General features: G+C 40.2%; 7 protein-coding genes and 1 pseudogene across 8 annotated transcripts; 5 read left to right on the forward strand and 3 right to left on the reverse strand.

Moving 5' to 3' along the window:
* Positions 1–4238: 4238 nt before the first annotated feature.
* LOC149395110 (uncharacterized) lies at positions 4239–4850 on the reverse strand. The gene has a single exon (XM_089614215.1). The coding sequence runs from the start codon at positions 4848–4850 to the stop codon at positions 4239–4241; it is 612 nt and encodes a 203-aa protein (XP_089470341.1).
* A 1913-nt stretch (positions 4851–6763) lies between these two features.
* Positions 6764–7699, reverse strand: LOC149395111 (uncharacterized). Its single transcript, XM_089614216.1, has one exon. The coding sequence runs from the start codon at positions 7697–7699 to the stop codon at positions 6764–6766; it is 936 nt and encodes a 311-aa protein (XP_089470342.1).
* A 3939-nt stretch (positions 7700–11638) lies between these two features.
* LOC149395112 (cathepsin B-like protease 3) lies at positions 11639–14967 on the forward strand (annotated as a pseudogene). The gene is made up of 10 exons (XR_016297060.1): positions 11639–11809; positions 12121–12174; positions 12269–12349; positions 12433–12606; positions 12814–12888; positions 13012–13137; positions 13555–13773; positions 13871–13984; positions 14096–14131; positions 14593–14967. The product of XR_016297060.1 is annotated as a cathepsin B-like protease 3 (transcript).
* Positions 14968–17008: 2041 nt separating this feature from the next.
* Positions 17009–17875, forward strand: LOC149395113 (uncharacterized). Its single transcript, XM_089614218.1, has 2 exons — positions 17009–17716; positions 17792–17875. Exons 1-2 carry the CDS (start codon positions 17009–17011, stop codon positions 17873–17875), a joined length of 792 nt encoding a protein of 263 aa, XP_089470344.1.
* Positions 17876–19162: 1287 nt separating this feature from the next.
* On the forward strand, positions 19163–20813 carry LOC149395114 (uncharacterized). Its single transcript, XM_089614219.1, has 2 exons — positions 19163–19760; positions 19864–20813. The coding sequence occupies exons 1-2, from the start codon at positions 19163–19165 to the stop codon at positions 20811–20813; spliced, it is 1548 nt and encodes a 515-aa protein (XP_089470345.1).
* A 1451-nt stretch (positions 20814–22264) lies between these two features.
* On the forward strand, positions 22265–25425 carry LOC149395115 (cathepsin B-like protease 2). Its single transcript, XM_089615601.1, has 11 exons — positions 22265–22452; positions 22823–22876; positions 22971–23051; positions 23349–23505; positions 23621–23625; positions 23720–23794; positions 23872–23997; positions 24085–24303; positions 24592–24705; positions 24811–24846; positions 25070–25425. Exons 1-11 carry the CDS (start codon positions 22390–22392, stop codon positions 25202–25204), a joined length of 1065 nt encoding a protein of 354 aa, XP_089471727.1. The 5' UTR covers positions 22265–22389; the 3' UTR covers positions 25205–25425.
* Positions 25426–32843: 7418 nt separating this feature from the next.
* LOC149395116 (uncharacterized) lies at positions 32844–34365 on the reverse strand. Its single transcript, XM_089615966.1, has 2 exons — positions 33658–34365; positions 32844–33272 (listed from the first exon to the last, which is right to left on the reverse strand). The coding sequence occupies exons 1-2, from the start codon at positions 34295–34297 to the stop codon at positions 33184–33186; spliced, it is 729 nt and encodes a 242-aa protein (XP_089472092.1). The 5' UTR covers positions 34298–34365; the 3' UTR covers positions 32844–33183.
* Positions 34366–63209: 28844 nt separating this feature from the next.
* On the forward strand, positions 63210–63692 carry LOC149395117 (uncharacterized). Its single transcript, XM_089614220.1, has one exon. The coding sequence runs from the start codon at positions 63210–63212 to the stop codon at positions 63690–63692; it is 483 nt and encodes a 160-aa protein (XP_089470346.1).
* Positions 63693–71456: the final 7764 nt, after the last annotated feature.

Here is a 71456-nt window from a genome sequence, read left to right on the forward strand (position 1 = left end):
CAGGCGTCAAGGACACGTGTCGTCACATCCAAGCCTCGATATTTTAAAAGATTTTTAGCGATTTCTTCGGGATTCTCAACCATCGATTTGACGCTTAAATAAAGCTGTGACCTTTCGATTTCTTTCATTAATATCGATTCACTCAAATCCCAGAGGTAAATATCGTAACTCTCTTCTTCTTTCTCTTCTTCATTTTCTTCTGCGTTTCTTGAAATTTTTTTTTTTTACATTCGCCATTTCTGGCTGTGAAGATTCTTGAGATTACTTTCCCTTCTGTCATTTTAGCGGGTACTAGGTTCAGTTGATTTTTACCCTAGGCTCCTTCAAAGTCAAATGTCGAACCCCGACAAGAAGAGCGATGATCCCAACAGTGAGTTATCGTCGCCGTCGTCGTTGACGAAGCGCGACCTCGCCGATATGAGGGAGCGATACAACTTTCCCGACGGGCTCAGGGTGAAGGTTGGGGGTCAGTCCGCCGATTGAATTATTCCTGAATACGTTTGTACGTACTAGGTATTTTTCGAAGAGTGCGGACTGCGCTTCCCTATCCCCCGATTGCTCATCGAGTTTTGCGACCGTCTGGGACTTCAGTTCGCCTAGATGTGTCCAAACTTTGTTCGCCAAGTGATGGCGCTGTTGCTACTGTCGAAAGAGGCTGGGGTCTCTCTAGACGTTAACGACCTTGGTCGTCTATTGGTCGCGAAGCGCAACTCAAAGCACCATCCGGTGTGCTTGTACTTGGCGAACCGACCTCGTCAAGGCATAGTTACCGACCTTCCTGGCAAGGACAAGAACTGGGGTTCGAAATACTTCTATTTCGAAGTCAGTGAAAGGACGGTCGAGGTGGAGAAGAACTACTTGTCCGTCCCGTGGAAGACGGACTGTGGTAAATGGGGGGGGGGGGGGGGGGGGGGGGTTCTGGAGATCTGCGAACTGGCTAGTGAGCGACCTAATATATCTTTCTTTTATTCTTGTTTTTTGCAGAGAAGATCATTGTGTTTCCGTCAAACACGTTCGATCTAAAAGTCCAGAAGCTGCGCGCTTGTGAAGTTTCCTGGAAGCTCGGTTCGTAGCAGCCGATCTTTGGCCCGCTGCTCCTTCAGGTCGGTCTTTATTTCCGAATTCATTTTGTTTCGCAATTTTATTATTATCATTTATTTTTATGTCTTTCCTTAGACGACGCTTCAGACGACCTCTCTTCCTCGCCCGAGATGAATAACGAGGATGTTGACTGGCGGACTAAGAAGAAGGCCCTCAGAGCGGCCAGCGAGACCAGAACCTCTTTCGGACTGACCGAGAAGGCCATCATGCCTGCTTCGGTGGCACCGGTCTCCACTCCTGGCTTCCAGCAGCTTTCTGTCTCGGTACCTCCGGCTACGCTGCTCGTCGAGCTCGACAGCGAGTCCGAGCTCGCCAAGACCGCCGAAGCCGCCAAGACTCCCCTTGCTGGAGCCATCAAGGCTTCGACCGCCGAAGTCGCGAAGGCTTCTTCCGCCGCGGCTAAACCCGCGGCGGCTCCTACCTCTCAGGCCAAGAGGAAAGAGGTGGAAGGCGCTCCCCAACAGCAGGGCGACCATAAGAAGGGTCGACCTGACGATCGAGGGAAGGCCGTGAAGGGATCCGGCCAGCCGCAGGGGTCTCCACCAGGCTCTTGCAAGCTGGCGTTCAACTACAATCTCGATAAGCCGATCTGCGATGATCTGGCGGCGGCGGCGTGTCTCAAGCGTCAATTCAACCTCCCCGAGTATCGGCTTCCGATGGTCTCGAGGATGCACGGGGCGAACTACTATCGCTCAGTCAGCGCGGCGGGTTCTCGGGTAAGCTTTTGATTTCCGTGTTGTCCATGTTATTTCGCAAGGCTAACTTTTAATTTTCGCAGTTCATGGCTGAGCTGAACAAGGGTTTCCTTGGTTACGAGGTGATGTACGACCGCCTAAACCAAGAGATGCGAGCTAAGCTGAAGGCCTCTGAGGACGAGCTCGCGAAGTGTCAGGGTTCCCTTGGTCAAATGGACCATCTCATCGCTGAGGTGGAGACGTACACTCATCGTGTGAAGGATCTTGAAGATCGCCTTCAAGATTCCGAGAGGACGCGGGTCGGCCTGAAGAAGGAGCTTGACCTGGCCGAGGCCTCCCATCGCAACCTTGGATCCGAATTGGATCGGGTGAAAGCCGAGCTGGCGAAGGAGAAGGCGGGGAATCGCTCCTTGTACCGAGCTTACGTTCGGCTAAGGACGACGGCATTCGTTCGGGCAGGAAGGCCGCTGGGGCGAAGTATAAGGGGGCGCTGGTGGCCTACCGCCAGTTCGTCACGGCCGGGAGGAAGCGGACGACCATCTTGCGGAATCTTGATCAGGCCAAGGCGGCGTCGTTGATCTTCCAGGAGGTCGTCAACAAGGAGATCGCCGATGCTCCTGCTGAGCTGCAAGAGGCCAAGGACGAGCTGGCGAAGCTTCAAGCTGAGCTCGACAGCGTGCCCTTGCCTTCTCTTGCTGGGGCCAAAGATCTCGAGTTCACTCCCTATGAGGATCGCTCGCCTCCCGACGTGCCGGCGCCCGGGGCCTCTGAGGTCGCGAACCAATTCGGTTCGATGCTCGATAGTTCGGCGGCCGTGCTCGCGTCGATCGATGAGGCCGGGGAGAACCCGAAGGAAGTTGAGCTCGCCAAGGACACGTCGGCCTAGACTCGCCTCGCCTCGCCCTTCCTATTTCCCAAGTTTAAAATTGAAATAAATTGATTGCTTTTGGGCCCCTGCGTGGGCGAATTTATTTTGGGCCCGATGTTTGGGCAAGTTTGTCGAACTTTTCTTTTTTCTTTTGCTATTATTTTCCTTTTTGTTTTATTCGAAACATATTCCATGATTTTATTGCTTTTATTAAATGTCATGAATGTTTATTTCACGTTTGCCCATTGCTTTTGTTCGCGTCTCGGTAGACAGTAAACAATTATTTTATTGTTAATGTCTAAAAATTTGTGTGCTTGAGCGAACGCGCTTATTTACTACAGCATTTATTTGTAAACTTATTCGCATGATGTGTGTCGGCCATCGTCAGTCGAACCCCTGATCGTATCGGGATTGTGTATATGGCATACCCCCAAATCATGCCTTATACACGGTATGTTTTTTTGAACCGAAGCTCTAAGCCTTAGCTCTTGAGTCGGGTTTATGGTGGTTTATCATACACAGCGCATGAACAAAGCCTTGGGCATGTTCAGTTGCGGGTGTAAGTCGAATCCACCGTGTTTGGCAAATTGATCGGATCGAACTTGCTCGTTCCAAGTTTTTCTTGTTTATGTGAGGTGTGGGCTGAACCTTGCTTTAAGGCTGCCTACGTACCCATGTTTGGGATCAAGCCGTTACGTAGTTCGATTGTTATGATATTACTTTTAACTGTAATATTTCTTTAGGTTCATGATATTCCAATACCTGAGCACTGGGATACCGTCGAGCGTTTCAAGCTTGTAGACACCTGTTCGTGGGATTCCTGAGACTCGGTATGGTCCTTCCAAGTTTGCTCCCAATTTTCCGGCTTTTTCTTCGGCCCCGTTCTGATACACTTTTCTCAACACGAGATCTCCAGTGTGAAATTCTCGGAAGTTGACTCCTTTATTGTAGTATCAGGCGATTGATCTTTGGTATAAATTCATGCGCGTCGGGGCTTGGTTTCTTCTTTCGTCTGTCAAGTCGAGGGAGTCGCATAACATTTTATCGTTAGTTTCTTCGTGATCGTTCGCGTACATGGTGCGAATTGTTTGAATCTCATGTTCGATGGGCAATATTGCTTCGACACTGTAGACCAGAGAATATGGGGTTTCCCCGGTAGGCCTTCGTGGACTCGAGCGGTAGGCCCACAGTACTCCAGGGAGTTCGTCAACCCATCGCCCTTTTTTGGCTAGAAGTTTCTTTTTCAGGTTACTAACAATAGTCTTGTTGGTAGCCTCAGCGTGTCCGTTCCCTTGTGGGTATCGGGGCGTCGAGAATCGTAAAGTGATTCCTTCTGCTGCACAAAATCGTCGGAATTCTTTCGATATGAATTGTGCACCGTTATCAGTGATTATCTCTTGTGGCACCCCATGTCGACATATTATATTTTTCCAAATGAAATTTTTTACGTCTATGTCCCTTATCGAGACGAATGCTTCAGCTTCAACCCATTTGGAAAAATAGTCTGTTGTGATAAGGAGGAATTTCAGCCCTCCAGGTGCTTTGGCAAGGGGGCTGACGATATCCATAGACCGTTATAGAAAGGGGTATGGAGCGGATATGGAGGATAGTTCCTCGGCTGGTTGTTTGATATTCGGGGCGTGTTTTTGGCATTGGACGCATTTACGTGAATGTTGCTCACAATCGGCGACCATGATTGGCCAAAAGTACCCTTGATTTTTTATTTTAACGGCTAGGGCTCTTCTGGCCGCGTGGTTCCCATATTCTCCTTCGTGTATTACGGAAAGGATACGTTTGGATTCTTCTTTTCCTATACATCGCAGGTATACTCCGGAGAAACTTCTTTTGAAAAGCACTTCGTCTATTATAGAGAATCTTGCGCTTTGGCTAATTAGCTTCCGGCACAATTGCTTATCCGTCGGGGTATGGCCTTCGGAGATATATATGATTATATCCCTTCTCCAGTCCCCCTCTTCTATTATTACCATTATGCTCGCGCTTTTGGTAGTGATAGAAGATTGTTTTATTGCCTCGACCGGTATGATTCGGCTTATCGTAGGGTCTGACGTTGAAGCTAAAGCGGCGATGGCGTCAACTGTGGTGTTTTCCCCTCTAGGGATGCGGGTTAATTCGAATTTTTCGAATTGATTTGTCATTTCTTTCACTAACTGTGCATATGCCTCCATTCGTTAGTCTCTTGTTTCGAACTCTCCGCTGATTTGATTTGCAACGAGCTGCGAGTCACAAAAGGCGGATATGGATTTTGCTCCCACAGCTTTTGCCAGGCGTAACCCTGCGATTAGTGCCTCGTACTCGGCTTCGTTGTTTGAGGCGGTGAAATCCAGGCGGAAGGATTGTTCGATCACTTCTCCGTGTGGTGACACCAAATGTATTCCAATCTCGGCCCCTTGCTTTGTGGAGGAACCATCGACTTTGAGGGTCCAACTTCCGGCGTTTGCGGTGGTTTTGCTTTCATTTGCGGGGAGCTCGATAAGAAAATCGGCTAGAACTTGTGATTCGTGCATGTTCTAATGCGATATTCGATATCATACTCACTTAACTCGATGGCCCACTTGGTTAATCTTCCTGATTGATTGGGGCTGTGGAGGAATGATCGTAAAGGTTGAGTGGTCATTACTACTATCGAATGGGATTGGAAATATGGTCGCAGCTTTCGGGTTGCTGTGACTACGGCCAGAGCTAACTTTTCCATTGCCGGATATCTTGTTTCTGCGTCAACGAGTGATCTACTTATATAAAATACTGGTTTTTGGTCTCCTCGTTCTTCTCTGACGAGGACTCCACTGACCGCGGTGTGCGATACGGCTACGTACAGGTAGAGCGGCTCTCCTACTTCGGGCTTGGCTAGGACCGGAGATTCGGCCAGGTATTGCTTTAGTTGCTCGAATGCTTCTTCGCACTTTTCTGTCCATTCAAACTTCTTATTCCCTCTCAGGAGCTTATAGAAAGGTAAGCACTTATCGGTTGACCGGGAGATGAATCGGCTAAGGGCTGCCACGCGTCCTGTTAGTCTCTGGATTTCTCTTTTGTTTCTGGGAGAGGGCAGATTTCGGAGCGCTTGTATTTGGTCTGGGTTGGCTTCAATTCCCCTCTGAGTTACCATATATCCGAGGAATTTTCCAGAAGATACCCCGAAGGTACATTTAGAAGGGTTTAGCTTCATCTGATAACTGTTCAGGACCTTGAAACATTCTTCTAGATGTGGGACATGGTCTGTTTCTCGTAGTGATTTTACTAACATGTCGTCGATGTAAACTTCCATCGTTGTTCCTATCTTGTCGGCAAACATTCTGTTCACTAGGCGTTGATACGTGGCTCCGGCGTTTTTGAGCCCGAAGGGCATCACCTTATAACAATAGATACCCTTGTCGGTTGTGAAGGCGGTTTTTTCCTGATCGTTGGGATGCATCAAGATTTGATTGTATCCTGAGAACGCATCCATGAATGACAGGATTTTATGACCGGCGGTGGCTTCCACCAAACGTTCTATGTGTGGCAGGGGAAAGCTGTCTTTAGGACAAGCTTTATTAAGATCGGTATAGTCGACGCATACGCGCCATTTACCGTTCTTTTTCTTGACGACGACGGTATTGGCGAGCCAATCGGGGTATTTTACTTCGCGTATTAAATCGGATTTCAAGAGGCGATCTACTTCTTCGTTGACTACTTTAGCCCTCTCTAGACCGAGTTTTCTACGCTTCTGCTTTGTGGGTTTGTAACTGGGGTCGACGTTGAGTTGGTGCGCGGTGATTTCGAGGTCTATGCCTGGCATGTCCTCCGTCGTCCATGCAAACGTCTTTTTGTTTTTTTCAGGAATGTTATCAGTTCTCGGCGTACGCTTTCTTTCAACTTGGCCCCGATGCCTACACATCTCTCGGGGTCAGTTCCATCTATCTGAATTTGTGTTATCGATTCCGCATCTGGCTCATCTTTTTCTTCTGGATTTTTCATCGGAGACGGATGGGTGATTTCGTTTCCGATGGCCATTAATTGCTATTGGCCTTTACTGGTTTCTTTGCTAGATGGATCCTCTGAAATGTTTTCTTTTGGCTGGTGTTTTTCGATGATTTTTTTATGATTATTCATATAACAAATTCGGGATGCCTCCTGGCTCCCTCTGATTTCTTGTATCCCGTTGGGAGTCGGAAATCGTACGCATAGGTGGTAGGTTGACGGTACCGCCCTCATTATGTATCCAAGGTCTCCCTAGGATAGCGTTGAACGGGGACGGGCAGTCGAGAACAGTAAACTCGACCATCTGGTTTACGTCTCCAGCGCGCACAGGGAGTTCAATAATTCCTAAAGAGGGCGTTACTTCCCCATTGAACCCAGATAGCTGGTTGGGTTTGTGCTCGATTTCAGTCTCCTCGATGTTCATTCTATCCAAAGTGGTTTTGAATATAACATCTACGGAGCTTCCTCCGTCAACTAAGATTCTGGCTACTACGCAGTTTCCCACTTCGAGTTCGATGATCAAAGCGTCGTCGTGGGGCCCGTACAGCCTTTTCGTATCGTCTTCATTGAATGAGATCGTGGTATCTTCCTCCTTCTGACACCCAGATGACCTCGGTGTACCTTTAAGTTGACGTTGGTGTGCTTTTATTGAGTTTATGCTATCCCTACAAAACTTCGAACTTCCCATGATGTAGTCGATCCAGGGTTTTGCTTGGGGGGTGTCGCTATCGTCCTCCTTTGCCCTTCCCCTTTTCGGGGAGGGATTTCCTCGGGTTCTGTTGTTAAATTCATTTTTCTGGGGCGGTGGTCCCAGGTCGACATTCTTCAGCTCTCCATTTTTATACTTCTCGATAAGTACCTTTCGGGCTACGACGCAATCCAGAGTGTCGTGTCCGTAATTTTTGTGGAAGTCGCAGTATTTTTTCTTGTCACGCGGCCATTTCGGGGTGCTTCCTTCGGGAACTCCCTCGTCGTTCACGTTAAAAGCGTGTTCCGGAACATTTAAAGGTTTCATCCACTCATTGTTTCGGTAAGATCTCATTCCAGGTGTCCTGGCCATGGCCGTAACAAGCGTCATGGAAAAGGCCTTCCTTGGATTATGTTTCTTTGACCGGAGGGTCCTTTCTTCTTCGGCTTTCGCGTAGTTTGAGGCGCGATGAATTGCGTGGGTGGTCTATTTACAGTCATCTCCTCTCGAAATCTGGAATCGTGCCACAGTCCATTTTTGAGAGCGTTCAGAGCTGATTCTCCCTCCACAGAGGGGATTTTTGACATGACCGTTTTAAACCTTGTCATGAAGCTTTTCAGAGTTTCGTCTCGGGTTTGTTGGGTGTTCCATAGGTCCGCCATGGTCGCTTCATCTTCTACTAGCATTGAGTAGTGTTTGATGAACGCGGCCGACAGCTGTTGAAAAGAGCTTATCGACCCTTCCTCGAGACGTGAAAACCAATCTAGGGCGCTTCCTGACAGATTTTCAGCGAATAACTGGCAAAACCCTGCCCGGAACTTCTCCTCCACCATCTGACGGAAGGCATTGAACGCCGGGTGTTCATCCCTTGGGATTTCTACGGTGAAGTGTTCTTCCCCAGTTCGGATCTCTCCTCTCTGAGGGTTTCTTTCTGGTCGAATTGTCGGCTCGAAATAGTTTGGCTCTTCAGGAACCCCTTCCTCGCGGGGGAGATTGATGACCTGAGGAACATATCCAGGAGGAGGGCCTCCCGGAGGCGGGGGCGGTAAGTCGCCCTGAGTCGGTCGAGCTCGCCAAGCGCTGGCCTCGACCTGTCCATCAAACTGACTGATTCTGGCCGTATTACTAGGGCCGGCCGTGTCGGGCGACATGTGGATTCCGGAGAAGCTTAGCCGCCTCCCTAGCGGGGCGAACCTTCGTCCGTTTGCAGTAGGCGGACTAGTCGAACTCGGCAGAATAGCTCGCTCGGCGTCGAGCTGCTCTTGAAGTGAAGACTGCGCAGCTGTCAAGCTATCGAGCTGGGATCGGGTTGATCTCTGGAATTCGGTAGTGGTTTCAACGAGTTTCAGCAGAAGAGCCTGTGTTTCTGGATCGGCTCCAGAAACCGGGATTTCGTGCTCGCTATTGGAAGACATTCTTTCAGATCCGATCTGTGTTCTTCGGCGTTAGGTCTCTGATAAGTTTCCCACAGACGGCGCCAAATTGTTGAGCCAATTTCTCGTCCCAACAATCTATACCATATTATTTCGAATTGTCTCGTATATTTATTTATATAAGTTGAGGGTCTCAGAATCCGATTGTGAAGTTTGAACCGGAATCCGAAAGAAATCAATAGATAATACGAATAAAAATATAGAAAGAGCGAAATGAGATTCCTTTTATTGATTATTGAATAAAAACCTTACAAGAGTAGAAAATTCGAATGGGAATGAGCAGGAAAATAGAATAATAAACTTCAAAAATGATATGGCAATCTTTTTTAGAAATTCTTGTCCCTTGAAAATGAAGATGGAACGAGCTTTTATAGTTAGCTTGCCGATTCTCCTGCGTCTTCAGATTGATACACGTGCACGTGCAGAGCTGGTCTTCGATCCTTCGATCCTTTATTCTTGCGTACATCCCCACTCTCTAGGCGATTTGACCGTTTCTTCGATGACTCGTCGTTCAAATTTCTTGGCAGGACCTTCTAGGAGCGCTTGTGAGCCCGGGTCGAGTTTAGGTTTCTTCGAAATAATGTCTTGGGCCGATCTCACCTGCACCTAGGTTTATTAGGCCGAACTGAGCTTTGGGCCGAACTGACGATTATCTTCTCTTTTGGGCCGAACTCATTGTGGGCCTGGTCGGCCCGATTCGCCTGAGGGAAGGGAGAGATATTCACTCCCACAGAAACCATCTCGCCATCTCCCTACCTCGCCCGCTCTTCCTCTGTCCGCATCGATCGTGAGCTTCATTGAATGCCGTGAGCCACTCACTGGTTGCGGTGTGAACGTTCGCCGACGGAGGGATCTCCGACCCATGAACGTGGTTGTTGCGAGAATTCCACAGTAAAAAGTAGATCGTGCTGAATACCGCGCCGTCCTCGCCCATTGGTGCATTCAAGATCGGCTCCACGTAGTCCCGAAAGATTGCCCCATCGCGCGTCGGAATACGATCTCGAAAGACCGATTCTTTCCAGCCCTTTCTCGTTTGTCTACACTCGATCAACACATGAGACACCGTCTCCACCTTCCCACACAAGAGATAGATACTCGGGCAATTACCACGCCGCTGCAGCGCCTCGGATGTCGGCAAGCATTCATTTAAGGCCCTCCACATAAACACCCTCACCTTTGGTGGAGTCCGAAGCTTCCAAATCTTGTTCCAAAGTCGCGTGTAGGTAGAGGAGGGCACCGTAGTCTCATCTTGCCTCGTCTCGAGTCGATAGCCGGACTTCACCGAGTACTCCCCAGACTCTTCGTAATGCCATATGGTTCGATCCGGGGTTGGGTTATAGCTAAGGGGAATACTTCTGATTGTCCCGTGCTCAACCGGCCAACACACCTCGTCCAGCGCCGAGTCATCCCAAACGAATCCCTCTCCACCGATGAGCGAATGTACTGTCAGGTCCTCATTTAAAGTCGTCGGTATCGTGATTGGTCTGAACTTCGGGGGCAGCGGAACCCACTTGTCCTTGAAGATCTTGATCGTATGACCATCCCCAACCATCCGCCGATGCCCCTCCTCGATGATTTCCCGCCCCACACTAGCGACCACCACAAGTGAGAGGCCGAATCCGGGACCTTTGCTTCAAGAAAAGGGACATTAGGAAAATACTTAGCTTTCAAAATCCGGGCTGCAAGCGAAGAAGGACGAGATTGGACCCATCAAGCCTGTTTCGCCAACATCGCATTATTGAATTTCCGGAGATCTTTGAATCCGAGCCCGCCTTGTTCCTTCGGCCTGCACAGCTTTTCCCACGACCTCCAAGTGCAATTTGCGTTGTGAATGATCACCTCCAGTGCAATTCTATCCTTTTCGTTTTAAGTTTTGCATTTTGATTTCCATTTTAATTTTAGGATAAATTACATAAATGCCCCCTGAACTTTTGACCATTTAACAACGTGGTCCTTACTTTTATTTTTCTTACAGCGTCGCCCTTGAACTTTGACAATCTTACAAACTTAGTCCTTCCGTCAAATTTTGGGAGTATATTCCGTCTATTTTAACTTGTGTAATAACTTGAATATTTAAAATTACCTATATATCCTTTATTTAATTATTTTATGTTTAAAATTAATAAATTAAAATTAAAAAATTTCATTTTTCATTTTGTTTGTTGTCTTTTTTTAATACTTTTTTTTTATACATTTCCATTATATTTTTTTTCACGATAATAGAAAATTAATAATAAATAATAATTCAGTTTTACAATTCATTTTTATTAAAAATTCATATTTTACATAATTATTTTATTTTTTATTTATTTTTTTGTATAATAAATAATAATTTTTAATAATATTAAATCATTATAAAATCAATATTTTTTGTTATTTTACAATTTTGTCCCTGTTTAAATAGTCACATGCCAATCACATGGGAAAAAATGGATGGATTGTTGAGAAAAATAGACGGAAGGACTAAGTTTGTAAGATTGTCAAAGTTCAAGGGCGACGCTGTAAGAAAAATAAAAGTAGGGACCACGTTGTTAAATGGTTAAAAGTTCAGGGGGCATTTATGTAATTTATCCTTAATTTTAATTATTCTATATTTCTTACATATCACTAGTAGCACTAGAACAGCATAAACAAATATCTTCCGCGGGTTTCGTATAGATTCCAATAAGGCCTAATATATTAAAAAAAAACGTTGGAATTTTATTCACGTCACATCACTCACAGGCACACAAATCAAAGTTGGATGTAATCATGTAACAAACAAACAAACTAATTTATTATTTTCATTTACTTCTACATTTTATTAAAAAAAAAAAAAAAACATTTTCTACATTCTATTATTATTCACAACAACAAAAAATATCTATTCTATTTCTATATATAGCTTATTAAAGCCATTCCAAGACTTCAACTACCCAATCGACAAAAGATAAGCACAAGAAATTTCCATCAAAGGAAGAGAGAAAAAAAAATGGCAACGAATAATCATCGTTATCCAGCGATGTCTGCTGTGCTATTTGCTGTGTTCTTCTCCATTTGTCTGTCGCAGGTTTGTCAGCTTCAAATTCATTTCTTCTCTGCTCTTTTTCTTTTCGTCTTCTTTTGTTGCTTTAGTTTCCATGTTTTCGGCCAATAACTTTGGAAACCTGAAGTCAACAAAATATCTGATCAATATGACTTAGTTCTTCCGAGCTTGATTTTTGCTTTTTCAACCTTGATTGATTTGGAAATTAATTAAATTTCAACTTGATGATGCCTTTGGGATTGTGCTGACTGATTTGATCAGAAGTTAATTTAGTCCATTTCTGTTCTGATTTATGATTGAAATTTAATGGCTTGGATTCAATGTGTTATGGACAGGTTATTGCAGTGAAATCACTAAGTAGTGCTAAGCTTGAATCTCGTATCCTTCAGGTAGGGTTTTCAAAGTTTTAATAGTGCAGATATATAAAAATTTATTGAGACTTTATTTTTTCTGGTGTTTTTTGATATCCCGATGATTGTTTAGGAATCGATTGTTAAGCACGTTAACGAGAACCCTGAGGCGGGATGGGAAGCTGCTATGAACCCGCGATTTTCGAACCTCACAGTGAGTCTGTGGATTTAGGAGTGAAGAAGGAATTTTGTATGTTTGTTCAAATAATTGAATCAGAGTTTTGTGTGAATTTTCAGGTGGGGCAATTTAGGCGTCTTCTTGGAGTCAAACCCAGGCCTAGGCGTGATTTCGAGAGCGTTCCTATGGTGACTCACCCGAAATCCTTGAAGTTACCGAAGCAATTCGACGCGAGAAGTGCTTGGCCTCAGTGTAGCACGATCGGAAGAATTCTAGGTTGATTCATTTGTGCTGTTTTATGATTTAGCTTTGCGAGACGAACCGATAAACTAACTGACTGTTTGGTGTTTCTGTGTGTCGACATGGACGGTGGATTTTTTGCGATTCTAGATCAGGTAGATATTGTTTCCATTCCTGTCATCACAACGGTTATTTTCTTGACTCTTGAGCAATCGAATCCCGGAAATTGAAATTAAGCGTTTGATGTGTAATCAATATAGGGTCACTGCGGTTCTTGTTGGGCTTTTGCTGCGGTTGAATCGCTGTCAGATCGTTTTTGCATCAAATTCGACATGGTAATTTTTAATCTCTATAATTGAGGACTCACAAGTGTTTTTATTTTGTTTTATTGTGTTTTATTTTATTATTCTACCCTGCGAGCTGAGTTTAGATTAACGGCCAAATGTGTTTTGTATCAGAATATATCTCTGTCGGTGAACGATCTCCTGGCTTGCTGCGGATTTATGTGCGGAGATGGCTGTGATGGTGGTTATCCACTAGACGCGTGGCAGTATTTTGTTCGTAGCGGCGTTGTGACTGAAGAGGTAAATACTTTCTGTTCAACACTTGTTTCTTAATATTCATGTATTTTGATCTAGCCGAAGCTATTAAATCAGCATAATTATGGGTACGTTTGAAATGCGAAATTTCCAATGGAAAATGAAAATTTGAAGGAAAATATGGGGGAAAATCAAAATTCTATATTACGTTTGGAAGTGAACCTGAAATTTGAAAATTTATTTGGATCTTCATTTTCCACGCAATTGATACTATTTCCCTCAAATATTTCTTAATCCGTCCAAAGCAACTCACAGAAAATACTATGTATTCTAAAAAAATAAAAAAATTCCATTAAGATTTTCCTCGTGTTCGAAACATACCCTAAAGATTCTCGTAATCTCTCTTTGTTGTTTGATCGGTTCTCTCTAATCACGGGCTTCTCAAATATCACCGCCTTTCAGTGTGACCCGTACTTTGACACTACTGGTTGTTCTCACCCTGGTTGCGAACCAGCCTATCCGACCCCAGCGTGCAAGACCAAGTGTGAAAGCAGTAACTTGATGTGGAGCGACTCAAAGCACTACGGCGTCAACGCATATCAAATCAGATCCGATCCCCACAGCATCATGGCCGAACTCTACAAAAACGGACCCATTGAGGTTGATTTCACCGTTTATGAGGTAACCACGACGTTTCAACGACGAAAAGCTTTTGGATGAAAACGTGTCTGCTTTTTTATTTATTTATCTTACACTTTTTCACGGCCACATTTTGCAGGATTTTGCTCACTACAAATCCGGGGTTTACAAACACTTGACCGGAGACGACATTGGCGGTCACGCTGTTAAGCTGATTGGCTGGGGAACGTCTGACGCCGGGGAGGATTACTGGGTATTCGATAATATTCTCATATATATATATATATATATATATATTTTTTTTTTTTTGCGAAAAAGTCTTTGAGTCTGCATGTTTATATTGTGCTCTCTCCTTTTTTTGCAGCTTATGGCCAACCAATGGAACAGAAGCTGGGGCGATGTACGTCACTACTAAACCTTTCTTTTGGGTTTTTTAAGATTTACGTTCTCCGGAACACAGTTCGAAATTATTTTCACTTCGCTAAAGTAATGAAAAATTTAGAGATAAAAAGTAATAGTGCTAAACACGGTCTTAGTGATCATGGCCTGTGCTCACTCCTTAGAATTAAGGGGCCCAAGACATATTCAATATTTGGTGCCCCTAATTATATTAAGGACGCTATTGTTGTTAATTAATATAATATATATCTCAAATTCTAAACAAAAAATGTCAGGGCCCCCTAGGACTGTGCCCACTTGGTCCGACTAGGGTCAAGGCCGGGTGAGCCTGTTAGTATTGGTAATGTCAAAATGGACGCGTAAAGTCGAACAAGGTTATTTGTCGGAATTGTTAGAATGGAACAATCTCCGTTGAACAGGGTGTCATGTACGATTCTAATGCTTTGCTCTTTGTGGTGGCAGGATGGTTATTTCATGATCAGAAGAGGTACGAACGAGTGCAGTATCGAAGAGGATGCCGTTGCCGGTTTGCCATCGCCCAAAAATCTCATAAAAGAGATCGCAAGCGGCCGCTCTGTGACCCGCGCTTCGTACTGAAAAAGAAAATGAAAATAATAAAATAGAGAAAAGAGTGCATACAACATATCTCTATTCATGTATGTGATTATGCGTCATTCGAGACTTGAAGGAATTTGTCCCGGTTACGAAAGGGATCTCTTATCTGGATTTCTTGATACTTGGTTGTAGTTTTATTATTCCATCTAAATTATGATAAGGTGACAGTTACTTGAAGGAACTGATTTAATTATTATATTAGTCAATTTGACATTCCTTTTATCTGGTGATTCATATTTCTTCCACTAACGGTAAGAGCAATCTACGGTTCTCCATTAGTGAAAGCTCCGAGAAGCTTGTATAGCTAATTTGTTGTCCAAATCCTAATTGTATTTGTCCTTTTCTCCAGGCCCCTTTCATTCTTCCTATTCTTTTAGAAATCCCATGCTAGAAATGTCCATTTCTGTAATAGTATGTAGTCATATTTTTCCAAGTAATAGTGGGGGATAATAAAATGTCCTCTGCGTATTTAATCGAAACACTATGTTTATTTTCGGTCTCTAAAAATATTAAAAAGGTCCCTTAACATTTTTATTAATTTCAATGATATACCTTAAAACGTGTCTACATATCAAAACCCTCAACTTTTATAAAATTTTGTTGATTTTTTGTCCAAACTAAAAATTGAACTACCCATTTTACCCTTACAGAATTTCTCTGGAATATCATTTTTATAATAATGTTCAAGCTTCAACCCATAAAATAATTTCCTCTCAATGATGTTTTTTTCTCTAATAATATAATTTTATCAATAACCAACATTTCTGAAAATCGAACCATCAACTAATCACACTTTTTTTTAGTTGAAAATAAAGGAGGTTCATTACTTTCATCAATACTTCGACCTATATAACACGACATTGAAATGTCATTTAAAAATATTATTTCATAACTTGGAAGTTTTTTCAATCTCTTATAATGTGACTTGGTTGATTCCACGTACCACTAACAGAGATTAAAGATGGAACATAACAGGTAACTAAGAGCATTTACAATGCATACACCAAATTTCGTGTAACTTTGACACGAAATTAGCGTAACATTTACACCAAATAATTTTTTTTACTCCGATGGTGTTGCACTATATCTTACACAAAAGAGACTATTCTAATAATATGCTTTTTTTTAAGCTTTTTAATATAAGAAGCTTTTAGATTAAGTGTCTTAATTTTATTAGTTATTTGTAATATCTAATTACATATATAAAATGTAATTATATTTTATTTATTAATTATGTGTAAATATAGTATAAATCAATAATAAATTATTTAAAAATAAAAATATAATTAATAAAAGTGAAAATTAATAAACTTCATTACATAGATATTACAATATTTTTTAGGGAATAAATAATACACCATTAAAAAAACATAAATATGAAAATTACATATTACTAACAAATTTCTATTCATATACACGTTATACAAATTGATATCTATATTTGTTTTTTTAAATGATTGGTTTAATTTAAGTGGTATTGAACAAATTAATTTAGATTATAAATAAAGCTCCAAAGAGTTGAAAATATATTGATTAAACTTGGAGTAACTAAAATATGTTCTTTAATTAAGGATTATTTATTAATTAGATTAAAATAATACTTAAATATTTTTTGTAATCTTTACACAAAATGAACAGTGTTACACCAAATTTGGTGTAAACATTACATCAAATATAAATTTTTAGAGTTTTTATTATTAATTGGAGAGTTTCTACTCTATTTATAGAGTTTTTATGCAATAGGTTGGAGATACTATAATGAATGTGGCGAAATTATAATAGGATATATTCGCTATAATAAAATATCACGTCTGGGCATAGATGATTATATATTCAAAGATACGTGGTGAGTGGCGTATTAATTAGTCACATATTATCGGAAGAGTTCAAAGGCTTTTTTATATATTTTTTTTCTCCTTTAGAATTTATTGTTCATTCATAAATTCACACATATACTATAATTTGATGGCAAATACTAAAAATTAATAAATAAATATTTTAAACTTTAACTAATAAAGACATTTCTCTATTTTTATGGATAGAACCACAAACTCCCGAGAAAAAGCCTCATAGAAATGATGTAGTAATGAGAAGCTTGTTTTATCTCTAGAACTCCCGGTTTTCTCCTTGCTCTGCCTCGTCTGACTCTCTCCTTTGTCGCTTTCTTTTGAGAGTACTGGTTTGAGAAGGACGTGCTGCTTTGTAGTAAGGGGAGAGCGGGTGTATTCTGTTCTTGCTTGTTGAGGCTGAAATTCGAGATTTGATGGAAGAATTCCGTCAGAAATGGTCCTCCTTGGGCATCACAGATGAGGAGGAAGAGGTGATACAGATTGGTGAGGATGAGATGGAGCTGAATGCCATCTCTCTCAAGGACTCGTTGGTGGGGAAGTTGCTATGCAGTAAGCCCTACAACATGAAGGCACTAAAGACGATCATGGGAAGTTTGTGGAAGACTCGGGGTGCGCTGGAAATTTCAGAACTTGAGCATGACGTTTTACGCTTTAAATTAAAAAATACGGCGGACAAAAACAGAGTTCTAGAAACGGGCCCTTGGCTTTTTGACAGAATGTTGCTGGTTCTTTTTTATCCGGGGGATGGAGGTTTTACTGAGGACAGCTTTCGACTCACTGAAAGTTGGATTCAATTGCATGATGTTCCCTGCCTATTTCGGACGGCAAATATGGGTGAAGTGATTGGGAAACAAATTGGCCAGGTTGTTCGCATAGATAAAGATAGAGAAGGAAGATGCAAGGACAACTTTATTAGGGTTCAGCTCCAGTTTGACATGACCAAACCTTTGAGGAGGGGGGTCCACGTTAAATTCGGAACCAATGTTGAGCCTACTTGGATTAAACTGAAGTATGAGAAGCTTGCCGACATGTGCTTCTTCTGTGGAAGATTGGGGCATGGCTGGAGAGCAGTGGCGGATCCAGACTCCGGCGACGGGGGGGGCGGCGGGGGGGGCGGGGGGGCCAAAACTGAATTTTGGCTGGGAAAAAAAAAAAAAAAATTTAAGCTTGAATTTTTTTTTTTTGGGGGGGCCCAGGCCTCTTGGGCCTACAAGGTAGGTCCGCCACTGCTGGAGAGGATGTACCCTGGAGGGGGCTCGTGTGGGGGATACCCTCGCTGAACAAAGGTACGGACCTGAAATGTTGGCGGAGGCACCGAACCGGTTGGTTAACTCGATCTTGAGAGTCAGGGGATCAAAAAGGTCAGAGGAGCAGCATCGGAGTGATAAACAGGCTCAGAGGGGAGTGAAGAAATTCACGGGGGCAAGGGAAATGGGGGGTGAGGGCGAGAAACAACCCTCATCGGCTAAGACTGACGCGGCGGAGCAGAGTTCTAGAAAGCCGGGTGGAGGGGATCGTCACACGCCTGGAGTTGGGAATCCCTCTCCGGCGGCTCGCTCTGTCCCGAGATCCTTCTCCACTGGTCCTGATGCCTCGAAGGGAGGGGAGGCCCCGAGTCCCAATGTGGGTAAGCTAGGGGAATCATCGACTTCTAAGGCTCGTGCGGTTAATTTGGAGAAGAGGGCTGACGTGGCTGGTGAAGTTGTGGGCCATAATGTTAAGAGCAAGGTTAATTCTTTCTTTGCTTTGGCCCAATCCGTTTTAGGCCCGGAGGTTGGAAAAAATAAGTTGGGCTGTGGTATTGGGCTGAATTTGAACGTTGGGACTGGGGCTCAGAATTTTGCTGAATCGAAGATCACCCTTGACGCGAGAAATGCTCTCTCAGCCGGTGTGAACTCAACTGAAGTTGCGACCGAGAATTATTAGGCGCCCCTGGTAACGACGGTCTTCGCGGGCTCTGGTGGGGTAGGAGGAGATGGTGGTGGCGCTGATCGTGGAGTGGGTAGCGCTGCCAAGAGAGAAGTGGGGAAGCTGGCCCAGCCCCGGCCGGGTAAGAAATATGGTGGTGGAGGGTCGACGAGGTTATCTCTGGCGGCGAGTAACTTGAAGAACAAGGGGGATGTGTTCGCCTTTGTGGCTGGAAGCACGCCCATAGGAGAAAAGGTGGGTGTCCGGACGAAGGGCAAACAGGAGAGCATGGATGCCAAGTTCCAATCTAAGCGAGGCCAGACTTCGGAGAAGACGTCATGGAAAAAAAGAGCCCGTCTCCCGGGAAATTCTAAGACGAGTGGTGGGATGGAATTAGCCCAGATCTCTTATGGGATGACTAACGAGCTGGAGGAGAGGGGTGCGGTCAAGTCGGCGAGATTAAGCCCCAATCTGACAAGTGAAGATAGGGTGGCCATAGGTGCAGCAGCTCCTGTGTCAACATCGAGGCATCCACAGGGGCTCAGTGATTCAGCCTCATTGCGTTACAACGTTCCAGTGATTTCTAGTGAACTGGATTTGGCGGCAGACTCTCTTGATTCTGAAGCGGCGCCCCACGGTGATGAAGGCCGCCGGACGCAATGATTTCCTTATTTTGGAACGTCCAGGGGTTAGACAGCTCCAGGACGAAGAGGATTCTTCGGTCGCACTCGTTAAACCATAAGCCCGACTTGATTTTTCTTTCGGAAACTAAGCTTAGACATAGTGTGGCGAAGAGAGTCCGTGTGTTGTTGGGATTTGAAGGTTGTTTTACTGTTGACTGTGTGGAGCGAAGTGGAGGCTTAATGATCTTATGGAAGCATCCGGTTTGCTTCGCGCTTGGCTCGTACTCTCGATTCCACATTGAGGGTATGGTGACACACGAGAATGGGCTTGTTTGGAGGGTTTTGAGTCTTTATGGAGATCCGGTAGCGAGTAATAGAAAATTCTCGTGGGATCTTGTGCGGCGATTCGTCGGTGCATGCCGGAGTCCGTGGCTTATTGGTGGTGACTTTAATGAGGTCTTGGATAACAAGGAACTGAGTGACGGGAGGGTACGAGGACCACATCTTCTCAAATCCTTTCGCCACCTTTTGGAGGACTGTGATCTCATGGACCTCGGCTATGACGGGGCTGATTTTACGTGGAGGAAAAGCTCGTCACCTACTAGTATTCAAGAGCGGATTGATCGATACCTTGGTATCTCGGAGTGGGGATCTATGTTTCCAAGGGCCAAAGTTTCCCACTTGGAATTTTGGAACTCGGATCATAGACCTCTTATCCTCTCTACTCTTGGTGGTAGCTGCGAGCCTTTTAAGAGACCTAGACGGTTCTTTTTCGAGGAGGCATGGTGTGATGAAGAGAAGTGCGAGGAACGTATTCGGGAGGCGTGGTCTTGTGACAACCCGGGGGGCTGCTCTTCCCGAGTTCCTTGAGTGTCTTCGACACTGCAAAGTTAGCCTCGACAGTTGGGGCACTGGGAGGAGGCGTGAGTTGAAGGCTAGGATCGAGAGCCAAACGGTTCGGGTGTGGAAAGCTGGGGAGGAAAGAGGTGAGGCTACTCGCTTGGAGTTAGGGAGAGAACAACGACAACTTGACGCACTTCTTGAGAAAGATGAGAAGATTTGGAGGCAAAGAAATAGGATGACGTGGATGCAATGCGGGGATAAGAATACCTCTCTTTTCCACCGGAAAGTGTCTACAAGGAAGAAGAGGAATGAAATTCGGGGCCTTTTTGACATGTCGGGAACTTGGCGGGAGGGTGACATTGAGGTCGAAGAGGTAGTCGCGTCCTATTTCAAGGACATTTTCACCTCCTCGAATCCGATGAGGGTCACGGCCGAAGTTAATGACGATTTACTCCGATCTTTTCATCGGGATGATGTGAGGAAAACAGTCTTCTCTATGGGCGTCATCAAAGCTCCGGGAAGTGATGGGTTCCCGGCCCTCTTTTATAAAAAATATTGGAGTGTTGTCGGGGATCTCGTTTCTAAAACATGCTTGGGAATTCTCAACGATGGGCACTCGGTTACGGCTATTAATAATACGGTGGTCACTCTTATCCTGAAAATTGACAAGGCGACAAAGGTTAGTGAGTTTCGGCCTATTAGCCTTTGTAATGTGATTTATAAAATCGTTTCTCGATGTCTTGTGATGAGGCTTAAGGTTCATATGGAGGACCTCATCTCGGAGAATCAATGGGCTTTCGTGGGGGATTCATACGATGAAAAGAAGGCGGTTTGGGAACGGTGAATGTGCGGCTCTTCTGTGTTCTTCATGAATAAGAGATTGTTGTTTATTTTTTAGTTTTTAAATAAATTATATATATGGCGCGAAGGAATAAAGATAATTGGTGTTTACATATAAATATTATTGTCAACGTCAATAAAAAGATTCGTGACACTGTTGTCTATTTCAAATTATAATTTCCTCATTTTAATTAAACATAGGATATGAACTCGACATTTTTGAAAACCAAAAATTAAACTTGACATTTTACTAAAACACAAAGTATATATATATGTCATTTTTCCTTTTATCATTCGGTGAAATAAATTCAGACCCTAACATAAAAAAAAAAAAAAAGCTCCTCGAGCTATAAATTAGCTTGTACCAAATTTCAAAAGTGTATCATTGAAATAATTTGAGGAAATATCGGCATAAATACTCAATATTTTCGGAAACATACACTTAAATACCTATTTTTTCGCAGCAAAAATACCTAATGTTAGGTTTCAGTTCCACTGTTAAATAAATCCGTTAAATCTAACGGAAATCCACATGAAAGCCTCAAATTAAACATGGTTTAATATTTTTTTCATAAACATAACTAAAAATTAATACATCATTTTAATAATAATTTTTTTTAATTATAAACGACTTCTATATTATAATTAGACATTAATAGTATTATTAAAATGATTTTATATTTATTTATTTATATTAATCATGTATGAAAATATTCTTTTTATTGAAAAATGTTTAATTGATTTTTTAATATAAAAAACGTTTTTAGTAATATTATTTATTGCTTGATTATAATATCAAAGTTATTTTTAGTTAATTATTTTGTTATAAATTTGTCAATAAAAAAGATTAAAAAAAATGATTCTACATTTTGTATAATACACATTAATTCAAATTTTTGAATGGTTAGTACCATTTATTTACAAATTTGATTGATTACGAATAGTTATTTGTGTTGTTATAAAATTTTAATAAAAAAATATTTTCAAACATGATTAATATAAATAAATGAATATGAAATCATTTTAATAATATTATTAATGTCTAATTATAACATAAAATTCGTTTATAATTAAAAAAAAAATTATTATTAAAAATGATATTATTAATTTTAAGTTAATTGTATAAGAAAAACGTTAAATCATGTTTAATTTGAGGTTTTCATGTGAATTTCCGTTAGATTTAACGGTTTTATTTAACTGTGGAATTAAAACCTAACCTTAGATATTTTTTGCCACGAAAAAAAAAAAATATTTAATTGTATGTTTTCGAAAACATTGGATACTTATGCCGATATTTCCTCAAATAATTTTGCACCTAACACGGTGGTAAAGTTCATATCCTCGCCACCGCATTTGTCACATGTTGAAAAAGAAAGAGAAAAGAAAAAAAGAAAAAGAAAAAGAAAATGGTTTCGATACCTCCAAAATTACACAAAAGCCTTTTAATGTCTTGATCTCAAGCTATACATGTACACCACCAAAGTCTTTGCTTTACATTTATGTTCCCTATCCCTTAATATCCTCGCAACAATCATTGATATCATACAAAAACTATCCTAAAAAACCACCCTCGTCCAGAAATGGCGACCAATTTTCCGATCTTCGTTCTTCTTGTTCTCTTCATCTCCATTTGTCAGTCAAACGTTAGTCAACTTCCTTTTCTTCTTCTTTAAGTTGTGCTGTTGAGAAATTTCACTTACATGTTCTTCAACAGTTTTATATGCTATGAACCAAATCGAATCTGATACAAATGAGACAAATTCCTTGCTTTGTTACTGTTAACAAACAATGCATTCGATGCCCTTCATGATATTAATCACTAAATAATACGGTCTGATGTTATAGATACGGTGATTTTTATTTATTTAGTTATGTAATTTCTTATTTTGATGCAATAAAATTATTTGGGTTTTTTTTATTTCTATAATAAAACTGATATATTTACCACATGATATTTCAATTGACTTGCTTGTTATGTGAATTCTCATAAGTTGGGTGTTATTGGTTCCACAGGCTATACAAGAGGAACTTCTGAGCAGTGCAAAGCTGAATTCTCATATCCTACAAGTATTTTAAAGCCAATGCTTATATATAAATAATGTGTCCCATTGTTTGTTTTATGGGTTTCTTAAATAGTTATTGTGGCGATTATATCCTACAGGAATCTATCATCAAACAAGTAAACGAGAATCCCGAGGCTGGATGGAAAGCCGGCGTGAATCCTCGATTCTCAAACGTCACTGTGAGTATTCAAATCGACACTTTGACTCTCATGTGTTTATTACGATATGAAGAACATATCAAAGGATGATTTCAAAAGGAATGTAAAGATTTGTCTTTCTTGGCATAGAAATTGTAGAGAAAGAAAGGAAAATGAAATGTGTGAAAAGTGACTCTTTGCAGTGTGATCATATCTATTCACTAAACCGGAAAAGGAAACATAAAATGGTCTATTTGGTGATTTCATATTTACTGAAACCACTTTTATAGTTCCCTCTGTACTTTGTTTTATGTCGTACCAATTCTTTTGAATTTGCAGGTTGGTGAATTTAGGCGTCTTCTTGGAGTGAAACCAACACCTAAGAGTGATTTGGAGGGCATTCCTGTAATAACTCATCCGAAGACTTTGAAGTTGCCGAAGAACTTCGACGCAAGAACCGCTTGGCCTCAGTGCAGCACGATAAGCAGAATTTTAGGTCACTAGCTTTTCTCATCATCATCATCACATATTTCTTGATCTACATAAAAATTAGGCACTGACTGTTGCTTTGTTTCTTTATGTCGAAACCCAATTGATTTTCTCATCTGCAGATCAGGTAAGAACCTCATTCCAATAATTTTAAATATAAATTATTTATCACTGAACCGAGGTTGGAAAAGTAACCCTGAATGGTTTCTGTATACAAACAGGGACACTGTGGTTCTTGCTGGGCTTTCGCGGCTGCAGAATCGCTGTCCGATCGCTTTTGCATCCACTTCAATAGGGTAACTTGAATCCCCATTTTCGGTAGATTTCGTGATCATTTTTTAAATAACCTCTTTTTTGTTTATTGGTCCTCTAGAACGTCTCTCTATCGGTGAACGATGTTTTGGCATGCTGCGGATTTTTGTGCGGAAGCGGGTGTAATGGAGGGATTCCATTATATGCGTGGCGATACTTTGTCCATCATGGTATCGTGACCGAAGATGTAAGACCTTCATGATCAGTTTCCTTTTCTTCTCGACTTCTTTATTTTATTTTCGTGTATGCTCAATTTTTTTTAAATACGTTGCAGTGTGACCCGTATTTCGACAACACAGGGTGTTCACACCCCGGTTGTGAGCCCGCTTATCCGACCCCGAGATGTCACAGAAAGTGTGTCAGCAAGAACGAGTTATGGAGGGAGTCAAAGCATTACGGTGCCAACGCATACAAAGTCAACAAGGACCCACAGAGTATAATGGCCGAAGTTTACAAGAACGGACCGGTCGAGGTTGGCTTCACGGTTTATGAGGTAACGAGCCTTATTTATTTGGTTTGCCAAAACCACCAAAACATTTGTAGACTTGGCAAAATCCGGTACACTGATACGATAAGGACTAGAATGATACGATTTATAATTTCTAAGGATCATTTGGGACGATATTTTTTTATCAAGGGGTGAATTGACACGACCGCCATAATTCAGGAGGCAAATAAACAATTTATACTCGTTTGTTTGACACACAGAGTATCTTCCTTACCATCAAACCAATGTAATGTCTGTTGTTAAAACCATATTCTTCTTTGATTTGTTTTACAGGATTTCGCTCACTACAAATCGGGAGTTTACAAACACGTTACGGGCAATTCAATTGGCGGTCATGCCGTCAAGCTGATCGGATGGGGAACATCTGATGACGGCCTGGACTATTGGGTATCGAACTCTGTTCTCGATTTCTTTCTTTTTTAAACCACAAAACTCGATTCGATTCTTTTGTGACCTGTTTATATTGACTTAGTCGTCTCTGCTCCTTTTCAGCTTCTTGCGAATCAGTGGAACAAAGGCTGGGGTGATGTATGTTTTCCTTACTCCTTTCTCTTAGCCTCTCTTAGGATTTTACCAAAAAAAAAAAAAAATCATAATTTGGAGAAAAATATCAATTTCATAAATAAATAATAAAATCAAGTCGAAACCAAAATTCCTTGTTGTATAGAGGGAAAAATATTCAAGTGGAAACCATGATTTTTCAAGTTCCAAAACGGCGCATTGTTTTGAGACGATGTTTGTGCATTGTCAGGACGGTTATTTCAAGATTGTGAGAGGGCAAAACGAGTGTGGCATCGAAAGCGGCGTGGTCGCTGGCATGCCTTCAAGCAAAAACCTTATAATCGCGGCCAAAAGTTCGAGCAATGATTTGCATTCTTCATACTAATTTCGGGAGACTTGTTTGAGTACGCATCTGAACTCCTACATGTAATTATACATATTTTAACCCTCCACAAGCTGTGTAATGCTGATAAATAAGATGATTGTGTTTCGGATTATCAAAGGGTAACTAAATCACCAGTTCCAAATATGTGAATTTTAAAAATATCAGCCAACTCTCGAAAATACAAATTATCGATTTCGTATAGGAATCGGAAAACTTTTCCATTGATCGTTTCCCGTCGTAAAAACAAATAGCAAACTCGATGTAGCTCTGGAAGTATGCCGATACGGAAGATTTTAGGAATTTAGGAAATAAGACGGATTTCAGGTTTAGGTAAAACGCAAAGTTCTAACTTACAACAGAGTGAAGGAATAAATGTATAATAAAAAAGTAGATATTCTTGGATGTTAAAGTGATTATGGAGGTGTTATTGGGATTAAATTTGAAAAGTCAGTACTAGATGTAAGTTAATGAAAGTTAATTGAAGTCAACCGACATAATTTTCTTACGAAAATAATTTATTTTGAATAATTTTTGGTTGTATTTTTTTGCGGTCAAAGTAAATTTAATAAAACTATTAAAATCCTATAATCTTTTCTACACCATTCACTTATTATCATCTTTTATAATTTTAGATGAGAATCTATTATTATCGAAGAGAAACTTGAATAACCAGATACACCATAAGGAAAGCTCTAATTGTAGACACTAGAATGTTTGAACTTTGAACACTCTTTGAAACCCACATTGGCATATAAAAAGACAGATGGTACCTTTATCTATTTAAATACCCCTAAAAGAGGATGAACGTAAGTTTCGTTTTAGTTTCCTCATCGTCAGGTTCGCAAATTATATAATAATATATTTTTTATTTTTATTTTTTGAAAATAGTGATCTTAGAGCATCTCTCCAATGAGTTACAACAACTTACCAATTGACGTCAACGTAAAAAAGAGCCAATTGGGCACAGTCGCTCTATTTGGGCATCGGACGAAATCGGAACTACCGTACCGAGGTCGTGACCTTCCGACGATCTCCCGGAAGGAAGCTTTCCGTCGCGTTTCACACGGAAATTCCGTGGGTCCGGAAATGGTTTTTCCCTACCGAATGAATATTCGACGGAACTTGACGGAACGCCTTCCTTCCGAGCTGCTCCAACCTGCGTTAATGGCAGAAATGATCTGGGTCGTTGGATTTTATATCCAACGGCCCAGATGAACCCAAATAAATAAAAAAAAAACTCAAATGTCAGGTCAACTGTATGATCCCCCGAGCGCTCCTCTGACATTTCCGCCACGTCCGCGGAATGAAATTTCCGTCCTTCATCCAGCGGTAGACGGTTCTTCCACGAGGCCCAGTCGATGCTCGGAATTCCGTTCCGACGATTTTCTGCCGTCCGAATGCGCAGGAATTGCCAAGTGAAGAATTTATCATTATTTTATTATTTTTGATAAAAAAAAAAATATAATAAACAAAGCAGTCATCAATCACCAACTCCCATCGATCTCACTAATTCTCATCAAACTCTCACCCACCAAACCCCATCTGACTTCATTTGTTTTCCTTTTTTTCTTGTTGATAAAATTTGTTTTCCAATTGGTTTTCCGAGCCACTATTTTTTTTTATTATATGAATCTTTTTTTTTCGTAGTGCAATCTTTTATTTTAATTAATTATATTTATTTTTAAATTAAGCATATGAATCTAAATTATAAATAAAAAAATGTAGATAATAAAAGAAGGGTAAAAGTGTTATGGTTAAAGGAGCTTGCATTGGATTGATTTTGTTAAAAATTACAAATTTAATGATTGGAAGAGAGATACAATTAAATATTCTCCTAGTATTGGAGATGCTCTTATATAATCAATTATTTGAGGGTTTTATTGTAAGAAAATAGTGAGGAACAAGGGGATGGAATTGCTATGTCACTGAAATCGTTTTCTTTGGAAACCTTTTGTTTTTATTCTAACATTACAAGATTGTTAAGTCGCTTACAATCCCCAATGCTCAGACCTCCAATTTAGCTTCTACTGCTAATACCATTAAGCACAATGTAACTATGTGGTTACGTTTGTTAATGATGTGACTATATTATGCTAAGAGAACAATATACGACATTATTATATTTTCATGTGATTTATATCTACTGATCGATACTGGGAGGAAAATTAACTCGCTAGATTCAAAATTAGGTGACTGGATTACATTTTTTAAGCTCAATTACCTCCTAATATTTGTCCTCGAATTTTTGTAACATATATCTATCATTTGAAATTACAATTAATACACTGATATGAATTCGTCGGAGAAATTCGTCGGAGTTCAAATTCGAGCGAACCGTATATCGGAAAGTTCGGATATAGACGAAGCTTTCGTGCGGGGAAACCTTCGAATTAAAAATGGATCGATTGATGTCACGAGGGGTTGCGGAATACCCATCGATAAATCGGACGAACGCCACAAGAATTTCGAGCACAAATTCTTGATAAGTTCTAGAGCTAAGAGAATACCTCTCAAATCACACAAACACACTCAATGTTATATATATTTCAAGATGCCAAAACAAAGACCAATACAACCACTATATATAGTGTCTTCTAAGAAAATAAAACTGACCTCAATTCAAGGGTTTAAGACCAGGAATCGATTACAAAAACATAACTCCTAATTATAACATAAAAAAAAAAACAACCAGACTCCACACGTAAAAGACACAAATAAAGACAAAAATAAATATGGGAGTTACAACTCTCTATACTCATCAACAAGACTCCAAACGTTAAAAAAAAACCCAATAAAGACAAAATAAAAACACCCCATAAAGATGGCTTCAATTCTTGTTTCGATTGGCACTCAATTCCGCATCGGTTACGGCAGTTATGGTGCAATATGATCTGTGGCCGTTACGGAGCCGTTAATGTCGTATATTTCTCGAAGCAACAAGGCCAGATCTTTGATGAAATATCTTGGAACTACTTCTCTAAGTTGATACTTAGTTTTCCCTCGTGTTGCTGGTCCGATAATGTGCCGTGTTAGGTCCTCCTGTTCCATTGGTGGTCCGATGCTAGAGATGTCCTCATCGTTCCTTCCCGGTTGAATATGATTTGCCCTCTAATCCAAATCTGCATAAAAAGGAGATAAGTCAGTAATATTGAAAGTAGGACTTATATGGTACTCACCAGGAAGATCTAACTTGTAGGCGTTGTCTCCTACTTTTGAGAGGACTTGAAAAGGCCCGTTTCCGCGAGGATGAAGCTTGGAACGTCTTTCATTCGGAAATCTTTCTTTGCGCATATGAACCCATACCAAGTCTCCGGGCTCAAATGTGATCTTTCTTCGTCCTTTATTGGCATGCTTGATGTAAGCTCGTGTCTTCTTTTCGATGTTGGTGCGAACTTCTGCATGCAAATCGCGGATGTATTTTGCACGTTGCTCCCCATCTAAATTTAAGTGCTCAGAAGTTGGCAGCGATGTCAAATCCAATGGGGTTAGAGGATTAAAACCATAAGCAACTTCAAATGGTGAAAATTTTGCAGATGAATGTATAGCACGATTATAGGCAAACTCAACGTGGGGTAAACAGTCTTCCCATTCTTTAATATGTTTCTTGATAATTGCTTGCAAAAGAGTGGAAAGTGTTCGATTGACTACTTCCGTTTGGCCGTCAGTTTGAGGGTGGCAAGTTGTAGAGAAAAGAAGTTTTGTACCTAACTTACCCCACAAAGTTTTCCAAAAATAACTAAGGAACTTTGTGTCGCGGTCGGAAACAATGGTCTTGGGTGTTCCATGCAATCTAACAATTTCCCTTCGAGAAAGGGCATCGGCTACCACATTCTCCTTACCTTTCTTGTACTTGATGACATAAGGAATAGCCTCAAGGAACTTGATCCATTGTGCGTGCCTTCGATTGAGCTTGTGTTGTCCCTTTATATACTTCAATGTCTCATGATCGGTGTGAATTACAAATTCTCGAGAAATGAGATAATGTTGCCAAGTCTCAAGTGCACGAATCAAAGCGTACATCTCCTTGTCGTACGTTGGATAATTTAATGAGGCTCCACTTAGCTTCTCACTAAAGTACGCCAACGGACGACCCTCTTGCATGAGAACGGCCCCAATGCCTACTCCGGAGGCATCACATTCAACCTCAAAAGTTTTGGTGAAGTTAGGCAAGGCTAAAAGGGGTGCTTTTGTGAGATGGTCTTTGAGTAGTTGAAACGCCTTTTCTTGAGATTCGTTCCATTGGAAGCCAACATTCTTCTTGATTACCTCAGTGAGCGGGACAGCGATGGTGCTAAAATCTTTGACGAATCGCCGGTAAAAACTAGCGTGCCCGTGGAAACTCCGAACATGGCCCGCGTTGGTTGGGGTTAGCCATTCTTGGATTGCTTTCACCTTCTCTTGGTCAACTGTGATTCCCTTGCTGTTGACAACATAACCAAGAAAGACAAGCTCATCGGTGCAAAAGGTTCACTTTTTGAGGTTAGCATATAATTTTTCCGAACGGAGAGTTTCCAAAATAGTCCTCAAATGTAACAAGTGATCATCCATGTTTTTACTATAAATGAGAATATCATCAAAGTAAACAACAACAAACTTTCCTATGAATGATCGTAAAATATGGTTCATTATCCTCATAAACGTACGAGGTGCATTTGACAATCCAAAAGGCATAACTAACCACTCATATAGGCCATGTTTAGTTTTAAAAGCCGTTTTCCATTCATCTCCCTCTTTCATACGAATTTGGTGATATCCACTTTTTAAATCAATTTTGGAAAAAATGCAAGAGCCATGCAATTCATCTAACATGTCATCTAAGCGAGGAATTGGAAAAAGATATTTTACCGTGACTTGGTTGATGGCCCGACAATCAACACACATCCTCCACGTGCCATCTTTTTTTGGGACAAGCAAAACTGGTACGGCGCAAGGACTCATGCCATCGTTTGCTCTCAACACTGGGGTTGTATTAAAGCCTTGGATTTAGCCAATAAGCTGCTTCATGTAACGGATGATGTAGCTGCTTCTTCCACCGTTCAGTCACAATGTCTATCACTCATTGTTTGCCTTGAAGGTGGGACAAACGTGAAACCATCGACTTAAACACGTTGTACATCATTCCGATAGTGGGAACCACTTCAGTGTCCACGACAAGTAGAGCTGCGTACATCGGCTCATAAATGGAGCAAACCATGTCAAGGGAAGTCCAAAAAGAGGCATCCATTACTGTTTCCTCCACAACTCTACCGGTGGCAGAATTCTTGAGCTTCGACACTTCCCACGATTCTGATATGAACATGTTTCGCAGATGGACTCTGTTGCTGCGTATGCTCCTCATGCCAAGTAGTTCATCACGAATCGTGTCTTCGCAGGGCGAATAAGCTCAATCGGGGAGAATTCTCTCATCGTTGCTAACACGTTCAAGTGATTGTAAATGAACTTTGTAATGTTACGAGCTTTCACAGCTGGTCCCACAATAATAGGACGTTTCCCGATGTCCTCGAACATGAGGTCGATGCAATGTGCGACACACGGCGTCTAATACACCTGGTACTTCTTCATCAACTCTTTCTCAGCTTTAACATAAGCCTAGATGTTATCAGTAATAGCTTGCACGACGTTGTGCTCCCCAATTTCGTCTATGACATCCTTGAGCACGCCATCTATGTACGCGTATCTTTGATCTTGTTCGACGCGTCGATAGACTTCAAGAATACCATACATCCATCTGAGTATACCATTACGTTGAGAATACTCAACTTTGTGGTTCTTGTCCAACCGTCCAACATAATGGTACATCTATATTCTTCCCACGTGGGTCGTTGTGCATCCATGTACTTCTTGAAGTCTTCAACCTCCATCGACAAGTACACAGAGGATATCTCATAAGGTGAGGGAATATGCACACCGAGATCTGTACAACGATAACATAGAAAAATATTTTCAAGCTCGTCGGAACTTAACTAGTTCTATAAATAAGCATTTTCAAAAAATGTCTTACCCGCTTCGGCAACTCGAGCTATCACATTCTTGAAATTGATGAGAATTTTCTTACGCGGATTCACCATCTCCGGAATCCTTTGTTTCTTCGCACTCTCTGATCGATAACATAAAAAATTATTTTCAAGCTCGTCGGAACTTAACTAGTTCTATAAATAAGCATTTTCAAAAAATGTCTTACCCGCTTCGGCAACTCGAGCTATCACATTCTTGAAATTGATGAGAATTTTCTTACGCGGATTCACCATCTCCGGAATCCTTTATTTCTTCGCACTCTCTGATCAACATAGAGACGGAGCCAAGGGGCATTGCCCCCGAGCCTCTCCCGGGACCCTCAAACCCCCTGGAAAATCTTTTTTAGGCTTCTTCTTGACGATTCTTTTTGAATTGTCTAAACAATTCTCTTCCCGCTTCGGCGTCTTCATCTGAATCTTCAAGATTTTGTGTCAACCTTCGACCGACGTTAATATCATAAACTTCTTCTGCTTCTTTAGGGAGCTTTGTAGAAGCAGTACTCGCATCTCTTTTCGAACCTCGGGAGAAACTTTAGCGCATGGTCTCGCATTTTTATTTGGATCGTTACCACTCAAATGGTATTTCATTCGAGTAATCCCACCACCTGTCATTTTCCAATCACAAAAGTGGCATGTGAACCCGTTCGAACTCCCTTGGATGGACGTACAATACTTTCTTGCCCCTTCATCGGTCATTTCTGTAAATAAAAAAATTCACAACCACAATATCACAATTTATAATTAGCAACTTCTTAATCACAATCACAATCACAAGTTTTGATTCGCATTTTATAAAATCACAATTTATATATCCTAATTTCAATTTCACATATTACCGTCCACAATCATAAATTCCAATTCAAACGTACAATATTACAATTTATAATTCGCAATTTCTTAATCACAATCACAAGTTTTGATTCGCATTTTCTAAAATCACAATTTATATATCCTAATTTCGATTTCACATATTCCCGTCCACAATCATAAATCTCAATTCACACGTACAATATCACAATTTATAATTCGCAATTTCTTAATCACAATCACAATCACAAGTTTTGATTTGCATTTTTTAAAATCAAAATTTATATATCCTAATTTCGATTTCACATATTTCCGTTTACAATCATAAATTCCAATTCACACGTAGAAATATCCTAAATTCTACAATAACATAATTTTTACACTAACCTATACTTTAAATGAAGGTTATGCAAATTTTCAAATCGCCGGAAAATTCGCTGGAACTTTAAAAAACTCGCTGGAACTTTAAAAATAAGTTGGTGATCTGAAAGATATTAAATACTAATTTCAAATATGCAAAAAAAAAAAAATCAACAAAACTTGAGTTAAATCTATCTAAGAGTGAAAAACAAAATTTAAAACAAATTTTTTCAAAATATCCGAGATATATCCGACTCAATCGGCGATATGCTATAAAAATCCTTCTTCGTCGGACGATATTCCACAGAGATGAAGCTTTGTCGCCGATAGTCGCCAATATCGCATAAGAATTGCACAGAGGAGTAACGATACTGTTCAAAATCAAGCCGATATTCTCATGTTTTAGACTAAAATCGATGATATATCGCGATATTTTGTCTATATTTTGTAAAACGATAACGTTTATTAAAGATATTTTATCGAGGTATCAGAAAAACGGGATATCGAGGATATATCCCTATATATCGCCGATATTTTGATCTTTGTTCTAAACATCAGTGAGTGCGAAATCCGATAATTAAAGACTTAAATTGAGAAATCTAGAGCATTAAGGAGATATGTAGAGAGATACATATTATAGTAAAATGCACTTCCAAATTACATATCGAATTTGAATATATTGATTGCATATCTGAATGTAAATGGTGAATCATCACCTATAATAACATCACCAAAAAAAAAAAAAAAAAAAAACGACAACAAACTCTGCAAGCTACTTATAAGAATGACGCTTCACGATCAATCAACTTCAAACTCAGATGTGTTTACTTTGTCGTTACTCGTCATTTCGTCAACAAAAGTTCGGTAAGTATGCTCTGCAGACAACTCTAATAATGATCCTTTATTTAGTATTGGGCTTATATATTAAATAATACGATCAAATAAAATAAATAAAATAAGATCAAATGAATGTACTCTTGAAAATAGATCATACTTAAAATAAAGAAAATTTGAATAAAAATAAATAAAAAATAAAATAAAATTTCTTGGAAAAGTACATTTATTGCGCCATTAATATATCAAACTATGTATAATCTACTCGATCATATTGAAAATATACGTACCCACCCACGACCCATGAAATACCGTATGAGTTCAAGTTGAATTAATTATTTCATATGCAAATAAAGCATTAATTATAACACTCCTATTCAAAATTCATTCTTGCATAATATCACTAGAGTGAACTGAAAATAAAAAAAAAGTAAGTACCTTTATAGTGATTAAAAAAATCGTCGGTGCCGTGAACGAGAATGCGACCATCGTCGTAAATCCCCCAACTTGTGATTTTGGCGCCGGAGATGACGACCGAAGTGCCATTCTCGGAAACAGATTCAACTTTGGGCCCATCAAGGCCGTTGTGGGCCAACAATGTGGATCCCGGGCCCAGCGAGCCCGTCTGGAAGGCCCGTTTATCGATCCTTGAAGACACGATCTGGGCGTTGAGAGTAATCCCCTCCTCGATCCTCAACGACTCGTCGTTTGGGACGAACAGCGTCACCGCAGTGTCGTTGCTCTCCATGTCGTCGTAGAATACGAACCGGTTTTTGTGGTCAACGAAAAAGGCGAAGCTCTTGGTGCACATGGATCGGGTTTTGCTGACGTGGCTCCGGAGCATCACGGCCATGAATTTTCGACCCGATTCTATTACGGCTTTCTCGATTTTGTCGAACCCTATGACCGTGACACGTGTGCTCTTCAGGTATTGCTCCCAACAGTCGTCAAGGTATATTCGTGGTCTACCCAGCACTGTACCGTCGTCATCGTCGTCGTCTATCTCTGCCGTGGTTGACGTGAAAACAGCGAAGATGAATAATAGGCTTACGAAATACAGACCAGCTTTGGAAGCCATTGACGTTCGTACGTGCTTTAGTTGAGATTTGAGAAGTGGAGACTGGAGAGTTTATTAATTATTAGTTGAATGAGTATTATTATATAGGGAAATTTTGTAGACCTACCTACCAAACCTTTTTCCTGCTCTTTGGTCTACAATTCGACTTTTGGCCTTTTAGTGGGCCCATGTCCATAAGTAAAAAAGTTAATCAAATATTTTTAAAAGATCTTTGTAGTTTTGCCGCATTTTAGCTTAGTATTTGTAAATTAAGAAACGCATGATGATTTCTATCAAATTTCTTACTTTTTACTATACAATTTTATTTGCCTCATAATTTATTTTTATATTTTTTTTTTTTGTAAAAATATACTAGTGTAAGCGATTTGAAATAATTTATTAACTATCCTCTGATATAATTTGAACCAACTTATCACAGGTAATAACAGTTTCATTCACAACGTATTTTTTTTTTATGAATTATCAATAATTAATTTTATTAACCTTTAAAAAAAAATCTTACCATAAGTAGGTAATGAATGTTGACTTCAATTGAAGCTTCAAGAAATTGAGTCAAAATATTAACTATATAAATTATATTATAAACATGAAAAATTATATAAAATAGTCATTTGAAACTAATTGATTCATTAAATAATCGTATTTTTAAATTTTGCACTCAATAGTGATTTGAAATCTATTAACTGCGACAAAAAAAGGAAATTTCACTAAAAAAGTTATTCACGAGAAATGAGATCATTTATATGCTCACAAAGCTCGAAAGCTAGAGTTCAGACGCATTTTGAGTCAAGTCTGGTCACAGGATCAACTTTGGATCGAACCATTTGAGTTTGTTAATGTTATTTAAAAAACAGATGATTACATGACAAAACAGATTTTAAGTATACATGTTATTTTTGGTATACCAATGAGTTTTTGTTTGGGTAATCAATTTGATTTTAGTTTTTAGACTTTTAATATAATTGTGTAAAAGAGGTATTTCGAGAATAGTGAACTGTGGTGGTATAAGATTGAATATTATTTTTAAATAAAATGATAATTGAGCTACATGCTTCTTTCTTCTACTTCTTCTTCTTCTTTTTTTTTTTTTTTTTTTTTTGGGAGGTTATATGCTTCGCCCACTCATAGATGAATAAATTGCACACCTCAAGCAGGATTTGAACATAGGGCAAGAAGGTTATGAATAGTGTCGATCAACTAAGCCATCAACATCCTTTATACATACTTTTAGTAATCTACAATAATTCAATAGTAATTTTGATAAAATATTGAATTTTTTTTTTTGTAAAGTTAAAAAATTTATTTAAAGTTATAAAAATTCTTAAATTTTGCTGATTTCTATCAAAACAAATTTTTGGATCACAGCCACTCAGCGAGTAAAGATAACCATTAATAAAGTGATCTTATTGGAAAGAAATAACTTTTTACTATGTTTAAGAATAAGATATAGTAAAACATGTTAATAATGAGACACCAAATATTTTTGTCTTCTTTTTACAAAATGCATAGTCTAATATTATGAGTTGTAGTTTAATTATTATAATAATTAAAATTTGTAAGAAAGAGTATCGGCCTATTAAAATTGAAATTAGAAACTTTGATATATGTGGGCAAATCATATATATATATATATATATATATATATATATATATATATATATATATATATGTATGATGAGGACATATCTAGCATCGGACAACCAATGGAACAGGAGGACCTAACACGGCACATTATCGGACTAGCAACATGAGGGAAAACTAAGTATCAACTTAGAGAAGTAGTTCCAAGATATTTCATCAAAGATCTGGCCTTGTTGCTTCAAAAAATATACGACATTAACGGCTCCGTAACGGCCACAGAATATTGCACCATAACTGTCGTAACCGATGCGGAATTGAGTGCCAACCGAAACAAGAATTGAAGCCATCTTTATGGGGTGTTTTTATTTTGTCTTTATTGGGTTTTTTTTAACGTTTGGAGTCTTGTTGATGAGTATAGAGAGTTGTAACTCCCATATTTATTTTTTGTCTTTATTTGTGTCTTTTACGTGTGGAGTCTGGTTGTTTTTTTTGGATGTTATAATTAGGAGTTATGTTTTTGTAATCGATTCCTGGTCTTAAACCCTTGAATTGAGGTCAGTTTTATTTTCTTAGAAGACACTATATATAGTGGTTGTATTGGTCTTTGTTTTGGCATCTTGAAATATATATAACATTGAGTGTGTTTGTGTGATTTGAGAGGTATTCTCTTAGCTCTAGAACTTATCAAGAATTTGTGCTCGAAATTCTTGTGACGTTCGTCCGATTTATCGACGGGTATTCCGCAACCCCTCATGGCATCAATCGATCCATTTCTAATTCGAAGGTTTCCCCGCACGAAAGCTTCATCTATATCCGAACCTTCCGATAGACGTTCCGCTCAAATTTGAACTCCGACGAATTCACATCAAGTGGTATCAGAGCCAATTTTTATCAAAGGTGTCCATTTTTTTTTCTTCTTTCTCCTCCTAGTTTTGTATCTGCATTTGCAACTCAAAAAAAAAAAAAAAAATCTCCAGAATACTTCTCCAGAAAGTTTTCCTCCAGAAAGTTTTGTCCCTCCAGAAAACTTTTTATTTTTAATATTTTTTTTGTGTGTTTTAATTTATCTCTTTTCCTTTCCTCCAAAATACTTTCTTCCAGATTATATATCCTAGAATACTTCTTCTCCACAATCTTTTAGCATATACCAGTTCTTAGCAAAAAAAAAAAAAAAAAAAAAATTGTACGTCCTGGTGCCTTGTATTGAGGTTATTGTATGTTCACCACAGTTCTATATTTTGCTCGAACGTTGGGAGATTTTCATGAAGCAAATTTTCTTGCATTAGTTATAGAAATATCAAGACTAAGGGAATGAGAGGAAAAAGGCTAGAGTGAAAACACGAGAGACGAAAAAGCCATTACGAGTGACAAACACGAGCGGCATCTTTTTTTTTTTTTTTTTTTTTTTTTAACCTTTGTTTGTAGAAAGATGTCTCAAGAAAGAATCAATAACGAAGGGTTAACAAATTTTAACTTGCTCCAAGGATTGATGGAAGATATGAATAGGAGATTCACCATCCTCGAAGCCATCATACGGCCGCCTGCACCACTACAAGTTCCACCACCTCGCTAGTCCTACCACGACCTCCTAATCCACCGGCCGCCGAAAGACAACCACAGTACGGAGGTCACCAATATCCCGACGAGTACGAGAGCGATGATCAAGGCGAATATAGACTCCATCGGCAAGAGTATCCACGCCGAGCGGGTCGGCGAAGGCGGTCTCCGTATAGAAACGATGACCGAAACGAGGATCAGAGGTCTGAACGAAGCTTTGGCCCGTATCGAAATCAAAATCAAGACGAACTCGCCCACGTCCGTGTGGAAGTCCCTCCCTTCCATGGGAAGAATGATCCCGAAGCCTATCTCGATTGGGAGCGAAAGGTCGATATGATTTTTGACGGTCGTCGTTGTCCCGAGGTAAATAAAGTCAAACTCGCGTCCCTTGAGTTTTATGACTATGCATTAGTTTGGTGGGATCAAGTGGTGTTAAATAGAAGGAAGAATCGTGAACTGGCCATCGACAAGTGGGAGCAAATGAAGTCAATCATGAGGAAAAGGTTTGTGCCGAGCCATTACCACCGAATATATGGATTTGGTAGTGATTACGGGGGACGTGATTACAGTGGTGGATATGGTCGTGGTGGTGCTGACCCAATGGGCCAAGGAGATGGACATGACTTTGGTACTCCAAGTGATGTCTGTGGTTTTGGCCGAGGTGGTGAAGATATTGATCCAAATAACAGATCAGATCAACTATCCACATTTGATTATTTTTTTGGCGCTCCACCGACTTATCCAGCTCTCATGACTCGTGCGTTGACTACTGATATTGATCAAATTTCTTCTCAATTTGATTCGATGTCGCTCTTGGGATCTGAGGCTCAAGCTCAACTATCAATGACCAGCCTTCACACTCAGTACGAACAGTTTCCTATCATCAACGTATTCATCGGCCTGGATCAGTACAAATACAAAATGCACATCAAAGCCTACATGGAATACTATTCATCATACATGTCGTGGCTCCTATACTGTCAAGGTCGGTTGGTGCAATCCCACACATTTCAACCTCCTTGACACTCAAGCTACAACTGATTCGGACTTTCATAGGTTGTAGTCTTCTACTCTTCTTTCATTTTAAGCACTTGAGAACAGTTTCTTATGTTTTGTAATGTCTAATTTAAGTTTGTTTCTTATCATGAACTTTGTAGTATTTGATTTTATAATATGGATTCCAATATATATATATATATATATATATAGTCGTTTAAACATATTTATTTGTTATAGGATTTCTGTCGATATATCCGTCGATATCCGATGTGTCATCAATATATCACATATATAATCGGTAGCCGGTATTAGAATTATTATAAAATATCTTTTGATATATCTGTCGATACTCGATATATTTGTATGGGGGTGTAAAAATTAAATTATTTAAATAATTCGGATGGGCTTCAACCGACCAAAGCCCAACATCCGTTCGAAGATCGGCCCACGGAATCAATTATGGGCTTAGTTCCATCTCGATAGATCGGACCAAGCCCAACAGCACTTGCCAGCCCATAGGAGTCCAGCTCGACCACGTCTTCTTGGTCAGAAGAATCGGTCAGTCAAAGAAAGGACCGCGCCGTGAAGACCGGATCTGAGACGACTTCAGCCCTGATGAGGAGTACGGTTTGATGAGCACGTGTCTTCAGTAAGAGGGTTCCATCTCGCCTATAAATAAAAAGGAAACGACGATTTTCGCACACACAAGCTTCCAATCCCAGTTCTCAATCGACTATATCTTGTACTCATATATTCACAGTCTCGATCTCGTCATCCTGAGTTCGAAACCTCGTCCCATTTTTAATTTATTGCTCGATTAATAAAGAATATTAATATTTTCCTCTTATTATTATAGCTTTTTTTTTATTTCCGTATTGTTTCTTATACGACGTCTTTCGAAACCTATTAAAATAAATATCGTATTTTGAAATTTCTTTATTGGTGATTGTTGATCGATCTAAAAATCGACATCAACAATTTGGCGCCGTCTGTGGGAAACTCGTTTTCAGAAAGACCAACCTCGAAAGAAACAGTTCGCAAAAAGTTTTCGTCATGTCTTCCATTCCGACTCATTACGAATCTGGAGTGGAGATCCCTCCGGGGATCAGGGCAGTCCTGGATATGTTGACCAAAACAATAAATGAGCAGGAAGAGACCAACCGTGCTCTTAGCGACCGGTTGAATACTCTCTCGAATCCTCAAAATATCCTGGACCCTCAGGCGGGATCCGGGGATACGACCGATTCGGAATCTGCTCGTCAAGCAGCCTTAGCTGCACGAACGAGCCGGGCTCTGCCTACCGGAGTCCGTCTGGACTTCTCTGGGATCCAAGTCGCCCAAGGAACAGATCAGTCCCCTGGCACAAGCTTTCAGCTTGGAGTGACTACTGGCGAAGTCACGATCGACCCTTCTGGCCTCCCTCCGCCTCCCCCTGGGGGAGCGCCATCCGGGTCTTTCCCGACTAATGCCGGACCTCGTCCTTCGGCAACCTATCAAATATTCACCCCTCAACGTTTCGGCGGAATGAACCTGACCCGTCATAGTCTGGTCACGCCTACCCGCACTGGACCTCGCCTCCTTCGAGAAGGCGAACCCAGCATGACCGAGCTAGATCGATTCAAGGAGTCAGTAACGGCCGAACTGAGAGCTGTTCGCTCAAAATTTCATTCTGCAACCAGTTCGGCCCCTGAAATAGATCGCCTCGTTGAAGAAATGAGGAGAACTCCTTTTGCCAGGAACATTACCAAAGTACAACTAGGAGATACCGGAAAGGTCCGCCTGCCGCGGTACAGTGGCACTTTTGATACGTGCGTTTATTACGCGTAAAACTCCTATTTCCCGGACTAAAAACTAACGAGTCCTCAAGTGTTTTTGATAGTTTTTGTGTGTTTATGAGTGATTTTCAGGTTTAAGAGGTCAATTGGGTCTTGAGGAGGTTATTAACACATCATGTGATGATTCCGAACAATTTCAAGGAGATTCATACACATTTGGACAACTTGGAGCGAAACAAGGAACGACGTCCTCTTCTACAAAATTTTGGGATTTTTAAATGATGATTTTGGATGATTCACTTCCATAACTTGATAGATCTCTCTCTTAGCTTTCCAACGCATGTTTATTTGCAGAAATCGGACGTCGGAGCTAGGACTTACGACCGTTTAAAAAAAGGTGTGCAGCGAGCAGGAAGCGCACGGCGCGCGGACGAAAATTTCTCCGTTTTCGCCTCCAAAGTCGTACGCGCGGACCGCACGAAGCCGAAAAAATGGACTGCGCGCTGCGCAGACAAAAGGGCGCGCCGCGCGGTCCCAAAATCAGCATTTTCCAATGTTGCGTTTCTGAGCGAATTTTGGCCATTGGATCAAAATGAAAGGTTCTTATGGTTCCGAAAATAACCCCATTCAGTCTTAAAAACACAAATACAATGATATGAAGGCATGCAAGGCTGGGGAGATCTCATCTCATCTCATGTGAGAGAGAGCTTTTCTTTGCTCTTCATTTTTCCTTAGAGGTTCTCTTGGTTTTGCTTTGGAGAAGAAGAAGATCGGAGTGCCATCTCACCGGAATTCGTCCAGCCACCACCACCATAGTTTTATCCTCTTCCTCTATCTCTTTCTCTTGAACTCCATTTATTTATAAAGATTATGTTGGTTTCATTGTTCTTGGCTTATGTTTGCTTTGTTCTTCGTATCACCATGAACTAAGCCTCCATAGGGCTATGGTGTAGCGAGTTCTTGACGGTTATGGATTCCTAATACTAGATTGATTTTATTGTTATTGTTCTTGTCATGTTGCTTAGTTCAAATCCATGCTTAATGCCTTGTATGAAATTAGCTACCTTATGCATGTTTTATGTTCAATTCTAATGCTTGAGAAAGATTAGGTTGTTGTGCTTTTGTTTTGGCTTACTAAAATACATTCCTAGGCTAGAGATAGCTAGGCTGTTTTAGACTCGTGTGTGACTTGTTGTGAATGCTTGCCGTGCTTTTTAGGAGTTGAGATCGAAAGATAAAACTCCAGCATTGGGTTTAGGTTGCTAGATGCTCGAGAGAGATTTAATGATACGATTAGCGTGAGTACGAGTAGTAATATATGAACAACAATAATCGTGCGTAATTTCCGTGAATCCAAACCGTAGATTGAACTCGTGAAATCATAGTCTTCCATCTTCGTAATCGTAAAACCGTTCTTTAGTTTTGTTATTTGTTTTATTTACTTGTTAGATAATTTTGTGACAATCATTCTATCATTATTTTTTAGGTTCTCATTCAAACTTGTGAATCTTGAATCTTTGATTTAGCTAGTCCTCGTGGGATCGACTCGTTCTTACGATTTATTACTATTGCGATCACGTGCACTTGCTGTGCGAGAAAATTCGCAACAACTTCGAGTCCAAAAGTTTTTATCTTGTCCTTCAGAGTCGCAATGGGATGGGTGTTGCTCATCGAGAGAGAACTGGAGGCAGGTTACTGCCAACTGTTCGCAGAAAGCTTATCGGGACCCGCTTTAGAGTGGTTCTCCAAACTCGAGCTGAATTCTATCGATAGTTTTGACAAACTATCAGCGGCATTCCTGAAACATTATTCGATGTTCGTGGAGGACGATCTGACTATAGCAGGCTTATGGGGAATTCAACAGAAAGAGAACGAATCCTTGAAGGATTTCATGATCCGTTACAAGGAAGTACTCTAAAAAGTCTCTAACGTATGTCACGAATCTGCCATAACCTCTCTGAGGAACGGGTTAAGGCACGACTCGAAGATGAAACTAGAGATGACTGTTAACCGTCCCCTCACGTTGGAGGATGCAATTCACAAAGCCGCAAATCATGCGAAAGCCGAAGAGGAATTCGCTTCCTACCAGAGGCAGTGCACGGCTGAAAAGAAACCACCCTTTAACACTTGGATAAGGCCTGTAAATGCTGGGGGCAACCCTCACAGGGTCAATCCACACGACGCCACGCCTCATGCCAGAAAGCAACACGCCCCTCCTAGCAACACTTTCAATGTTGGAGACGATGTTAAGGAGGGAGGTCCCCAGGCAAAGAAATGGACACGGGACCCCAATTCGTATTGCAGTTTCCATAAAGCTAACGGTCACGACACAGTTAATTGTGAAACCATGCGTAAGGCTCTAGCAGAAAAATACGCGAAAGGAGAGCTAAAAGACGTTGATCTAGGACCCCCGCCAAAGAAAAAGATCTTCAACAACAACAACAGAGGAAGGGGCAACCCTTCCCCCAAGAGAGCAAGACCGATGAGGAAGGGGAACCAAATTCCCCACCGACCGTCACAAAACACAGAGTTGACTTCATAATGGGCGGCTCAAAGGTTTGCAACGGAACGGTCAACTCAATCAAAGCACATCAACGTCGGTTAAATAACCAGGCCACCAGGATCAGATCAGAACAAGACATTCAAATCTCGTTCTCCAAAAAAGAAGCCATAAGGACAACCGACTCGCATGACGACGCGCTCATAATCACAATTGACGTGTCTAACTGTGAAGCCGCAAGAGTCCTAATCGATGGAGGCAGCTCCATAGATCTTATCTTCAAAGATACCCTGGCCAGGATGGGAATCAGCGATGACGAGATTGAAAGGGAACAAACCCAATTGACAGGTTTCAATGGGTCCACTACTCCATCCTTGGGAATGATCAAGTTGCCCGTAAAAACACATGAAATCAACAAAATAGTGGAATTTCAAGTATTAGACTGTGTCTCCCCCTACAATATTATCTTGGGAAGACCGTGGATACACAGAATGAGGGCTGTGCATTCAACCTTTCATCAATGTATTTGCTTCCCTACGCCTGAGGGGATAAAAGAGATCCGAGGAAATCAGGCGACCTCCCGCAGTTGCTACCTCACTAGCCATAAGCATTACGCTAAAGAAATTAAAGAAGAACGATAGCAACTAATGAACGTGGAGTCGGCCAAATGCGTCTCTTTTCATGGGGCAAAAGTAACATTTATTCTTTTTTTTTTATTATATGAATCTTTTTTTTTCGTAGTGCAATATTTTAATTTAATTAATTATATTTATTTTTGAATTAAGCATATGAATCTAAATTATAAATTAAAAAAATGTAGATAATAAAAGAAGGGTAAAAGAGTTATGGTTAAAGGAACTTGCATTGGACTGATTTTGTTAAAAATTACAAATTTAATGATTGAAAGAGAGATACAATTAAATATTCTCCTAGTATTGGAGATGCTCTTATATAATCAATTATTTGAGGGTTTTATTCAAAGAAAATAGTGAGGAACAAGGGGATGGAATTGCTGTTGTCAATGGTGCCCACAAGAAGAGTTGTAATCTTTATATTGTACATTTGATGTAATAAAGTCTTATGAAGACTCTTGCTTGTAATTGCTTATTCATTAATAAAAAGTTGAAACGTTCATTCAATCTTGCTTGTCTGAAGCTTTATGATAAAACCTTAGTCTTTAGTCCATAAACAAACTAAACAACTTACGAAGAGACAAATGTAGATTTGCATGAACAAACTCTTCGTAGTTTGCTTAAAACGATATATTCGCAATCTAAGGGTCAAATGACTATTGACCCCAGTATGATTGTTAGAAGAATCTATGATGTCTGGTTATGAGGCATTGAGAGTTGGAGACTCTATAGTTCTTCTAGGTATCTTCCGAAGGTACTGAATTGACCAGTGCGCTTCTAGAGACAAGATAAGAACAAACCATTTAACCTCTTATGTCTCGAAGTCAGTATGTATGAATTGCATCGTGCTTACCTTAATCCTGAAATGAGACATGTCATTTTACACCTTAGTATTCTCATTTGAGAAAGTCAGAGCTCGGACTCACTATGTGATTCCGAACAAGGCCTATTGGTGAAGTACTAAGTTGTGAGTATGTCATGAGTAACTTTGTGAAGTTCTCATAGATATGGAATTCATGTACAAGATTGCTGAAATGCAATATATATCACCTCATGCTTTGTTCCTTGGAGTGTGAATAAATGAACTGGTCAGTGTCCAAATTGAGTCCTGACACTTTTGGATGAAACAATGTGAATTGTTAGCTCCTCGTCAATACATTGTTTCTAACTTATTCACAAGCGACAAAGGAGTTGAGGAAATAACAGCTAGAAGGGTAAAATGGTAATTTTGTAAATCTCGACTAGCTGATGATATTCATGAAGGGTAAACACTGATAATATTCTCTGGATCCACTCATTACAATTAGGTTGAATTCTTGAGTAGAAAATAAATTCATTTGAACCGAGAGATTTTCAGTGTTAACTCTTTAGTGGAGTCAGTTGACATTAAGCTAAACTTGGAAAAGGTTTGTGAACTTTTGAGTCCAAGTATTTTAGCTCAAGCTTTGTTCATTTGGATCCATGAGGTCACTGTCACGAATCACATCGATTAGGAATAGTTAAACTGGAAGCTAAGTCAAAACAAGAACGGAAATTGACAAAAGGGTATTTTTGTCTTTTGAGACATAGGATGAAATGAATGTGAATAAATTTTTTGACAAGTTCATTTGATGACTTAATGTCACTCGGCCAAAATAAGATTAATTGGGCCTTGTGGATTAATTTCATTTCATAAGAATTTTATTGAAAATTCTTAATGGGCCTTTCTCATGTTGTCATGAACAAATGAAGAAGCTTCTAGAAGCTCCTTCTAGATGAGATAGGCGCCCAAATACCCAAGAGAAATAGAGTTCCTTTTGTGCATTAATGTATGAAGATACTTGCCAAAAGAAAAAGAGGAAACAAAATTCCCCTACATGGAAAGGGAAATTTCGGCCAACCTAGAGAAGGAACAAATTAGGAAACAAATCCCTTAAGGGAATGAGATATTGGGCGCATATGGAGAAAAGGGCAATAAGAGATTGCTCATGAATGCTTGGAAAAAAGAGGAAACTCCCATTTCTAAGGCTAACCCTTTTCCTATAAATAGGGCCTTCATTCTCATTGTTTTCTCATTCCACATAAGTTAGAGATTGAGAGCCTATCTCTCTAGAACTTGTGGCCGCCCCTCTCCTCTCTCTCTCTAGTCAATTTCGTTTTATTGTTTTGGCACCTAGGTCCTCATTTGACCTAGAGTTCAGCTCTGCGAGTTCAAGACTCGTTCTTAAGTCATAGTGTTTAAAAGTGCCCATTCACTGATTTCTTTTATTTAGAGTGATTTAGTGATAGAAACCATCTGATAGCTCTCATCGCCTCAGCTACCGCTAGTTTACGGTGGATTCGAAAGAGGAGAGACATCGTTGTTGGGACCGAAAGACTCAGTTTCCGCTGGTTCCGATTCCACCATAGTGTCTCGAGGATGATGGCAACTCTCAGGGCCTAGCGGAAGGTTGCGCCTGTTGTCAATGGTGCCCACAAGAAGAGTTGTAGACTTTATTTTGTACATTTGATGTAATAAAGTCTTATGAAGACTCTTGCTTGTAATTGCTTATTCAGTAATAAAGTTGAAACGTTCATTCATTCTTTCTTGTTTGTTTAAAGCTTTATGATAAAACATTAGTCTTTAGTCCATAAACAAACTTAACAACTTACGAAGAGACAAATGTAGATTTGCATGAACAAACTCTTCGTAGTTTGTTTAAAACGATATATTCGCAATCTAAGGGTCAAAGGACTATTGACCTCAGTATGATTGTTAGGAGAATCTATGATGTCTGGTTATGAGACATTGAGAGTTGGAGACTCTATAGTTCTTCTAGGTATCTTCCGAAGGTGCTGAATTGACCAGTGCACTTCTAGAGACAAGATAAGAACAAACCATTTAACCTCTTATTTCATGAAGTCACTACGTATGAATTGCATCGTGCTTACCTTAATCCTGAAATGAGACATGCCATTTCACACCTTACATATTCTCATTTGAGAAAGTCAGAGTTCGGACTCACTATGTGATTCCGAACAAGGCCTATTGTTGAAATACTAAGTTGTGAGAATGTCATGAGTAACTTTGTGAAGTTCTCATAGATATGGAATTCATGTACAAGATTGCTGAAATGCAATGTATATCACCTCATGCTTTGTTCCTTGGAGTGTGAATAAATGAACTGGCCAGTGTCCAAATTGAGTCCTGACTCTTTTGGATGAAACAATGTGACTTGTTAGCTCCTCGTCAATACATTGTTTCTAACTTATTCACAAGCGACAAAGGAGTTGAGGAAATAACAGCTAGAAGGGTAAAATGGTAATTTCGTAAATCCCGACTAGCTGATGATATTCATGAAGGGTAAACAAAGATAATATTCAGTGGATCCGCTCATTGCAATTAGGTTGAATTCTTGAGTAGAAAATAAATTCATTTGAACCGAGAGATTTTCAGTGTCAACTCTTTAGTGGAGTCAGTTGGCATTAAGCTAAACTTGGAAAAGGTTTGTGAACTTTTGAGTCCAAGATTTTAGCTCAAGCTTTGTTCATTTGGATCCATGAGGTCACTGTCACAAATCACATCGAGTAGGAATAGTTAAACTGGAAGCTAAGTCAAAACAAGAACGAAAATTGTCAAAATGGTATTTTTGTCTTTTGAGACATAGGATGAAATGAATGTCAATAAATTTTTTGACATGGTCATTTGATGACAAGTAACACTCGGCCAAAATTAGATTTATTGGGCCTTGTGGATTAATTTCATTTCATAAGAATTTTATTGAAAATTCTTAATGGGCCTTTTTCATGTTGTCATGAACAAAATGGAAAAGCTTGTAGAAGGCCTTTCTGGATTGAAATAGGCGCCCAAATACCCAAGTGAAAGAGAGAATATTTTGTGCATGAATGTATCAAGATACTTGCCAAAAGAAAAAGAGGAAACAAATTTCCTCTATGAGGAAACAAGTATTTCGGCCAAGACAAGTCTAAGGGGAAGCAAGAATAAAAGAGGAAACAAATCCAAGGTGTCATGAAGGCACATGTTGGCCGTGTGACTTGAATAGAAATGGGAAATAAAGGGTTGCTCAAGATAGCTAGGAAAATAAGAGGAAACTACTTCTTTCCAAGGCCAACCCTTCTCCTATAAATAGGACTCTCATTCCCCTCATTTTATTCATTCCACATAAGTTAGAGATTGAGAGCTTCTCTCTCTAGATCTTGTGGTGGCTGATCCTCTCTCTCTCTCTAGTCAATTTCGGTTTTTGTTTTGGCACCTAGGTCCTCATTTGACCTAGTGTTTAGATCTTCGACTTCAAGACTCGTTCTTAAGTCGTAGTGTTTAAAAGTGCCCACACACTAATTCCTTTTTCTCTCGAGTAATTTAGTGATAGAAATTTCGTGGTTGCTCGAGTTGCCGAGGAAGGAAGAGAGAAGTGCTGCGAGGGGAGACGAACGTTGCAACCTTTTCCAAAAGCTTCTCAACGTTCAAGCGTCTAAAAAGGTTAGTAAACTTCTATGCTCATAATAGTTTTTATTTACATGTGCTTGCTCTTTGTCTAGGTTAGTAAAAACTGTTTTACTTGTAAAAGAAAATTTTTAAATTTCCGCCGCTTACCGAAGCGTTAAACTTTTTCTTAAACCCTAGATGAATTACAACAGTGCCCGCTTCCGGGCCCGTGAATCTTGGATCTGGGAACAGGATGATGTCAACAGCCTGCCGGATATGTGTCGGGGAGGCTATCTGCCAGTCAAAGCCGTCCGCCGCAGCGAACCAGATCGTCCGAGCCAAGGAGCAGTTAAAGAGGACATGGATTGCTGATTCCTCCATGTCGTTGCACACCAGACAGAGTTCGACCGGTCTCTGTAGGATTCGCACCAGATTATCCACCATGGGAATCACGTTATTCCTAAGGTGCCACATGTATAGCTTGAAGCGGCTATGGAGCTTGGAATTCCAGATTTTGAGCCAAAACCTGTGTTTGGGATTGAAGTGAGCTCCCCTGATTTGCCAATACGCGGACTTCACCGAGTGCGACCCCGAATCCGTCACCGTCCAGCACACCACATCATCCATTGGTCTCGACAATGGAGAAATTTTGAGGACCTCGTCTACCGTGTCTGGCTCAAGGACCTCGTGTAAAAGGGTCCTGTTCCAGATTCTAGTGCCCGGGATGAACAGGTCCGCCATATTAAAGATTCTTCCTCTGTCCGTCTTCCATTGGAGGTGGTGTGCGCTTGGGATCCATCGATCGGTGTGAGGATTGATGTTTGTACCCGAACCAACTAAGTAGCAGTGATTCCGAGAGAGTAATTCACGCGTCGATGCAATATCCTTCCAGCCCGAGGAATCCGACCCTTTATCTTTACGGTGGATAAAGGTCCCGGCCTTACAATATTTCTGTGTAAGAACCCGGGCCCAAAGACTCGACCGATTCTCCATAAGGTGCCATCCGAGTTTACTGAGCATGGCTTGATTGATGTCTTCAAATCTCCGGAATCCGAGTCTGCCATGGCTGAGAGGCTGACAAATATCGTTCCAACTTCGGAGCGCAAGGAATCTGTTGGAGTCGCTCGAGCCATTCCACCAGAATTTTCGAACCATAGCATCTAGGGATCTAGAGAACGTAAGCGGGAGTCGATGAGCCGACATGACATAGGATGGGATACTCAGAGCCACCGATTTTATGAGCGTTGTACGAGCCATAAGGGACATCGACCGAGCCATCCAACCCTCGAGCCTTTTAGCTAACTTATTCTTGATATATTTGAAATCCATAGACTTATTTCGGCCTGTAAATAGCGGGTTTCCGAGGTAGATCGCGTCTGGCGGGCAGAGGGGCATGTTGAGCAGCTCTCGCATATTGTGGCGAGTCTCATTGTCGCAATTTTTGGAGAAGAAGATCCCTGATTTGTGGGTATTGACTTGTTGCCCCGACCACCTTTGGTAGAGCTGAAGGCACCGTTGAATAGCCTCAATGTCTTCCTTCTCTGTCCGGCAAAGGAGCACCGTGTCATCGGCAAACATGAGTCGTGATAGGAGTACCACTATGTTGTTTTGGCTGCTCCCGTCCCCCTTGTACCTTGCTCAGAGTTGCCAGCTCTGTCTTTACGCCATCACCATTAGTTACCAGGTTTTGTACCCTCTGGATCATCGTGGATGGCCCCGCCGCCGCTGAGGCCACCTGAGAGGATCGGGACGACCTTGCACTTTCCAGCTCTGGCCGTTTTGATTCAGTCCTTGTGCCTATCTCCAGTTCTCTTCCGGCGAAATATGACTTGACCTCCGACTCCGCGTGAAGCCAGCCTCCATATTTACGCACCACCGGTGAGTGGTCCGCATTTATCATAGCCCAGTTAAAACGAAGGCACTCCTCTTCCTCATGGCCTAACACCCCGCACATGAAGCAAAATCGACCCAATCTTTTGTATCGACACTGGACACATATCGTACGTAGCTCGCCCCGCTCCAAGAAGAATCCCGCCAGCAGTGGTTTCCGAATGTCGACCTCCACCTGGATACGCAGGCTTACTCCACCACCGCTCCCATATTTAAGAAGCTTTCCTACCATCGGAGCGAGGTGTTGAACACCTCTGACGTTGGTGAATCAGGGTGGGATCTGGGTGGGAGACCCTCCATCGACACCCAGAATGGTGAGTGGGTAAAGAAGATCTCATCCACTGTGAGCAGAGGGGGCCATGGTACAATCAAGAGTTGTGAGTTCTTGATCGTCCATGGTCGCCTCGCTAGAACCATATCCACATCATCTCTGGACTCGAACGTGAATTTGAGGATTCTAGGTTTGATTTCCTTGACCGTCCATCTCTTCCGGCACTTCCACACCGCTGAAAAGACCTCCCAGATTCTTTTTACCCCGATTGGTCTGTTCGCGCACACTTTCCTAGAAACTGAGAGCATCTCCTCTCCGTCGTGCCATTCTGAGTCTGCACAGGAGATGGCCAGTCGACTCGCGAGGACTGACGCCGTTAATGACACTTCCTCATCCTCCCCTTCGTGATTTTCCATAAGACCAGAATCCCTAAGCTCACACCTGCTACCCAAACCGAAAGACACTCTGTGTTTCCCTAAGAATCCCATAAGACCTAAGCCTCAAGCGTATTTCCAGAAAACCCAAGCCCAAACTTAGTGTGTTTCTCAGAGAAAGCAGTAGCCAAAAATCCCAAAAAAAACCTTGCAAAGTCTAGTGTTACCCTTATCTCACCAAACGAAGACTCACTCTAACCCTGAAGGGTCTAGAAGAAACCAAGAGAAGACTAGCTGCTAACTACCCTCAAGACGCTTCACCAGGAAGAACCCCACCCACCTAGAGACCTAGAGACCTAGAGAGAAAAGGAAAAGGACAAGCCTCACGACTGATTATTAAACAGAAAAAAATTGAAATTGGAAATTACAAGATTGTTAAGTCGCTTACAATCCCCAAGCTCAGACCTTCAATTTAGCTTCTACTGATAATACCATTAAGCACAATGTAACTATGTGGATACATGTGGTACCTAGGATAGCCTGTGGTACCTAGGATAGCCTAGTGGTAATTCCACACCACCTCCTGTGTGGAGGTCGTGGGTTCAATCTCTACCGCAGCAAAGCTGCCTTCAAAAAAAAAAAAAACCGTGGATACATTTGTTAATGATGTGACTATATTATGCTAAGATAACAATATACGACATTATTATATTTTCATGTGATTTATATCTACTGATCGATACTGGGAGGAAAATTAACTCGCTAGATTCAAAATTAGGTGACTGGATTACATTTTTTAAGCTCAATTACCTCCTAATATTTGTCCTTGAATTTTTGTAACATATATCTATCATTTGAAATTACAATTAATACACACACACACACACACACACACACACACACACACACACGCACGCACACGCACGCACACACACACACACACATATATTATTTGCCCACATCTATCAAAGTTTCTAATTTCAATTTTAATAGGCCGATACTCTTTCTTACAAATTTTAATTATTATAATAATTAAACAAAAAATTGGCTGCTTAAGCCATGGAATGTGTAGCAATTTAAAATTGGCCAACGTTTTGTTAATAATCCGTAAACAGCCTAGTTGCTTAAGTGGCAGCTCATTTATGAAGCATTTTTTTACAGATTCGCCCTTGTATAATCGGATTAGTAACTTCTTTTTTAGACAGTTTTTTTGTTTGAAATTTGAAAAAGATTTTGGCAAGTATTAATTTAAATAGAATTCAAATTGTGCGAGATTTTTGAAAATTTTGATTCAAAAATTTAATTTTAAATAAGTGGAGGTAGTTAATATGAGCGCATATTTTTAGGTTATTAGTTTCTAATTTTGTTACAGAATATTTATTGAAAATCTGTTAATAATAATTCCATTTATTGAAAATATTTATAGTTGATATTTATTCAAATAGATTTTGGCCGCCAATAGTTGTTCAAATTTATAGTTTCCAGGATTCAACGTTTGAAATTTTATTCCCAGAAATCCTAACCGTCCCAAAGAATGGATAAATGGTCGTTTTTTTTTTCTCTAATTGATTCAGGTATGTGTTTTCTTATCATTTTATGCAGTTTTGATAATTGTTTCCTCATGTTAAGTTTACCCATTTTCTCAAGTGAATTTATTTGAGCAACAACGCCATGAATCGTCGAAAGCTTTATTGCATCATTCTAGTCATGAAGACGGGGGCACAAATTGTTTTGTATGATGAACCGGATTTGAGGAATTTTCCTATGAATTTTGAAATTAATGTTAATAACGTATTTAGACGCAAATATGTACTTTAAATGGCTATTGGCTGCAGTTCGCAAAAATTTTGAATTCAAGATGTTGAGATCCAGTAAAACGCGTTATAGTATTGGTTGTTCGGATATGCAGTGTTCTTGGAAGTTAAATGCGTCGGTTTGCAAGAAATCTGGATTGTGGGTCATAAGGTCATATGTTAAAGACCATACTTGTTATGGTAAATCTATTGTGTACAAGAATAATGTTGGAATTGGTCTAGGGTTTTAGAAAAAGTTTAACGCTTCGGTAAGCGGCGGAATTTTAACATTTTTATTTTTCAAGTAAAACAGTTTTTACTAACCTAGACAAAGAGCAAGCACATGTAAATAAAAACTATTATGAGCATAGAAGTTTACTAACCTTTTTAGACGCTTGAACGTTGAGAAGCTTTTGGAAAAACGTTGCAACGTTCGTCTCCCTCGCAGCACGTCTCTCTTCCTTCATCGGCAACTCGAGAAACCACGAAAGTTTCTATCACTAAATCACTCGAGAAAAAAGGAATTAGTGAGTGGGCACTTTTAAACACTACGACTTAAGAACGAGTCTTGAAGTCGCAGAGCTAAACACTAGGTCAAATGAGGACCTAGGTGCCAAAACAATAAAACGAAATTGAATAGAGAGAGAGAGAGAGGATCGGCCACCACAAGGTCTAGAGAGAGAAGCTCTCAATCTCTAACTTATGTGGAATGAATAAAACGAGGGGAATGAGAGTCCTATTTATAGGAGAAGGGTTGGCCTTGGAAAGAAGTAGTTTCCTCTTATTTTCCAAGCTATCATGAGCAACCCTTTATTTCCCATTAGTATCCAAGTCACACGGCCAACATGTGCCTTCATGACACCTTGGATTTGTTTCCTCTTTTATTCTTGCTTCCTCTTTGACTTGTCTTGGCCGAAATACTTGTTTCCTCATAGAGGAAATTTGTTTCCTCTTTTTCTTTTGGCAAGTATCTTGATACATTTATGACAAAATATTCTCTCTTTCTCTTGGGTATTTGGGCGCCTATTTCAATCCAGAAAGGCCTTCTAGAAGCTTTTCCATTTGTTCATGACAACATGAAAAAGGCCCATTAAGAATTTTCAATAACATTCTTATGAAATGAAATTAATCCACAAGGCCCAATAAATCTAATTTTGGCCGAGTGTTACTTGTCATCAAATGACCATGTCAAAAAATTTATTGACATTCATTTCATCCTATGTCTCAAAAGACAAAAAAATACCCTTTTGACAATTTTCGTTCTTGTTTTGACTTAGCTTCCAGTTTAACTATTCCTACTCGATGTGATTCATGACAGTGACCTCATGGACCCAAATGAACAAAGCTTGAGCTAAACACTTGGACTCAAAAGTTCACAAACCTTTTCCAAGTTTAGCTTAATGCCAACTGACTCCACTAAAGAGTTGACACTGAAAATCTCTCGGTTCAAATGAATTTATTTTCTACTCAAGAATTCAACCTAATTGTAATGAGCGGATCCGCTAAATATTAACTTTGTTTACCCTTCATGAATATCATCAGCTAGTCGGAATTTACGAAATTACCATTTTACCCTTCTAGTTGTTATTTCCTCAACTCCTTTGTCGCTTGTGAATAAGTTAGAAACAATGTATTGACGAGGAGCTAACAAGTCACATTGTTTCATCCAAAAGAGTCAGGACTCAATTTGGACACTGGCCAGTTCATTTATTCACATTCCATGGAAAATTGCATGAGGTGATATATATTGCATTTCAGCAATCTTGTACATGAATTCCATATCTATGACAACTTCACAAAGTTACTCATGACATTCTCACAACTTAGTACTTCACCAATAGGCTCTGTTTGGAATTACATAGTGAGTCCGAACTCTGACTTTCTCAAATGAGAATATGTAAACTGTGAAATGGCATGTCTCATTTCATGATTAAGGTAAGCACGATGCAATTCATACATAGTGACTTCGAGACATAAGAGGTTAAATGGTTTGTTCTTATCTTGTCTCTAGAAGTGCACTGGTCAATTCAGTACCTTCGGAAGATACCTAGAAGAACTATAGAGTCTCTAACTCTCAATGCCCCATAACCAGACATCATAGATTCTCCTAACAATCGTACTGAGGTCAATAGTCCTTTGACCCTTAGATTGCGAATATATCGTTTTAAGCAAACTACGAAGAGTTTGTTCATGCAAATCTACATTTGTCTCTTCGTAAGTTGTTTAGTTTGTTTATGGACTAAAGACTAATGTTTTATCATAAAGCTTCAAACAGACACGGAAGAATGAATGAACGTTTCAACTTTTTATTGATGAATAAGCAGTTACAAGCAAGAGTCTTCGTAAGACTATATGACATCAAATGTACATAAATACACACTATAACCCTTCTTGTGGGCACCATTGACAACAAACTCCTACTTGACTCAAAGAAGATGTGTGTAGTCGTTCATGCCTAATCCCTCTCGATGTTGGTCAAAGACCTTGTTCGCTAGGGCCTTGGTGAATGAATCTGCCAGAGATCTACTTCACCTCCACCTCTCCGCGCTGCATGATCTCTCGAATCAAATGGTATTTCCTCTCAATATGCTTAGAGCGGTTATGGTTTCGAGGTTCCTTTGAGTTAGCGACAGCCCCAATATTATCACAATAAAGGGTCATGGGCTCGTCGACATTTGGAACAACTTCAAAATACTTAAGGAATTTTCTAAGCCATACAGCCTCTTTGGATGCTTCACAAGCAGCCACATATTCTGCTTCCATTGTGGAGTCAGCAATGCAAGATTGCTTAATACTTCTCCACACAACAGCTCTACCATTAAGGATGAACACAGATCCCGAAGTGGATTTCTTGGAATCCTTATCCGCTTGAAAATCGGAGTCGGTATATCCCGTCATAGTCAGGTCAGTACCTGAGTATGTAAGCATCAAGTTCCTAGTTCTTCGAAGATACTTAAGAACATGCTTAACAGCAATCCAGTGCTCGTGTCCAGGGTTGGATAGGAAACGGCTAACTACGCCAACGGCGAAACAGATATCAGGTCTAGTGCAAAGCATATCTTACATGAGGCTTCCTACGACAGAGGCGTAAGGAATTTTCCTCATGTCTTCAATCTCTTGTGCAGTCTTGGGAGACTGGTCCTTAGAGAGTGGGACTCCATGCCTAAAGGGTGTTTGGCCCTTCTTGGAGTCTTGCATCTAGAAGCGATCCATCACCTTATCAATATAAGATGCTTGAGAGAGCGACAGGGTCCGGTTTTTCCTTTCTCGAAAGATTTGGATCCCCAGAATGTACGCGGCCTCTCCTAGATCCTTCATATCGAATTGCTTTGCCAGCCAGACCTTAACCTCATATAACTTACCCACGTCATTACCAATGAGTAGTATATCATCGACATACAGTACCAGAAACACAACTTTGCCTTCGTGCATTAACTTGGAAACACAAGGCTTATCTATTGACTGTTTAAAGCCGAAGCTTTTCACAGTTTCATCGAATCTAATATTCCATGACCTAGATGCTTGCTTTAATCCATAAATGGACTTAAGCAACTCACAAACCTTGGTCTCTTGACCTTCTTTCATGAAACCGTCTGGTTGAGCCATGTAAATGCGCTCGTCAAGATTGCCATTCAGGAAGGCTATCTTGACATCAATTTGCCAGATCTCATAGTCGAGAGCTGCAGCTATGGATAGGAGTATACGGATGGATTTAAGCATCGCGACTGGCGAGAAGGTTTCTTCATAGTCAATCCCTTCTTGTTGGGTATAACCCTTCGCCACAAGTCGTGCTTTGAACGTCTCGACGTTCCCATCAGGACCTCTTTTCTTCTTGTATATCCACTTACACCCTACGGGTTTAATCCCTTCAGGAAGGTCTACAAGTTTCCAGACTTTGTTGACATACATCGAGTGCATCTCAACTTTCATGGCGTCAAGCCAAAGGTTTGATTCAGAACAAGCCATCGCTTGGCTATAGGAAACAAGATCATCCATGTCAGAGACGGTTACGAGAGAGTCTCCATAAGACATGTACCTGTCAGGCTTTTGAGTAGCCCTCCCACTACGTCGAGGTACTACTTGACGAGATTTTGAAGAGTTAGGTTGTTTTTCAGTTGGGGTAAGAACAGTTCTTACAGATGAGGTAGAAGCTTCCTCACCCAACTTTTCTTCAAGCACAATTTTGCTTCTAGGTTTTGCATCTTTCATAAAGTCCTCCTTAAGGAAACGAGCATTCGTGCTAACGAAAGTCTTATCGTCCTCGGGACTATAGAAGATGAAACCCTTGGTTTCCTTTGGATATCCAACGAACAGACACAATTCTGACCTACTAGCCAACTTGCTAGTCTTTTGCCTCAGCACGTGTGCAGGGCAACCCCAAATTTTGATGCGGCCAAGATTTACTTTACGGCCAGTCCATCGTTCATAAGGAGTACCAGGAACCGTTTTGGACGGAACTTGGTTTAGAATGTAAGCGGCTGTTTCGAGGGCATATCCCCAAAAGGAAAGAGGGAGTGATGAGTAACTCATCATTTATCTAACCATCTCCATAAGAGTTCGGTTCCTTTTTTCTGACACTCCGTTTTGTTGAGGTGTGCCAGGTGCGGTAAGGTGAGAAGCGATACCTTCTTCTTTAAGAAAGTCATCGAACTCCCCAGACATATACTCACCACCTTGATCAGATCGAAGGGTTTTGATCACTTTGCCAGTTTGCTTTTCCACTAAAGCCCTAAAGACCTTAAATACGTTAAAGGTCTCGGATTTGTGTTTGAGCAAATAGACAAAACCATATCGCGAGTAATCATCGACAAAGGTAACGAAGTATTCGTATCCTCCACGTGCCTGTTGGTTGAGCGGACCACATACATCAGAATGTACTAGTTCCAGTAACTCAGTGGCTCTTCGACCCTTATCGGAGAAAGGTCGCTTGGTCATTTTTCCTTCTATGCAGGATTCACAAGTAGACAGTGAACCTATTGCAGAGGCTTGGAGTAGACCATACCTCACAAGTCTCTTAATCCTATCTAGACTGATATGACCAAGTCTTAAGTGCCAAAGGTATGTTGATTTTGTTAGATCGGAGGATTCAGAAAGTTTGATCCTCTTTGGCTCCCTAATTAGATCGTCATCTATTTCGGTGTCTAAAAGAGAAGGTTAAGTGGGATAGATGTAAAAAAGAGCATTCTTCATACATGCATCAGTGACAAAAGAATTATCAGGAAACGAAATACGAATTCCATTCTTAATGAACTTTAAACAATAATCTTGCTCAAGAAGACGAGCAACGGATATTAAGTTCTTCCCAAAGGTATGAACAAAATAAACATTATTCAAGTTTAAAGTGTGGTCTTCAAAAGACAGCGTCACGGATCCCACAGCCTTCGCAGACACCAGGCTCCCATCACCCCATTTGAAACAGAACTCGCCTTCCTCTAAGCTTTTGGTTTTCTTGAAACCATTCAAGGAACAAAAAATATGGTTAGTAGCAGCGGAGTCAAGAATCCACATTGATACATTATCAGCTACTAAGCATGCTTCGGTAACTAGTACAATACTATGTTCCTTTGCTTTGAGATAGGCAGGACAGTTCTTTTTATCGGCCTTGTGAGGTCTCTTCTTAGTTCCAGAAGCGGAGGCTTTTTGCTCAGTAGCATGTGCCTCTCCTTGATTCCTCTTTCTCTTAGTGAGACCTACAGCAGTGTGAAGTACCTTCATAAGCTTGGTAACAGTGTACTCTAGCTTGTTTATGGAGTAGTTCATCTTGGAGGTATCAAGAGATGCGGGAGAGTTTCTAAGATCATATCTATGACATTATTCCCATCAATCTCAGATCCTAGGATTTCCATTTTATTCAGAAAATTAATGATGAGTATCATAAAGTCTCCAACAGGAGTCCTAGCCTTCATATAACAGTTCATAAACTGTCAGACTGCTTGTTGCCTTGTTTGACGCTTTTGCCCTCCAAACATCTCATGGATATTGTTGAGCATGTCGGCGGTAGTCTCGATGTCACGATGTTGTTTGTTGCAACACATTGTTCATTTGATGCTAAGATATAGCACCTCACAATCTCATCGGAGCAGAGCCAGGCCGCCAAGGCGTCTTTGTCCTCTTGAGTCGAGTCATCATTCGTTTGAGGAGGACACGGGGTGGTGAGTACCCTTTTGTGCTTGTTGACGGTAACTATTATGTCGAGGTTATGTTTCGAATCTACGTAGTTTTTGTTTTGAGTTTGTTCGAGGAAAGGATGATTAAGGGATGTTTGCAAGACATGTTGCTTAATTAAGTTGAAACAAGTTTATGATTAGTCTTTGGTTTAGGATTTAAGTTTTATTTAAGACTTAATAAAATCCAAAGGTGTTATAAACCAAACAATAATTTACTCCCTCAAGAGAAGGCCACAAAAAATCTCCATATAAGTAAATAACACATCATTAATGCTTAGCCAAGATGTCAATACACCAATTTTGACTAGCCACCTTTTAAATTGGTTTGATCTCTCACATCCTTTCGCAGAGCCTCAAGGGAGGATTACTAGGGATTGAGCCCAAGTGTGCAACCAACCACTTAGTCCAAAAGGTCAACTTTGAAAAACAATCCCCCAAGGGGAGGCCTTATCATCATAGTCTCACTCTCGGACGTAGCTCATTGAGCAATGATCGAAGCAAAAACGCCTTGGAGTACTCCCATTTAAGAGTGGGTCGCAAGAGCGGCTGTTAGTCCCACGTTAATTGATTCTTTCATTAGTGTTGGGGATCGTAGGTTACAAACAACAAATATAACTCTCTCACTTAGTTTTTGGAGTTGGTACATCGACTCTTATAAGTTCGGAAACGGATTTCCTAGTTAGAGCGCAACAGAGCGGACAACTAGAAGAGAATCCTAGATTTTAATGTTCAGAGCAGTATTAGAGCATAAAGGCACAAGGTACATACTTGATCTTTTCCTATTTTCTATTCGGGAAAGTGCATGAGGGAAGTGTGAACTTTAACTCACTCGAACGCTTGAAAGTTTGAGATTACACATCTTTTTGTTTTTCGGCTCGTCTACGAGGAGACCTCCCACTCAAAATTTCAAGAGCATATATATTTTAAACATATGTGATATAGATATAGTTTTGAAAACATTTTGAAAACTTATTTGATTTGGATGACAAAATATTTTCAAGTTTGAAAACGAAAACGATTTTTCAAACTTCAAACTAGTTTTGTAAAAATTCAATTTCAATTAAACTTTCAAAAATCAAAATATTTTAATCTTACACATCATGTTTATAATCATATAAAAAAAAATTTTGCTCAAGAAAATGTTCTCATTAGAGTTCTAAAACTCATGGTAGTGGGGCTGAAAATCCGGAATTCTAAAAACTGGACTTTCGGAACAGTCGCGCACCGCGGAGTAAAATCACCATAACTGGCGGGTCCGATGTCCTTTTAACCCAAAACCGGTGGCATTGGAAAGAGGACATGCATAGAGTTATGCCACTTTTACTGCAGGTTTTACTCCAGCTCAAAGAAAAAGAAATAATTAAAGTTCGGTCTTTTTAGGTGCGAAAAAGAATCGAATGTAACGGAACGTTTTAGGAAGTTGTTAAAGCTTTTATTTGTGTTTTATTAGCAAGGTAATAACATGATATAAAAGAAATAACAACAAGCATAAAACGATTCAAGTAAAAATAAGAAACTAGTAAGACAATATAACTAGTCACAAAATTTAACTCGAAAAATCTCAAACCTTTAAAACACGTTTTTCAATATAAAAAATTAAAAATTTTTAGAACTGATTCTAATGTGTTTCATAAACATCCCAAACTCTTAGAAAAACAACATGATTTTTAATTTAAAGGCAAGAGCGATAAATTAAAAAAAATCTAAGATAACAATTCTAACTTGTCACAAAATTAGTAAACTTTCGAAAACGATTTTCAAGCTCATATTTTAAATACATGTACATGCATATCTTTGACCATAGCTCTGATACCATTTGTTGGAATTGATCTAGGGTTTTAGAAAAAGTTTAACGCTTCGGTAAGCGGCGAAATTTTAAAAAATTTATTTTTCAAGTAAAACAGTTTTTACTAACCTAGACAAAGAGCAAGCACATGTAAATAAAAACTATTATGAGCATAGAAGTTTACTAACCTTTTTAGACGCTTGAACGTTGAGAAACTTTTGGAAAAAGGTTGCAACGTTCGTCTCCCTCGCAATACGTCTCTCTTCCCTCATCGGCAACTCGAGCAACCACGAAAGTTTCTATCACTAAATCACTCGAGAAAAAAGGAATTAGTGAGTGGGCACTTTTAAACTACGACTTAAGAACGAGTCTTGAAGACGCAGAGCTAAACACTAGGTCAAATGAGGACCTAGGTGCCAAAACAATAAAACGAAATTGAATAGAGAGAGAGAGAGAGGATCGGCCACCACAAGGTCTAGAGAGAGAAGCTCTCAATCTCTAACTTATGTGGAATGAATAAAATGAGGGGAATGAGAGTCCTATTTATAGGAGAAGGGTTGGCCTTGGAAAGAAGTAGTTTCCTCTTATTTTCCAAGCTATCATGAGCAACCCTTTATTTCCCATTAGTATCCAAGTCACACGGCCAACATGTGCCTTCATGACACCTTGGATTTGTTTCCTCTTTTATTCTTGCTTCCTCTTTGACTTGTCTTGGCCGAAATACTTGTTTCCTCATAGAGGAAATTTGTTTCCTCTTTTTCTTTTGGCAAGTATCTTGATACATTTATGCACAAAATATTATCTCTTTCTCTTGGGTATTTGGGCGCCTATTTCAATCCAGAAAGGCCTTCTAGAAGCTTTTCCATTTGTTCATGACAACATGAAAAAGGCCCATTAAGAATTTTCAATAACATTCTTATGAAATGAAATTAATCCACAAGGCCCAATAAATCTAATTTTGGCCGAGTGTTACTTGTCATCAAATGACCATGTCAAAAAATTTATTGACATTCATTTCATCCTATGTCTCAAAAGACAAAAAATACCCTTTTGACAATTTTCGTTCTTGTTTTGACTTAGCTTCCAGTTTAACTATTCCTACTCGATGTGATTCGTGACAGTGACCTCATGGACCCAAATGAACAAAGCTTGAGCTAAACACTTGGACTCAAAAGTTCACAAACCTTTTCCAAGTTTAGCTTAATGCCAACTGACTCCACTAAAGAGTTGACACTGAAAATCTCTTGGTTCAAATGAATTTATTTTCTACTCAAGAATTCAACCTAATTGTAATGAGCGGATCCGCTAAATATTATCTTTGTTTACCCTTCATGAATATCATCAGCTAGTCGGAATTTACGAAATTACCATTTTACCCTTCTAGTTGTTATTTCCTCAACTCATTTGTCGCTTGTGAATAAGTTAGAAACAATGTATTGACGAGGAGCTAACAAGTCACATTGTTTCATCCAAAAGAGTCAGGACTCAATTTGGACACTGGCCAGTTCATTTATTCACATTCCAAGGAACAAAGCATGAGGTGATATATATTGCATTTCAGTAATCTTGTACATAAATTCCATATCTATGAGAACTTCACTAAGTTACTCATGACATTCTCACAACTTAGTACTTCACCAATAGGCCCTGTTCGGAATCACATAGTGAGTCCGAACTCCGACTTTCTCAAATGAGAATACGTAAACTGTGAAATGGCATGTTTCATTTCAGGATTAAGGTAAGCACGATGCAATTCATACATAGTGACTTCGAGACATAAGAGGTTAAATGGTTTGTTCTTATCTTGTCTCTAGAAGTGCACTGGTCAATTCAGTACCTTCGGAACATACCTAGAAGAACTATAGAGTCTCCAACTCTCAATGCCCCATAACCAGACATCATAGATTCTCCTAACAATCGTACTGAGGTCAATAGTCTTTTGACCCTTAGATTGCGAATATATCGTTTTAAGCAAACTACGAAGAGTTTGTTCATACAAATCTACATTTGTCTCTTCGTAAGTTGTTTAGTTTGTTTATGGACTAAAGACTAGTGTTTTATCATAAAGCTTCAAACAGACACGGAAGAATGCATGAACGTTTCAACTTTTTATTGATGAATAAGCAGTTACAAGCAAGAGTCTTCGTAAGACTATATGACATCAAATGTACATAAATACACACTACAACTCTTCTTGTGGGCACCATTGACAACAAATAAATATGCATCTTCTGTTCTTATTAGAAAATGTGTCAAAGATGATTTTCAGGGTTCATTGGCAAATCAAATTACGCCTTCTGGTGTTGCTGAAATTATGAGGACACGATTTAATGTGGAGGTAGCATATTTTCGGGCATGGAAGGGTCGTAAAGAAGCTTTGACGGATCTTCGTGGTGATTTTGAAGAGTCATATAGTCATTTACAGCTTATTTACTCTCGCATTCGGCGCTGGTGATTCAGAATCTACTGAATCGTGGGTTTACTTCTTGACAAGTTTAAAGGAAGCAATCGGGGAGATGTCACATCAGGTCATAGTGTCTGACAGGAACGCGGGAATCATTAACAGTGTGAAAAAGGTTTTCACTAACTCAGACCATTGGTTATTGCATGTTTCATTTTTTGAAGAACGTAAAGAACCAAATCAAAAGTCTATCAAAAGAGGTGAATTGGACGTTCTATGATGCATCAAAGGCATACACGTATGCAGAGTTTGAAAAGTATATGCTTATCTTCAGAACGACGTAGGCCACAAAAAATGGGCTCGTAGTTTCTACACGGAGAAGAGGTACTCAATAATGACATCAAACTATGCCGAGTTGCTTAGTGCAATGAATGTCAAACCGAGAGAGTTCCATATTGCCAAGCTATTTGATTTTCTCCGGTAGAGAATGAGTAAATGGTTTTACAAACATAGAGAAAAAGCGTTGGGAACGTTGATGATCCTTTGCGTCGACGCGGATAAAAAACTTGAAGAATACCACGCTAAATCTACTGGAATGGGGGTACATGATAGGCATTCAATTTTAATTTTTTTTTTACAATATGTTGTTTAATATGTCCAGTTTTTTGTGACAACGTTGTATGTACTGAACAGGATTTCGTGACTACCTTTTTTGGTCGCGAAAACTTGTTATCGAAATATTTCCCAGAAATTATTATTATTATTATAACCCGTAAACAAAATGGTATTGGGTGTGGAACAGGTGCATCCATCATCGGTGTACGAGTTTGAAGTCGTTGAGAGAGAGAGGCAAAAGTGGGTTGTAAATTTGAGAGAGAAGACATGTAGTTGCCGTGTCTTTCAAACTGACAACTTTATCTGTCCCCACGGCATTGCGGCTTGCGGTCTTCAAAACTTCGCAGTTGAGAAGTACATATCTAATTACTACACCACCGAATATTGGAGAAGTTGTTATGCAGGTGTAATTCATCCAATTGGCAGCGAGGAGTCGTGGATTTTTCCAGAGGAAGTCACGCAAACATTAGTAAATCCACCTCATGTTACGGCTCGTGCCGCCGTGAGACCGAAAAAGAAAAGAATACCTTCTCAATGGGAAGGGGATGAGGATAGAAGGAATAAATGCAGTCGGTGTGGTGGAGTAGGACATAATCGAGCCACATGTCGCAACGCTATCCCGACCCACCATAGTCGACCCCGAACATGAGTTCGATGTTCTTTTTTTTAGACTTTTTATTTGATGTACCAATTTGGAGTTGTACTTTAATTTATTTCTTATTTAGTTTGTTATGTTTGGTATGGATTTTTATATTTCTCATTCGTGACGTTTTAGTCCCGTTAAACAATCTGTGTAGAAGTCACGAAATCCCATATTTACGTGACGTAAAAGTCACGAAACCTATTTTTTTAGTGACAGAGAAGTCACGAAATCCCAATTTTTTTGTGACATAGAAGTCACGGCATCCAATTTTTCCGTGATAGAGAAGTCACGAAATCCTCATTTTTCTTGACATAGAAGTCACGACATCCAATTTTTTCATGACAGAGACGTCACGAATTCCCGAAAGTTTGTGACATAGAAGTCACGAAGTCCGCGCCATTTACGTGAAACAAAACGCTGGTTTGACCGAGTTGGTAATTGGGATATGGATATTTAATAGCATCTACTGCGAAAAATAGCAATTAATGGCATTAATAGCAATTAAATTTTTGAACAACCAACTTAGAATGTTAGGTAAGAATATTTATTGGAGCATTTACTTACTACAAAAGTTAGGTAAGGAATCCTCATATTTATCCGATCTTTGATATTTACCTCATATCAAACTCATAATATTGTTCGAAAGAGTCTAACGTTGAAATGGATGCTAAAGATCCAACGACGAAGGGAAGCGATTCGAGTAAAAAGGTGTCGACGGTGAATGAGATGTCGGAGATGCCTTCAGGAAGTGCAAACTCAACCGCGAGATACTACTTGATTCCATGTTTGTGCCCTCCCATGAAATTTAACAAGCGTCATGACCTGAGCGACGCTGAATTCAACGAGTACGTAGATATGCATGCAGGTGAGGATTACAATACTTCGTTTTTGATGGATAACTTGTTCTTCTCGAAATATTCGGCAAGAATTGGGAGGAATTTTTTAAAGCAAAGGGAGCTATTGTCGAAGACCATAAAGATTTTCCGGCTTGCCAAAGGGGGGTGGACGGAAAGAAATAAAATGTAGTTCGAGATGAGGTACTCAATATTTACAATGCTTTCTGCAATGATTTAATGTTTAGACGATATCACATGTTTTAAAACTATTTGTATAATTCTCCTCCTATTTCATATGTTTAAGACTTTTTACTGATGTACTTGTGTTTGGTATGGACTTTTTTTTCGTGACATGAATGTCACGAAATCCTCATTTTTCGTGACATATAACCGGAATATCGTGACATAGAGGTCACGAAATAGTACTGTTTCGTGACTTGAAGAGTTTTGTTTCGTGACAGGAATGTCACAAAATCCCGAAATATCGTGACATAGAAGTCACGAAATAGTACTGTTTCGTGACTTGAAGAGTTTTGTTTCGTGACAGGAATGTCACGAAATCCCAATATTTCGTTACAGGTACGAATGATAAATATAAAAATTAAAAAAGAGGTATTTTACAATACCTCATTTTATTATTTTGTAATTGTTTAACTTGAGTACGGTACCACCTTCGAACCCGTTACCTAGAGGAAGCCACATAGCAACCGTCTAGGCTATCGGGAGAGTCGTGATAGGTGGAGCACTAAATTTAAATTTATACAATTGAAAGCTGGAGTACAGGATAGACTCGTTATACTCATTGTTTGTGACATTTTATTAACAACACTTTGAATTCTGTCCCTTTGAAATGATGAAATGAGACAAATGAATGTATGTCAACAACACTTCACAGTACAAAACACATTAGTTCCTCAAGATGTTCTAGGTAAGTAGAACTCACTTACCATTTATTTTTCTCAAATTTTTTTTTTTTTTTTATATTCGTAACAACCATTGATCCCCAACGACGTATTTAATGAAGACAAAAAGAGATTTCTCATTAAATTCCATCAAAGGTTCCAATTTCGTGACTGGGATGTCACAACAAAGTACCGTTTTGTGACTTGAAGAGTTTTGTTTCGTGACATGAACGTCATGAAATCCTCATTGTTCGTGACATGAAAATCACGAAATCCTCATTTTTCGTGACATGAACGTTACGAAATCCTCATTTTTCGTGACATGAACGTCACGAAATCCTCATTTTTCGTGACATGAACATCACGAAATCCTCATTTTTCGTGACATGAACGTCACAAAATCCTCATATTTCGTGACAGAGAAGTCATGAAGTGTGTACCAATTAACCGAAACATGATATACTTCGCTCCTTTGATCTAGTTTGGTCCTCGTAAATTTCCTTCTAGACTCTTAATTGAGTGGTTTTGGGAGGACTAACAACGCTAATACGTGCTTTATCAATAAATTCCAACATTAAGGAGAAATTAGAGTTGAAAACGACAATCAGACGACATGGCGTTCAACCTCATTAACCTATGCTCATATGTTTAGACTACTTTAAATTATGTCCCTTTGAAATGATGAAATGGGACAAATGAATGTATGTCAACAACACTTCACAATACAAAACACATTAGTTCCTCAAGATGTTCTAGGTAAGTAGAACTCACTTACCATTTATTTTTCTCAAATTTTCTTGATATTCTAGGTAAGTAGAACTCGCTTACCATTTATTTTTCTCAAATTTTCTTATTTTTATATTTGTAACAATCATTGATCCCCTACGACGTATTTAATGAAGAAAAAAAAGAGGTTTCTCATTAAATTCCACCAAAGGTTCCAATTTCGTGACTGGGATGTCACGACAAAGTACCGTTTCGTGACTTGAAGAGTTTTGTTTCATGACATGAACGTCATGAAATCCTCATTTTTTGTGACATGAACGTCACAAAATCCTCTTTTTCGTGACATGAACATCACGAAATCCTCGTTTTTCGTGACATGAACGTCATGAAATCCTCGTTTTTTTCGTTACAGGAACGTCACGAAATCCTCGTTTTTCGTGACATGAACGTCACAAAATCCTCATTTTTCGTGACAGAGAAGTCACGAAATCCTCATTTTTCGTGAAAGAGAAGTCACGAAGTGTGTACCAATTAAGTGACATCAAGAATCTATTTGGCGTTGTTATGAAATCATATGAATAGTATTTAATATAATCACATCCAAAAGAGTATAGAGTTACATATTTAATAATTTACTAGCCCCTAATGGTACGTATAAAACATAGACCATGTCTTCGTGACGACCTTGTCACACAAATTCTAAAAAGGAGAATTAAGAGTCACACCGCCATCATAAAGACATTCCAAAAAAATACACTTCACCCTATTTATAATATTTGGATCACTAATCACTTCCCCTACTTTCAATTTTCTTCGTCTGACTTAGCATTGTTTGCGATCTTTATTGCCCCGTGCTTGTACAACTCGGTTGCCATCTTCTTTCTGTACATGGACATATTGTCTTGATGCAAACTAGTGATCGGAATCCCATGGATCATAAATTCAGCGGCCTTTACGCAAAACATGTCACAGTCTCCCCTGTTCATGGTTGCTTACTCGTATTAAATATTCATCAAAATATAAAATGAAAATCAAATATGAGAAGAGATCTTACCCATTGCTTTGTTGTGGCATAGGCGCAATTAATATTCTAAATGTCTCCGGTTTGCCATCTGCAAGACTGACGACGTCCAACACTATCGGGATGAAATTCGCCATCATCCGAATGTTGTCACGAACATTGCGTGCATACTTGGAGTCCATAGATTCGTATATTGTTAGCGATCTATGACTTAAGGAAATTACGACAAGGAGCTAGTGTGCCGGCACGTGGACAGAGACATAGATAGTGTGAACATCTGCCTATGGAGTGTTCGCAAAACCTGTTTTTTTTTGCAGTTATGTAGTCAAGCACTACTAAATGTTCCGTCCAGTAAAACACGTCCTTGTTCTTCGCTTTGGACCAAGCGTCATGGCATCGGGTGAGCATTGGTAGAAAGTATGAGTTGGTTGTCGTGAACGGCTTTCAGACATTTCCATACTTCTCTTTTTTTCTCAGGTAGTAGAAAATGACGTCCATATGCTGCAAAAAAGAACAAATTCACATAATTCAGTGACATACTTCGTGACAGATTCACCAGATTCTGTTTACCTCGTGAAAATATTGTCACCCAATTCTTTTCAGTATGTCGTGACAACAACACAGTTTCTGGTGACAAACGTAGTAAACATTAACAAAAGACAAATGTAGTTGATCATTTCGTATGTAGAATAACAAGCGAAATCCAAGTTCAGAAATTCATTGTCACCAAATTTAGAATTTATTACATGAAGTTCAAAAAACAAATAAAAAAACACGTCACAACATAGCTACAAAAAACAAAAAACAATCCGAAGTGAATTGGTGGTTGTAAAACCAAGTTTTTGATGTAATCTCAACCACCGTAAAGTGGAACGAGGGAGATTAATTTTCTTCTGGTGACTTGTACTTCACAATGCTAAAAATAACAAGCATGAGATCCCATTTTTATTTAAAATGAACAGACAATATATGTAAGAAGGAGGAAGATACTTACGCATTGATTTAAGGCCGGCTTTAATCCATTTAGCCATTGCTGCAAGATCTCCCTCGGAAACCTCATCTTTAGGGTAGGAGAATGGATAAAATGACGGTGGCCAAATTGGTCGTGTGAACCTCGTAAACATAGCCCGCGCGGGTGTCGGGGTGTAGACCGTTGGCGGCCTCCTCTGGCGATTAGGCTTTTCTTCAGATGATGAAATCATTATGAGCTTGCCAGGAATCATCAACATCGAGGAACAGACCTCATCAACCACCTCTGGACGTGGCATGAGCATTTTAGACTCTTGGGTCTCTTCGGCTTGGGTCTGGTTCTCGCCGCCATCAGCATGCGTTTGGTTCCCGTCTACTTATTTTGGCCCTTCATCTTCAGGACCTCTCCTACCGTCTTCGTCATCTTCACCATCATCTTTTTTCTTCTGAAGATAATCTTCTTTACATTTGCCTCCAATAGATGGCTGATCTTCATCATTTTTCTCGGCTTTTTCGTTGTTATTCTCCAACTCATTTGATTTGTCTACAACTACTTCTTCATTACCCTTCTCCTCTTCCTTGTCCTTCTCCTCTTCTTCTTGTTTCTCTTCAACATCGACGTCGTTCATGGGATCTTCTGTCCCATCATTCCCGTGCCCTTCTTCTCTGTTCACATCTTCCATATTCTCTTCTCCCTTCTCCTTCACCTCTTCTTCATATTTTTGGAGGTTGACAAAATCATCACCCCGAGAGACTAATTGCTTGTCCACAACCTCTTTCAAGGTTTCTGAAATGGCTCGCATTTCAGTGGACAACTGCTTCTTCCACTTTAAGAAACTCTATTATGAAATGTTTCAGATCTTTTTCCATGGCGGACATGCGTATCTGCAATGTACAAATAATTTTGTATGAGAATAGAATCACAAAATGAAGTATTTTCGTGACAGTAAAGTCACGAAATCAATTATATTCGTGACATTTAAGTCACGAATTCAAATACTTTCATGACATAGATGTCACAAAATCAAGTATACTCGTGCCATGAAAGTCACGAAATCAAATATTTTGGTGACAATAATAATGTCACGAACATACTTGATTTCGTGACTTTTATGTCACGAACATACTTGATTTCGTGAATTTCATGTCACAAGTATACTTGATTTCGTGACTGTTATGTCACGAAAATATTTGAATTCGTGATTTACATGTCACGAATATAATTTATTTTGTGACATACATATCACGAATTTACTTGATTTTGTGACTTTACTGTCACGAATTTACTTTAAACTATAAGAAACTAATTACTTAAGAAACCATTACCTCACTTGATGATGATGTGGTAACAATGTCTTTTTTTCTTCTTCCCCCTCTTCTCAGAGGGGCTCACAACAGTCCTCTCAATTGTCGCAGACTCTACCTCACCACTGATCAGCTTGAATTTGATCTGGAAGAGGTCCGAAGTTAATTAAATTTGCATGTTCTTATAAGTAAGAGATTGAAATTTAATTAAATGTGCATATTCTTATCAATCATATTCATACCTCTTGGAATCGAATCTTTTGTAGTTGGGACTCCAAGACCTTCCCTGATTTAGTAGCCCAACGCCCCTCATCAGCGGCGTTGCGTCGGCAACGAGTATCATGGCAAAGTCTAGCTCCATGAATCGTGGGATGCACTCGTAACCCCATATCTGGAGTGGGAGCACGAACCCCAACAGGTGGAGTTTTGGGTTCTTACCCTCCTTGATGGTCTTGGCCTTGCTCACAAAGCCGTTGATAGAATCTAGAAAGAAGTCCCAGGCGACGTTTCCCCATGGATAGTTGTTGAAAACAACCGGGTCGCACTACAACAAATTAACATATTGGGTGCGGAAGGGTGTTAGGTGCGACATGTCGCACCTAATAGTCACACCTAAGCTAATATTAGGTGCGACATGTCGCACCGGATACTCCGCCAGGTGACTAAAAATTTCACTAATTTTTAGTGGTATTAGGTGCGACAGGGTCGCACCGGATATGTTTTTGTCGCACCTAATACTAATGGGTGCGACGATTGTCGCACCCAATAGTTTTAAAATTTAAAGTTGTCAGCCATATTCACCCGAAATTTTTTGGGTTTCGGATTTCATATCCGGTGCGACACTGGGTGCGACATGTCGCACCCAATAGTTTTAGGGTATTATAAATACCGAGACTCCTTCTTCCTTACCCGAGTTTTCAAATATGTCTCTCTCAATCTCACTCTCTCTCTCTCTCCGACCAGCATCCACTCGGCCGTGAATCTCCGGTGACTTGCGTCCCCTCCGCCGTGAATCTCGCCGTCTTCCAAGGTACGCTTCTCTCTCTCTCTCTCTCTCTCTCTCTCTCTCTCTCTCTCTCTCTCTCTCTCTCTCTCTTTCTGTCTCACCCTCTCTCTCTCAATCTCATTTTGTCCTCTCTCCGACCAGGCCCGTCCCGCCGTCCGCGACCATCTCCGCCCCGCCGCCCGTGACCAGCACCCATCCCTCCTCTTCGCCATCTCCTCGGCCCTCCCACTGCCGACCAGCCTCCACTCCGCCTATCACTCTCTCTCTCTCTCTCTCCGACCAGCCTCCACTCGGCTTATCTCCGGCGACTTGCGTCCTCTCCGCCGTGAATCTCGCCGTCCTCCGAGGTACGCCTCTCTCTCTCTCTCACCCTCTCTCTCTCAATCTCATTCTGTCTCTCTCCGACCAGGCCCGTCCCGCCGTCCGCGACCATCTCCGCCCCGCCGCCCGTGACCATCTCTGTTGAACCCGCTTCCGAGTCTCCTCCGACAGCCCCCTGCGAGGCACCACCACTTGTCCCCTGTTGAACTCCGAGCCCCCAAATCCGACAGCCCCCTGCGAGGCACCACCGATCAAGTCGCAGCCAGAATCAGAGATTCCGAGCCTAGTATTTACATTCTAATTTATGTAATGCACTTATATCTAATTATTTTGTATGAGAACTGAAGAGAGAAATGTTTTGACATTTTGGTCTAGACTCTAAATTAATTTTTATAGAGATACCATTCTTAGCATGTTTGTGACATTTGGTTTTGACTTGTGAGTATTCTTATTAATTTATTTCACGATGTATGTTGCCGCAGCTCGTCCCCGACTTGCCGCAGTCCGTCCCGACCTCGCCGCAGCTTGGTCACTCGCAGCCCCGCGTCGTATCTCGTTGCCTCGTCGTCGCCTCGGAAAAGGTTAGTTATTTGTAATTAGTAATATTTTTAGATTATTTCATATAGATTAATTAGTAATATATATGAAAATATAACTTTGATTAGATGTTAACACGTTTAGTTA

The sequence above is a fragment of the Urtica dioica genome, chromosome 5, assembly GCF_054948205.1.
Source record: "Urtica dioica subsp. dioica isolate 48M chromosome 5, U.dioica_male_clone48M_v1_H2, whole genome shotgun sequence".
Taxonomy (NCBI): Eukaryota; Viridiplantae; Streptophyta; class Magnoliopsida; order Rosales; family Urticaceae; genus Urtica; species Urtica dioica.

Bases quoted from the DNA above. Each gene is read 5' to 3' on its own strand.
- LOC149395110 (XM_089614215.1), bottom strand. From the start codon at position 4,850: ATGGAGGCATATGCACAGTTAGTGAAAGAAATGACAAATCAATTCGAA.
- LOC149395111 (XM_089614216.1), bottom strand. From the start codon at position 7,699: ATGGCCAGGACACCTGGAATGAGATCTTACCGAAACAATGAGTGGATG.
- LOC149395113 (XM_089614218.1), top strand. From the start codon at position 17,009: ATGGAAGAATTCCGTCAGAAATGGTCCTCCTTGGGCATCACAGATGAG. The intron at 17,717-17,791 runs GCCAAAACTGAA...GGGGGGGCCCAG, and splicing joins GCGGCGGGGGGGGCGGGGGG to GCCTCTTGGGCCTACAAGGT.
- LOC149395114 (XM_089614219.1), top strand. From the start codon at position 19,163: ATGATTTCCTTATTTTGGAACGTCCAGGGGTTAGACAGCTCCAGGACG. The intron at 19,761-19,863 runs GTATCTCGGAGT...TCTTGGTGGTAG, and splicing joins GCGGATTGATCGATACCTTG to CTGCGAGCCTTTTAAGAGAC.
- LOC149395115 (XM_089615601.1), top strand. From the start codon at position 22,390: ATGGCGACCAATTTTCCGATCTTCGTTCTTCTTGTTCTCTTCATCTCC. The intron at 22,877-22,970 runs GTATTTTAAAGC...TATATCCTACAG, and splicing joins TGAATTCTCATATCCTACAA to GAATCTATCATCAAACAAGT. The intron at 23,998-24,084 runs GTAAGACCTTCA...AATACGTTGCAG, and splicing joins ATGGTATCGTGACCGAAGAT to TGTGACCCGTATTTCGACAA.
- LOC149395116 (XM_089615966.1), bottom strand. From the start codon at position 34,297: ATGGCTTCCAAAGCTGGTCTGTATTTCGTAAGCCTATTATTCATCTTC. The intron at 33,273-33,657 runs GTACTTACTTTT...GATCATTATTAG, and splicing joins TTTTTTTAATCACTATAAAG to AGTTGTCTGCAGAGCATACT.
- LOC149395117 (XM_089614220.1), top strand. From the start codon at position 63,210: ATGGTATTGGGTGTGGAACAGGTGCATCCATCATCGGTGTACGAGTTT.